This window comes from Cavia porcellus, unplaced genomic scaffold (assembly GCF_034190915.1).
Source record: "Cavia porcellus strain 051 isolate PalLab524CR breed Dunkin Hartley unplaced genomic scaffold, mCavPor4.1 scaffold_14, whole genome shotgun sequence".
Classification (NCBI taxonomy): domain Eukaryota; kingdom Metazoa; phylum Chordata; class Mammalia; order Rodentia; family Caviidae; genus Cavia; species Cavia porcellus.
Genome location: NW_026947497.1, coordinates 18,217,191 through 18,278,138, shown reverse-complemented (window position 1 = coordinate 18,278,138; position 60,948 = coordinate 18,217,191). Strand labels below are relative to the sequence as shown.

General features: G+C 35.8%; 1 pseudogene; it reads right to left on the bottom strand.

Annotated features, from left to right (window-relative positions):
• Window positions 1-305: 305 nt before the first annotated feature.
• Window positions 306-53,851, bottom strand: LOC100720647 (kinesin-like protein KIF2A; annotated as a pseudogene).
• Between the last annotated feature and the right edge of the window lie 7,097 nt (window positions 53,852-60,948).

Genomic DNA, 60,948 nt, shown 5'->3' with positions numbered 1-60,948 from the left:
ACCAACCCTAAGCTCCTATTGTTACTAGGCTTTTAGGCTGTTCTCGGCTTCCAGGTTTACCTGGCGATAGTGTGCACCTCATCTGGGATTCTACTGTGTCACTGGGGTCTTCTAAGCCCTTTCAAGTTCTTCTGGATTGGGGAAGTCCTTGTTGGAGCTCTTCTCAACCTACTGGTGTTTTCTGTATTGGAGAAGAAGTTACACTCTTTACACTCTTGCTAGGCTCATCAAAGCTCTATAGCTTGGAGGGAGGGTTCATCGCTGCTCGTGCTGACACACTAACATCCTCTATTTGAGGGAGAAACTCACAACAGTGTCACAGGCACTTTGAGGACCTCTGTGTGGGTGAGGAGTTGCTGAAGCTTCCACCAGCCCACCAGGATTCTGTAGGTGGTAGATGGAGTCACTGATGGTCCCTGAGCTGCTGAGGTCTCTGGAGTAAGGGGCAGTAGTGTCCAATGCTCTCTCCATCCAGTGACCTCTGGAGTGGAGGAGGAGTGGTAACCTGTATTCCTGCCACCCCCAAGGTTTCTGGGGTAAAAGGGGAGGTGCTGCTGCTGATCCTTCCCATTGCAGGTGTCTGCAGGATGGAGGGGAAGGTCTCCAGTGCTTTGCTGTAGAAAGTAGAGAATGGAGAGCAAATTATCTTGAATCTTGCATATTCAAGATTTAACTAAGAAATAGAGTATTTTATGTAATTTTGTTTGATTTTATTTTCTGGTTTTAGGCTACCTTTAAATCCTAAAACTTATGTAATGCTTTCTAAATGGAGGGTTAGCACTGTACCTGTACTGTTCTCAGAGACCCTAGAGGGGAATGTAATTACCTAATTATTTATGTGCCATCTGTGGATACTTCTGGGGTTGGCTGGCTGTGGAAAGTTGTTAGCATGGGCTTGACCTCCCTGATGTCTGGCCATGTATGCAGGCCCCCAACTCTTACACACAACCTCTGTTTGTGAGCCTCAGGTCAGCCCATGACTCACTAGTCTGTGTAGTCATATTGTTGCTGAGGAAATGATGGAATGGTTGGGAAAAATACCTATCACAGTTTCCATGACTTCATTTTAAGGTCCTAGTGAATTTGTTCCACTAAAATGATTGGACGTTTACTACTAAATAGAGTGACTGATGGAAGATATTTTAAGGATCTGATGGTATTTGTTCATAGCAAGCATTAATTGTCAAAGTTTCCCATTCAGTGTCAAAATCTCACCATATTTTTCCCTTTCTTCTAACTCCTAGTCAGTATAATAAGACATCATTCATGAATCATCAACAACCAAAGAGCTTCAAAGCTAAATTGAAAATTTGGACTTATATCTGCAATAGACAAACCTTCATGGTTTTGAAAACAAAGTGGATGATAACTAAAAAGTTGTCAAGCAAAAACCCATCTATCAATCTTCTTCACTAAGCATTCTTAGCCAATTATTTATTTATTTTAAATCCATTTTATTTCAAGGATTTTTTTAAATAAAAAGAGAAATTTAAAAGTATTTCTAGGTGGAGGGAAAATGCTTTAGTATTCATAATTAGTCCACTAAAAATTCAAGGTATGCAAGTAGTGGTTATGATAATGATTACAGCATGTAATGTTTGAAGAACACCTTATGAAAATATGGAGTTATGGATATTTTACAGTATTATATCTGTTGTGACCCTTAAGCTTCATTGTAGTACCATGATTAGCTTGGAGCCACCCACGAGATGAGTGTGTCTGGGTGGATGATGGAGGTTTGTCCTTGGGCACTGTACCTGGTCCATGGCCCATTCTGTGCTGGTATTCTTACCCTGCTCTGCTTCCTGGTCCCATGGACTAAGCAGCTTTGCTTTGCCATACTCTGCTTCCGTGATGTTCTTGCCTCGGGGCCAGCCAGTCCTGTACCGAACCCCCTGAGATTGTGAGCACAATTAAACCTCTTATTTATGGCACTGTGTGCTAACAATGAGAAATCTGACTAAATAGGTCTGGGGTAAAAACTAGCATCCTTAGGTCATTACTAATAAATAAATCATGTGTGTGTGTATGCACATGTTTCCCTAACTGTGAGATATGTCTTGTAGTTATCTCACATGAAAACCATGATTACATTTTAGAAATAATTATAGTGTGAGTAGTCTTACATTTTCTATTTAAAACAAGAAATCCAGCATTGCCTTTGCCCAACTAGATCATTATCCATGCCATTGCTTATTGATACAGTCTCACAGATAAATAACCTCTTGACTTTCTTTTTTTATTTTTATATTTTGGTATCAAGAATTGACCTCAAGACCTTGCACTTGCCATGCAGGCATTGCGCTGCTGAGTTATATCCCTGGCCCTAACACCTCAACTTTAATTATCATAATGCTTTTGGTGTCTTAAAAAATATCTACACACAGAATTCTCTCAAAATTTTTACTTTGCTCATTTTTGGATTCTGTATAATGGAGTTGTACCACAAGTTTTCTTTTGAATTTTCTCTTTTCTGAATGCATTTGTGAGACTGAGCCTTGCTATTGCATGGAGTTAATGCTCATTTCTCATTACTAGTAATATTCCTTTTTATACATATGCCATGATTTATTATCTACTTAACTGTTAATGACTTTGGGGTTTTTCCAGTCTGGGCTCTTTTGAATAATAATATTATCAACAATTTTGAACAAGCATTGGGGGGAACTTATGCAAGTATTTTCCTAGAGCATCAGTTTTCAAATTTTAGCATCAGTGTCACTTGGAGAGCTTACTTAAACAAAAATGGCTAAATCTTTTCTCAGGACTTTTGACTCAGTAGATCTGGGGTGGAGCCTGAGTATCGATATTTCTAACAAATTAATAGACTGGTACTGGTGTTGATAGTCTGAGACACAAAATGAGATTCTCATTGGTTTATTTAACAAAGAGGGAATGTGCAGGGTCACAGAAGAGAAAAATCTTCAATCTCATAAAATAATCCCAGATTTCCAGTATGGTTAAACCAATTTCTATTCCATTAGCAGAGAAAAAAAAATGGAATTGAAGACATCTTAGATTTGTCAGCCTTCTTATTTTTGTTAACAGGGTGAGTATGTAATCATATTTTATCATGTTTATAATTTTCATTTTTGGTGTTAATAAGGTTAAGTACAGTGTAATATTATTGGTCACTTAATCAATTCATTTTTTTGATAGCCCTACTTTATTTTTTTATTGGTTTTCCACTGTGTCGCTTGTGTTTCCTTTCTTGTTCTGTAAGAATTATTTATTTTGAATAATAGTTTTTGTTAGTTACAAATATTTCTGATATCATCTTTACCTCTTTGGTTGATGCTTTCACATTTTATGATATACTTTCATAACTTGAAGATTTTGTTTGGTACCAGAGATTGAACTCCTGGCCTCCCTCTTGCCAGGTAGTACTTGTGCCGCTGATCTGAATCCCTGGATTTAGTTTTAATTTTAATGTTATAGTTTTATGAATTTTTTATGATTCGTGAGTCCTTTTTGTGTGTTAAGAAATCTTTCCTCTTCTAGACTGAGGATTGTTCTTTTCTGTTGTATTTTTGGTTCTTTGTAGTTTTGCTTAAAATTAAAATTAATTCCAGTTTTTCATTTTTCTTATCATAAAGATAACCAATTAGTGAGCATAATTAAAAGCCATGCTTTTGTGTATATATGTACAGTGGCAACTCTATCATGTAACAACCGACCTTATACTTCTGGATGTGTTCCTGGGGTCTCTATTCTGTCAGGTGCTCTAATTTTATGTCCTTTTTCCAGTATCACAAGGTAGTCAGTACTATAGCTCGGGATTTGGCAAATACTTTTCTCTAAAAATCGATATAGCAAATATTTTAGGCTAGATGGGTTTTACAGGCCATATACACTGTCTTCTTTTATTTTTAACAACTCTTTAAAAGTATATTTAGCCAATCTTAGCTCAAGTGTGTATTATGTGCTAAAATAGCCTGTGGGCCAGACTTGGCTTGTGGCCAAACTTGGCTGAACTTGGCTGTTGTGATTTATATTTACAAGGCTCCTGAGGCCTGGGGAACTCATAGATGGGACTTTAGGATTATGTTTAGATCATGAGCCATGATGCTCATTAGTGGATTAGTCTACTGCTGAGTTTCTAGCTAAATGTGGCATTGGGAAGGACAACTTGAGAGGAAGAGACCAGTCATTGGGGCATGGCCTGGAAAGGTGTGTCTCTCTCCCTCCTCTCTCCCCCTCTCTCTCTCTCTCTCTCTCTCTCTCTCTCTCTCTCTCTGCTTCCCGATGCCATGCTATGAACTCTTCCCCTTGTGCCATACCCCTTTTCCATGCCACTCTGACTTGGAGCCAGCTGACCATGGACTGAAACCTCTGCAAACTGTGAATCCGAATAAACTTTACCTCCTTAGAGTTGTGGATGTGGATAATGTTTCTCAGACATGAGAAAGTAACTAAGACATCACCTAAAACTTCACTGAAATTTTTTATATCTGTATTATATAGCCATTGCAAAATTACTTTTAAAATATACATGTTAATTTTTTCCATAAATCTCTGAGTCACACAAGGAAGGTTCTACCAGAGGTTTGGGTAGATAATTCCACTCATTTTGTTGGATCTCTGTCATATGATTATATATAGTAATTGATATTAGGTTGTTAGGAATAGCATGCAGTGACACAATCAATCTCATATTCCAGTAGACTATCCAAAGTTTGCAGTCACAGAAGCGGAAGGCAGAAAGTCTTTTGAGGTCAAGGCTCAGACTGGCAATTCCATTGCATTCTACGGAGTAAAGTGAATTACAAATCCAGCCCAGATTCAAGGGATGAGGATATAGATGTTACTTCTTGATGAAGAAATTTGCAAAGTCATATCAAAAAAATGAGAATACATTCCAATTGGTTTCCAGCACATGTGGTAGAGAAAATAAAATTCTATTTTGTTCATTTTTATGAAATAGTAACATATTTCATAACATGAAATATGAATAGCTATTTGCTACACAAAAAGAGGAGGAAAATTATTTGAGTAGATGGAAAAGCATTTTCAAGATACTCAAGTGTAAAAGGACTTCTCCTATGTTTGAAATGCGAGGCAATTCTCTAGGTGAAGCCAAGTGTTCAAGGACTCCAAACCAAAAGTGAAGGTAGTTTGAAGCTGATTTTTCATGACTTTTTCCTTTAAAGTATAGGTAATCTTAAGGCTTATTTTTGATGATTTAATCAAACAATGTAATCAAATGTATATTTCATAAAGTTCTTCAGAGTGAAGCAAGATGATGGAGAAGTTAGCTAGTCGAACCTTACAAGAAATAATCAGGTGAGAAATAATAGACTGTCAGATATGAGAGATGTGTACATTTTCTTGAACAAGAACAGATGCTATTAGCAGTAAAATTTACACCAGGATAGATGGTGTGAATGGAGAAAAACCTGGGATGGAAAATCAATGAGCTCAGTTTTGAACAGTGAGTGTAGCGTATTGAGGCTTCACCTGGTGGTTGCTGTTTGGGTATATTAACATTTATAAGACAGTCTGATGAATGTATATAGATTGCTTGGTACAAATGATATCCTTCTCTCTGATAAATCAACTGAGAAAACCTAATAACAGTCATTTTTGGGGAATAACAACATTACTTCTTAGTGGGATACATTATTATTAACTCACTGTTAAAAACTTTTGTGTCTTAAAAGCCTTATTGTGATTGGAATGCCAATGTATTACACAGTCAGATGCATGCTTGTCAAATGTTAATGTGCTCCGTGTAAGGTGGAGATGAGGACAATTCTGTCTGTGTAGTTTCCAGACCATGTTGATGTGCTGGCTTGGGAGCCATAGTTTGAGTAGCACATTTATAAAGAACATTCATAATTCATGGTGTCTTAAAAGGAGTGACATTACTATTGTCCCTAGTAGATAGTATCTAAATCTGAAAAACTTACACAAATAAAATGCCTTTTTAAAAAAAATCCCATACTTTAATAACATAGATTACACTTCGAATTACAACCTAGGGATTTTGCACTGAGTTACATCTAAAACACTTTTTGTACTTATTTATTTTTTAGAATTTCATTACTTTATATTATACACCAACTAGTTTATATTTTAGGTTTTTACAAAGAAAATGTTAAGAAAATTAGAATCACGTTTTACATGACTTTCAAATCATAATTCCAGATCTTTACATACAAGATGGAATGGGCTGGCAGCTGTGTCCACTATTACAAAGTTAGTTCTGTTCAACGATATGGCAGGTCCTGCAAAATTCACTGGCCAGGCATACACGAAATGTCTCAACTACAGTAAAAATGTACGCATGATAAAGATAATTTACAGAGACAAATAAAGAATGTAATTTATCTTGTCTGTGCTTCAGAAATTTAGGATCACTAGCCTTAGTCAAGTCAGAGCAGGAAGAGGTGAGCACAGCAAAATTTAGGAGTAGGTAATGTGTGTACAGTCACTGATAAGGTATGCACACACTCAAAGGATTTAAAACTGCTCAGTCTTGCTATGAAAACTGAACTGACTTAAAAGGAAATGCTATGGCTTCTCCTAATATCCACCTTTGGGTCAAGTCCACAATGTTAACTTCATCATATAGAAAATAAAATTGGCAGTGATCTCCAGAAGTAAATCAGGGAATCGTGAAAGAAAATATTTCACTAATCTCAAATCTCGGTTGTCTCTCCTGGACTAGAAGCATTTTGTAGACAAAGGAGTATTTCACAACATTGAAATGTCATTCAGATGAAGGACAAGACATTTTTGACGGACAGTTAGAATTTCAAACTTTGAAATGCCCCTTACATCTGAAACACTGTTATTGCAGTGAAGGTTTGGGGATCCTTTTGTGGCAGCCAATTTAAACGGTGCATGGTCTCTACAGATTAATTTGATTGCTGGCTTCTTCTGCAGAGCTGCACGAAAAGATTTCACTTTATCCCAAAGCTCAGTTAAAAGGTCTATTTTTTTTACTCAAGAATAGCTTAAGTTGTATAGCATATGAATCTACGTCATAGTCAGCTCTTCAGTCAGCTCTAGGCAAGTCTGTTCATCTAACCATCTGCTTGAGTCCTGGAATACTGCCCTGTGATCTGCAACCTGCTCTTCCCTTTCTACCATTTGTGACACAGCTTCATGGAAAGTAAACAATTGTGGAGAAACCTCTTCTTCATTTTGTTCACAAAGAAGTTTTAGGTCATCTTTCGGGGGGGGGCTTCCAATACCCCACTTTGTCTCTAAATTATCAATCTGATTTGGTTAATTGAGTGTGATTGGGCAAACATCACCAGCAGCAGTTGGATCTACAGACAATTCTTTCACCCTCTTTGCATATCTTAAAGTATTAAAAGTATTTTCACAAGAGGCCACTCCTGGAGGGGTTGGGGCAATCATGCAGGTACAAGAGTTTTCACCAATGAATGAATCTCTTAAACCCCGAGTAAGTTTACTTGCTCAGAAAGGAGTAGGAGGTTATTTCTACCTAGGGCTCTGATGCACTCCTTGAGTGGTGAAAGGTGTTAATTTCAGCACCTTCAAGCCTAGTTTTCCTGTCTGCACTGGAAATATCAATTCCTCTTTCATTTCCAGCCCAATCAATGAGAGAAAATCCACCATGTAGTTTTCTTTTCCAAATAAGGATAATTTGAAACACTGCGTGGCTCTGAGATGAATGTGTATTTGCAGATGTTCGATCAGATGTTCTGCAACTGCTGCCTTTGTGGAGTTTCAGTACATCTTCAACACATTTGACTTCTGTTCCTGCAATCCAACCACTTGAACTTGTTATTTTCCGTCCTCTAGAACTCTTAATTTTGTTTTCCTATTTAGCAAGTCAAATATCTTTCCTCTACAAATTTCAAAAAAGACTGCAGATACTTGAAGTTCTAGCTTTTAATAATTTGGCTTCTTTAACATTAAAAAGATATCTCGAGCTGCTAATACATTCCTTTAGAATAAACTTGGTTGTTCCTCCATGTAGCCATTTCCCTTGCAAATAGAGTTTCCACCAGTGGCCCAGCAGTAAACCCATAAACCATTTCATTAGGAGTTGAGTCATCAAAGGTATAATCAAAATGAAGTGTTTTATTTTCTGGGTACCTTGTTAAATCTACTTTCTGTTTGGGTTCATGCACCATCCCAACATCCTTACTAGACATTGTGATCACATCAAGATCTTTCATTTGAGTTTCTTATTGAATGGGCCTTTTTGTACACAAACACGTATCCTTCATTCATCAGGATCAGTTGTTCATGGCTCACAATCCGAACTTCTTCTGAAGTCTCTTATCATGCACATAATGTCATCATTTGGGTTGGTAGCATCAACATCCTGGGATCCTTTTGATCTAAGTTCTTGCTGTTACCGTCCTTTTTTTTCCTTTTCCTATAATTTTTCCACTTCTTTCTCACAGTTGGATTTTCTCTGTGCATTCTGTTGTGCAGGGGAGGACTGTTCAGGAAGTTGACTAGGCCGTGCTCACACAAAGCCAACACTCTGTCATCTCTCAGAGGAGGGTCATTCTGACTTGATGCCACAGTCAGTCGATTCTTCACAGTTTTGTTTACTGTGGTTCACGATTTTGGAGGTGGAGGTATTTCTGGACTGGGTTCAATTTCTTCATCAAGTGCAGGGTCGGGTTAAGTGAAGAACTGCTGCCCAGGTCAATCCCTTTGCCTTTTGAATCTCCATTTTCCATGCATTGAACAGTTACATTTTCCTCCTCTTCCTTTAAAGATGTTACTGGTGGTTGGTGTCTTCGACCACAGCCCCGCTCTGCTTGATCGCCACGTAAATCCTGATCTGAATCATCAGGAGCAGAGGCCACCACAGAGGGAGAGGGACTGCGGGGTGGACAAGCAGGGAGGGGACGGGGTAGCTGTGGGGCAACCAAAGCTGGAGGAAACCCGGGCCTGCAGGCTGGTGGCAGCAGGCCACTGCAGAGGCGTTGGGCATACTTTTTTATTTGAGACGAGTTTTCCAAGCATGGCTCAAACTTGCAATATGCCTTTCTCAGCCTTTCAAAGTGCTGGAAATATGAGTTTACATTATCATGCCTGGGAACATATATTTCAATCAGGCGGTTTTTCTACGGAGATGTATTCTTAAAATACAGTTCAGATATCATGCCCTTGTCAGATATATTTCCCCATCAGGACACTGCCGTTTCACTGTGTTGTGGTTTCCTGGGCTGTGCTGATGGTGCTGAGTTTGATGTGGGCATGGTTATTTATTTTTGGTTTTGTAGTCTACGCTTGTAATTTGATACTCAAAAACATCGTTACTTGTCTCCTATGCTGTCTCCTGATAGTTTAACAGTTTCCCATTTTATGTTTGTCTTTTATCCACTGTGCATTGATTTTTGTGTGTAATGCAGGTGATATTTCAGTTTTCTTCTTTTGCATGTGAAAATTCAGTTTTCTAAACATCGCTTATGGCAGAAATCATCCTTTCCCTTTTGTGGACTCTTGATGCCCTTTTCAAAATTTAGATAATTGTAAGTTTGTATTTATTTCTGAGCCCTGTGTTCTGTTCCCCTGATTTATGTCTCTGTTTTTTGGCAGTATCATACTGTTTTGATTGCTATCATTTTGTAGTATAATTTCAAACCAGATCTTGTAATGCCTCTAACTTTTTTCCTTGAATTGTTTGGCTATTTGGTATCTTTCATAGTTGCATGCATATTTTTGTTTCTCTATTGAATGTGTTTATTTATCCTCTTGGGGAATACAGATATTTTAACAGTACTGATTCTTCCAGTGAGCATGGGTGTCTTTCCCTTTATTTGTATTGATTTCATTCATCAATTTTGTTTCATAGTTTCCAACCCACAAATCTTTTAACCTTGGTTAAATTTATTCTTAAAATTTTTTATTTATTTAATGTCATTGAGATTGTTTTTTTGATTTCTTTTTCAGTTAAATTTCTACATTTATATAAAAGTGCTATTCGTTTTTATGTTTATTTTATACCTTCCAACTTCACTGAATTCCTGTGTGTAGGAAATAAGATAATTTTACTCTTCTTGAAGAGTTGGATACTTTTACGTTTTTTCTTGTCTCAATGCTCTTGCTAAAACTTCCAGTGTGATGCTGAATAGAAGTAGCAAAAGATTTCATCTCTGTTTTCTACTAAATCTTGGCTTAAAACTTGTTTTCCATAGTGAATATGAACTTAGTTCTGAGATTTTCATAAATGGTCCCTTAATATATAGAGAAACATTTCTCCAGTATCTCAACTGTTGACAGTTTTCATCAGTAAAAAATTTCAAATATCTTTAAATGCTTTTTTATGCCAGTTGAAATAATTATGTAAGTTTTCATTTTCATTCTGTCAGTGTGATGTAGTGTACTGACTGGTTTTGTATGTTAAGCCAGCTCTACATACCAGGGTTAAATCACACTTCATTCTTTTTTCTACATTTTTTTTTCTTTTTTTTTCTTGAGACAAAGAGTCACTCTGTAGTTTAGGTTGGCCTTGAACTCAGTCTGTAGCCCAGGCTGGCCCCAAACTCATGGCAGTCCTGCTTCAGCCTCCCAACTGTTGATATTATGGACCTACCCCGCTTGGTCTTGATATACACAATCATTGTGAAATGATTACCATAACCAAGCTCCTTGACACATAATCTTGTATAGTTTTCTTTTTTGTGTATGTGACCAGAAGAACTAAAAAATTAATCTCATCAAATTTCCAGCATGGAATTATCAGTATTAAATACAGCCACAATACTGTGTACTAGGTCTCTAGAACTTACTTAACTTGTTGCTGAAAGTACCGGACTTTTGCAACCTCTAGACTCGCGGTCACTATTTTTCAATGCTTGGTTTCTATAAGTTCCGCATATAAATGAGATCATGTAGTATTTTTCTTTGTATATCTGGCTTATTTCACTTAACATTTCTTGTTCATGAATATTATTTTTCAAAATGGTAAGATAGCCCTCGCTTTAAAGGCTGAATAGTATTAGAATAATAATATAAATATATAATATCCAATATATTATATATTATGCCAATTAATATTATATACTATGCCAATTACTGTGCACATTCACCTGGGGGCCAGCACTTACATTTGTTTCCACCTCTTGGCTATTATGTGTGTAGATAGTTGGGGAAGGAACAGATTTTGACAAAAAGCAGCAAAGTCATAAAAGTTGGAAAGATGGTAGAAAAGAGTTATTTAGCTTGGAGTTATGTTCATTATCGTGAAGAAATGAAGTAATGTGCTTCTGTGAAAATTAAGAATGAAGTTATATATCTGAAAACTTTTCAATATAAGAACCAGAATAAAAATATTGAAAAAATACAGCTTAGTATTTTAATAGGATAATGGAACATATGGAACTGAAATGATTAAAAGAATTCCAGAATAAAAATATAAATTTTGTCGTAAGGACAATGATCAACTGTTAGTTATTTCTCTATTTTCACAGTTTTGCTCGATAAAAACTATTGGTGAGTAAATAAGATAAGCAGGTGGATGAGATAAAAATATACTTTTAGGGAAATGCATCAAAATAACAGAAAAACTTCAGTAAGAAAGACTAAAACATTTCTTTGAAATTTAGTAAAGTCACTAAAATAAATCAAAGTACAAGTTTTCTAAATTATATATTTAGGTGTTTCTATTTAAGAAAATAAAATGCAAAGAGAATAAAAACACTGATTTGAAAGGAACAATGGAAGTTATTTTATACTACATTTTCTAAAAGGTAAATGGCTACTTCCCAGCACATCTTCAAAAAGAAGTTTAATGCACAGAATAATTTAAATTCTGCTCTAGAGTGTAGTACCAGGAAACAGTAAGACAAAGATAGTCAAGACTTTTGAAAAGCTAGAAAATAAACAAAGAAATATGATTTTTATACTAAGAAATAATTTAGTAGAAGACAAGCATGTAAAGACAAACCAAGATGGTCATAGTTATATGATAATTGTCAGGTAAGTATGACAGAGAAACTGAGATAGTACCATCTGGGATGGTGACATACAAACTGTCCTGAAGTGTGAATAAGAATTTATAATGGAGAGGGAGAGAAAAGTTAGCATCTCCCAGAGAACCTACCATTCTGAGACTTGGGGGACAAGCCAAAAAAAAAAAAGCAATCTGACAGCCTTCCCGTAAGTGGTATGAGCTATGCACCCACCAGGGAGAGAAAAGTCAGTCTCCCATGAACCTATGAGCACAGGGACTGAAAATCAAACGTGACACCCCCCACTGCCACCCATTAGTGACTGGATGGTTTGAGGTCAGCCTGAGTTGATAGCAACTAAGGCACATAAAGCAACTAAATGCTTATGATGTTTGATTGATTATGCTGACCTGGGGCCAGCAGTCTGAGCATCTCTTGGGAGGATGACAGTATGCAATACGGTACATACGGGGGATTCCTTTTCTATCTTGTCTTCGAAGTCCAATATTATTTTTGCTGTTTTGCTTTGTTCTGATTAAATTTTGTTCTATTCAAAACTCTGTTTTGATTGGTTTTATAGTGTTCTGATTGGTTTGATTTTATTATACCTGATGAAATGGACAACCTTTGTGAAGATATACTATAGTAGCTATTATTGTTTTCCTGGTATCCTGCTCTGAAGTTCTGTACCAGTTTTGGTGCATTGTCTTGATTGACTTTGTTCTGTCTTGTTTTGTTGTATTTTACTATCTTTCAAATAAAAAAATAATTATTCATAATGGGAAGGACATTGCAAAGAATATGAAGGCATTTCAAAACTTTCAAGAATAAGGAGTATTAAAGGGCATAGTTATTTGATTAATTTCTACAAGAAATTAAGCTACAAAAATAGAAATATAGCAGCTTCCCCTTTTCAATGTTACTTTTTTATGTACTATGCATTAATTTCTTTTTGAAGATGTGCTGGGAAGTAGTCATTTACCTTTTAGAAAATGTGGTGTAAAATAACTCCCATTGTTCCTTTGAAATTAGTGTTTTTATTCTCTTTGCATTTTATTTTCTTGTATTACTTTAAGTATGAATTTCTTTTACATCTCTTGCAAAGTATAAAAAAGAAAGAATCAGATCTGTATTTGGAGCAATATGGCATCCTTGTGATTTGATCTAGGATGTCCTCCCAAAGCCTCATGTCCTCTGATTTGTGACCTTTGGACTATGATTGGGCCATGGGGGTGCTGTAGCCATCTACTGAGAGATCAAAGTTGGTTGTGCTGTTAGGAGATATTGCAGTCAGGGGTTGAGCACAGAGAACAATTAGAATCAGGACATGGAGTTTATAATATTATTTTTATTACGGTTACCGGGAGTTAACACAAGAAAATGCAGAAAATCTAACTGCGACACCAAAGACATAGAATATTTAGTAAAGGGCCTAAATCCCTCAGTAATGTCTCACATGAGTCCAGATGAAAACCCAGAACTCATGGCAACACCTCCCAGGAGTCCAATTGGAGGTCTAGGGACCACAGGAAGGACTCACGCCAGTCTCTTTTACGGATCCGTGCCAGGAAGGCCCAAGGGTCAGCGGTGGAAGCCAGAAAGCCATGCCAGCCGGGTGAAGGAGCAGTGCCGGTGGGATGAGGGTTTTACACTGGAGGTGAGCAGTCACACTCACAACAAAGACCAGGGCTGTCCTGAAAGGTACCACAGCCAAAGTCAGTGACATGGAGGCCCCCCGAGCTCCTCCGATGACAAGCACAGTTGGGTACATGCCAAGAAGCAGCCTGAGGAGTTCATCCTGGAGACCAAGCAGCACACGTCTTCCCCTCTGGAGCGAGGAAGCAATCAATGCTCAATGTGAGGACCAGAGCTTCTCCAGGAGAAACAATGGCTCAAACAGAAACTTGTAGGAGAACCTATAACGCTTCAACGCCTCAACACGACAACACATTAATGCCCAGCTTCTCCTTCTCCACGTCTCTCTTTATGCTGGCAACTTTCCTCAGGTGGAGCATCTATGCTCAGTGCCATGCTGATGTAATCCAGCTGACGTTAAGTTGACCACCAGTTCTTCATCCATAACAGGAGGTGAGGCCTGGTCGGAACAGGCGATTCACCAGGGGCCTGCGCCTGAAAGGTGTGCTGGAGTTGTCTTCTCCACTCTTCCTTTGTCTCTCTGCTTCCTGCCGCCAGGAGATGACCAGCTTTCTTCCCTCCAAGTCTTTCTACTGCCGCTGGTTAGCCAAAATAAGCTCTTTAATTTATGGGTTTGTTAAATGTTGTGTCTCAGTGAGGAGAAGAGTGACTAAGACAGACCTGCAATCCATCTTTAGTAGATGCTGACTTTGATCAAGATATTGTATTTAGAAAAAGCATCTGTATGACAGTCTGTGATTTATTGGCTCTTAAAAATCATTTGATTTTGCAAGATATAATTCTATTGGGCAGTTACATATTTTGATTTGTGCCTGTGTCATCTAGAGTTGGGGTTACCTCACAGAGTAAGCACTGTTCCCATCTATTTCTCTGTTAACATTTATGTATATGTGTGTTCTACACTGTCAATCATAGGTCTTTTTACAAAGTAAGTTCTCTACAAATATTGTTAGTTTAATGTGACTAGGGGAAAAAGCCCTCATGCAATAGTTAAAAGGACATACTTGAGCTAGAAAGCTGGATTTGTGCCTTTACGCTGCCACTTTAAGTCATATGATCTTGGGACTTTATTTTACTTTTCCCCCTCAGTAGAAAGAATTAGTTACTTATCTTATAGAGGAGGTCATGTATTAGGAATTAATATACATAGAACACTTAGGAAAGTGTGTGGTACAGAGTTAAAACTTAAGAAATGAAAAGTTAAAATGAGATTTTGATAGTATTTTGCTAGATTCAATGTATGTTTAAGATCCTTGTGGTTTTTAAAATATTTTGTAGTCAAAAGGAAAAAAAAATTCTGTATGCAATTATAGTCAGGAAGTGTATATTCCTCATTAATTATCAGAAAAGTCTGCTGTGATAAAGTATTGTCTCCAAATATCTAGTTCAAACTCAACTATTGACAGTTCTAGTAGATGCACTATTGGTTAGACAATTGCTTTATGGTGGGACTTACAAAAATAAACAGATTATAACTTTTACTGTTACTCATTTAGAAAAGACTTCGTTTAGGAAGTCAGGAAAATGTATTTCTCTTCTCACCTTTGTGATTTAGCTCTAATTGGAGCATATGAAGATATGTTTAAAATTATCACATGTAGGAGAAGAATAAATTTGAGAAAGCAAATTTAAACTATACTTTTACTGTTACTGTAAATAATAAACAATGGTACTATCCCCATGGAAAACAAAGAAACATTAGTTTTAGTACATCTCATGAAATGGGAGTCTGCAGAAGTGGCATGGAAAGTCTTCTTGTCCTTGGAGAAGGAACATATTATGACAGATGCTGAAAAGAAGGATAAGCGTTAAGCTGACTCGAAAAATCTAGAGCTAATTCATGTTTCAAATACCCTGTTTCTTCAAAATACAGATTTTTCATTGCAGTATGAATTGAGTTTTACTTTTGTAGCATTACTAAAGTACAATCTCAAACCCAAGGAAATGTCCATGTAAATTCTTTAATATCTTAAATTTTAAGATTTAATTCCTTGTGTTTTCATTAGATGAGATCCTGGCTAGTTCACACTTTCTGAGTTTATTATTTTCTTGTTATGCCCAGTTTATTTTGAAGACTAATTATCCCCTACATAAGCTTCCCAAATTTTAGAATACTTAATTGACTGCTCAAGTGTTTCTACTATCCAAACGACACTTACCTAACTCTAAAAATGTTTAGTGTCACTTTCAGAAGTCAATCGGGAACTTACACAAAGAAATTGGATTTAAAGTCTTCAAAGCAACTAACTATCACATAAGACTTTTTTTCAGTCATAAGTTCAATGTCAGGTTAATTTTGTTTTCACAGAAGGATACAAAAGCAATTTCATACCTCAAAGAGTAGAACAAAATCTTTAATATTTGCTTTTTAGAAATGGCAGCCTCAAGATCTCTATACACAGGCAGGAGAATGGCTCATAATTCCAACCTGGATCATCAGAAAATCTCACGACTCCTTAGACTTCACAGGCTCAAAGAAATGTGACACATTTGACATTCTCACCTTCATGTTTTCACACATAAAAGAACACCTTTCCTGAGTAACTAGCAAATTTTCTCTTCCTGTTGAAAGCTAATTTTGCAACTCAAAGGGCAAATAAGGAAACATGTTGGTTTAGACATTTCTGAAATGCTACAACCCATATACCCGCAGATTATACATGAACCTGACCCCAGACCAGAAACTTTGCTGTTGAACTTGTTTCTCCCTTTTAACGAGGCTGCCATGTATGTGAAAATCAAAAAATGTGTAACCCTTAGCACTGACAGAGTTCAGTTCTTTCAACCCAACTTATACATTTAGTTGTCGCTTTAGTTTTAATTGACTTAAATGAGGCTCCTTATTGTAAATGAAACTATATAAAGTTTTAATTATTCAGCAGCTACTTCATTCGCTCTCATGGTGACTCCTCAAAAATGAAAATTTTGCTTCTATGCCCTGTTATCCTTTGAAAATAAATAAAGGGGTAAGATGAGGCTGAGATGTGTAATTAAGGAGATGCTAAAGTTAGCAAATTTATTTCTCTATGGAAGAAAAAAATCTTTGGGAATATACAAGGTACTAAAGAAGCAGTGAAATGGGATTTGGAGGTTCTAGAAATCCTTGGCAACAGACAGAGGAATACATATTTAAAACATGAGTAACAAGGTATGACTATAGGGGTCTAGAAAATAGCATGGCACGATTAGTGTTTTGTTACTTGGTGGTGGACTTTGGCAACAGTGTGTAGAACAGACTGAAAACTAGAGCACCAAGGGATGGAAAACAAAGCAGCGTGTGGACCTTACGATCAGGTGCTGCATTCAGAGCGATCTGGGTTTAAAAACTCAAGCCAAGCAAGCCGGGACTGCAGCCTCCTGTTTCTTTCAACACTGGAAAACCGGCACATCCTGCACCAATGGGGGTCCCAGGAGCGGTTGGTGAGTTCCATCTACTTCTTGGCGCTCTGGGGTCTAGGTCCACAAGGCCTCTCATCTTTGCTGTTTGATTTCCACCAATATCCACGTGACATCCTCTTCTAGAAGTCTTAGCATAGATTCTATGAACCTGTCCTTCCTAGGGTCCAGTATTCCCAGCGTCTACTATCTTACTTTCTTAGCTCCCTGCCAGTTATTTGGCTCCTTCTGTACCTTTTTGCTTTCTTCAGGCCTTAGAAATATGTGTAAGCCACTATCTAAAATATATTCCTGAACTGCAGTCCCTAGTGGGTTTGCGTTTCCCTGGCAGCACCCTGACTGATTAAATGAGGGTGAGTTCGTGTGCTATCTGTATAGACAATGTGGTAGAAACGTCAAAGTATAAAAAGAGTCAAGAATAAAAGTATAACTGAATTACAGATGTCCTGAAATATAAAGTGGAGGATAATTACGATGGGATTTTGATGCCCTATTAACATCTCGTTATAAAAGGGTCAAGTTAAATTCTAAAACTTACATATCTGACCAATTAACATCCCTGAGGGCACAGTGGTCTTGACTAATTCTTAAAATGTGTTAGTATTTAAGAATGTATGGAGACATTTAAGCCTCCTTGACAAAGTGAGTGCCTTTGCAGGGTATCCAGGGCAGATGAATATATAGTTTGGATGATAGGCAGATGAATATGTATTTTGGAGTCTCCTGAGGACTGTGTGAACTAGAGAGATATATTTTGGAATAATCAATAGAGAAATATCAGTCTAATTTATTATAGTCATGGAAATTACTAGGAAAATCCTCAGAGAGAGAGCCAAACACAAGAAGCAGTGGCTTTCGTTATTTCTTAATAAGGTTTTTGTGCCAGTCAAGCCAAGCTGATTTCTACTTCTCCTATATTATTTACTAATTCCTGTCTGTATCTCTGGACTAATTTACGTCTCAACAACAGAACTGGCCTGGGATTCAAGTCTTGCAATCCTGGGTTTGAATCACAACTCTACTGCTTAGAGGTTAGGGATGCTCTTAATCTCTCCTTTGCTTTTTCCTCTTCACTATTATTAATGACAACACTTTTCTCTCAGGTTATTTTATATATTAAAAGTCATGCAACAAACACTTTTAGATAGCTAGAAACATGAATGGTTGCTAGGTGATCAATCTAAGTATAAAGAAGAGCTCCTAGCCCAGGGGCACAGATAGACACATTGTCGGATGAACACAATGCTGTGTCTAACATGAAGCAGGATAGAAAGTATCAGGTTTGGAACCGGGAGTTTTTGTGGGAGAGCATTACACTGTTTAATTTGACCATGAGGAAAATATGAGAGTCAACTGATTGAAAATATAACAGCATTGGCTGGGGATTTAGCTCAGTGGCATAAGTGCCTGCCTTGCAAGCAGGCAGTCCTGAGTTCAATCCCTGGTAGCGGTAAAAATGAAAAAAGTCCCCCCCCCAAAAAAAGAAAAGAAAATATAACAGCATTTTACTTGGAATTCAATGTCAGAAATTGAGTAAAGGAGAGTACTTTTTTTTTTCTTTGATGTGTTACTTTAATTCCTGGCTCCATATTAAACTGTTTTAGGAAGATTTCCCAAGATATCTTGCTTCTTCTACACTTGCCTGTAGTTCTTTATTTTAACTTGCTTAACTGTGTCTATATTGACTTTTTAAAAATCATTTTGTGGATATACAGTACCTGGTAGTTGCCCTGATATTTTAATGAGTGTCTTTTTGTCTTCTTATGATGAAAGAAAACATCTTTGGAAAAATTATGTTGAGCATTCTTTTGATGTTTGTACATGTCCAACATTAACATTTGATACATTTTTGTCAATTATTTTTATCATATGAATAGCAGATTAAGTACAACAATACAAATATTTAAGATTATTCTTAATATCTGTTTTGTTCTTACAGAGATCAGAGAAAAAGACTGAACCAGCTATTTGCAACTTGGAGACCCCTAAGATTTGAGAAATTTAGCCTTCACTGTATGGCAATAAAAAATGTCCCCATGCAAGGGTAGAGATTTTGAAATGAGAGAGGAATGTCAACTTCTGGAGATGACTTTCCAGAGGTTTTTCTGTGAAGGTAGCAGACAAATATGGTGATTCTTAAGAGAAATAGATTATTAAAACAGATTTATTGAAATGCTTTAGAGAAGAGACAACTAATAACATAAGAGCAAACTATGAAATCTTTCTTTGACAAAAAATTTTTCCTCTTCTCAAAGACCACTGAACTACTTTTAGCTTAAAAATTCTGTACTTTCATAATTTTTTATTCTTTGTTTTTTGGTTAGTTACTCTATAGCTGCTGTAATTATGACCTAACTATTATGATATTAACACTTACATACAGTTTTATTAACCAAATATGAAGCAAAGATATACATATGACCCCACACTTACTTAGGATTTTCAACTCTATAATGGTGTGAAAAATGTACCCACATAATCATTCTGTATTTCACATTCAGCATAGTATTTAATATTATGCTAAATAAATATACTATATTTTAGTATAGTATAGTACATAAGTATATTTAGTACTATATTATAGTATCTATATTTAATATATTCCATCATTTAATAGTTTTTTGTTTGCTTGCTTGTTTTCTGGCACCAGGGAATGAACTCACGATCTTATGCTTGCCAGGCAGGCACTGGGCTATTGAGCTATATCCCTAACCCCAATATTCCATCATTTATTTAACAATTTACAATATAATGTGTTTTGTGTTTGGTGGCTTTTGCCTGAGTGTAGTCTAATGTAAGTGTCTGAAGCTCAGATGACTGGGGAAAGCTATAATATTTAGTATGGTATGTGCATTAAGTTTATTTTCAACTTACGAAATTTTTCAACTTCTGATGACCTTATGGGATATAACCCATCATAAGTGAAGGAACGTCTGTAACAGAAGATTACTCTGGTTTTAGACTTATATATTTGTCTTATTCAAATTAAAAATAATACTTTCTGCCCAACAAACTTTATAACAAATAAAACAAGTTAGAGTAAATGACTCAAGAAATTCAAATTCAAGGGGAAAAGTATTTTCACTAAGAGACACATTTTTACTTGGGCAATGTTCTTGTTACTGCTTGGTGAAATGGACCTGAAACGTGAGAGACTCTGGGGGAACTCTAGTCACACACAATGCAGAATGGACAGCACACCCCATTTTCCTGGAAAGTGTTGTGATAATCTGTGAAAGTGATTGGAGCACATTACTTGACTTTGGGGAGAATAAAGATGAAGACTTTGCTTCATCTATGGAAAGAGCAAACTGGCTGTGGCATCTCTGTGGAGCTTCACGGACAACCAGTGTTTTGTCTGACAGTTTGTGTGATTATATTTTCTCTCCTAGCATACAGCAGGAGACTGGGAATGCAGGGCAGACCGAGGAGCAGAGCTGCTTGATCTTGAAGGGAGGGTGTGGGATTTTGTTGGTCTGCTCTTTTTTTGCCTGCTTCTCTTGTGTTTTGGAAGCAGTGATTTTTGCAGAGTGTTTCCCAAACCACACTCACCTTCACCCTGGAGTTTTGCCTCACAAAAGAGACTGGTGCAGAACAATATCTATGAAGTGCTTACACGATCAGTGGTTTCAATTTTGAATCTGCTGCTGATTTATAGAAGAGAAGAGAAGGAAATTTTTCCTGTCCTGGGGATTTTGTATATTTTTCTGTCTCTCAGATTTCCCCCCTTAAAATGTGGTTCTGAAAAGCAGATGTTCAGTAAAGCTGAAACTCTTGGAAATATTCGTCTTTGCAAAGTAACTCGATACTACAGGATAGACAGTGTCTGTGGTAGCAAAATAGAGTGTCTCCCTCTGCCTACTGTGGAATGGCAGTCATTTAACTGAAAAAGTGTCACCTCTATTCAAATTATTGTGGAAAGGACTCATTCAACAACAAATTAAAGCTTTTATCTTTCATAAATCAATTGTATGTTTATTTTGCTACATAAAATTAGGTAAGAATCCCAAAAATCTAAGTATAACCAAATGAATATAAAAATTCCCTTAATAACTTGCTGAGAATGCAGAGTTTAATGTAAGTTATCCAAGGCCTGGCAAGTTGACAATTGACAGTAAAAAGCTAATATCTCTGCAATATGGTGCTGTATCATAGAGAAAGGAAACACACGATACATAAATTACAGACCATTTTCACAAGGTAACTTTGAACATCGTATTTCAAACAAAGTTTGGATTTTTATGCACTAGAGACATTAAAAATGAGGAATGTTTGTTCACATTATTGTTCTAGCAATAATAACACATTGAAATCATCTTTATTTTCTGACATTGTCTGTACAATGCATGTAATTCGTTTCATTGATTTTATACTGATAAAATAAATTTGAAAGAAACATTTTGTTCTAGGAAAGGCTGATATTCCTAACTGGTTTCTTCACCACAAAGTGGCAAACCACTCATGGATATATTAGCAAGTTATTTGTAACTTTGTTGATTTCACTATGAATAAATGAAAAACAAGGTCCTTTGACTGAGATGTCATCTGATAGTATAATGATGAAGTGCTGATAATAGCTTCTACTTAGCATATAGCTTGCTTTAACCAAAGAAATAAATTTCCATTTCACATATGGCATTTCCTAATAATGTTACTTTGTAAAAAATGCTTTGAAAGTCTATAAAAACCATATAAAATATAGCTAGCATACAGTTTTCTAAGAACAGCACACAAATAAAGAATATTAAAAAAGCAAGTTTAATCCATTTGCTAAATTTGGCAGTGTACTCCTATGATGCCAGCTCAGTCTTTTTGGAGTACCGAGCATCCTTGCACCCATTTAATCTTCCATTTTTGCATTAAGCCATTCATTGGGCCTTGTGGTTTGCCACTGTGAATGTATACTTGAGAGCTATTTATGCTTTCTAATTTTAGCAATATTATGTCACCTATCTGCATAATTCATACAACCAGAGTAGTGCTTCCTCTCCAAATATGTTCACTGGATGATGCACCACATGGCTTGTTAAACAATGAAGTTTATTTTTTGGAAGAGCAATTTCTTTTAAGCATAATCATCCTATATCAAAACATCAACATATAGTTTCGAGCTAACTTTGCAATAAGGCTTTTGATTCTTATATGCATTGTAGAAAATGAGTGTCATGTGTATTTCATGCTGTAAGAAGTGCTTCAGGCATGTGGGCACTCTGGAAGAGGAGAGCCTATAACAAATGGAAAGAGGCAGGTATAGTCATAAGGCAAAAGGAATCTCATACAGGCAATGTATTGGTGAACTGGGTAGGTGGGTCTGGTTTCGCAGAACAGCCAACCTCACATATTTTTTCTGGATTAAAAATCAGCATCTGTTTAAAAGTCTGATCAATGTTTTAAATAGAAATGAAGAGACACACACAAAATTTTTCTATAAGCTCTAACAGTCATTAGATCTCTCAAAGGCTCAGGTTAAGAACTCCTGCTAGGACCAATGGGGCACGAATATCAGAGAAAAAGATGGAAATTATTATCCTAACCTTGTGGGAATCCAAAGTGAAAAAGACAGCAGGAATGCAATGAGAGGAAGAAACAAAAACAGTTCTCATAGAAAGTAAAATAATCAGGTAGAAGTAACAATGGCTAAGTGTAATGTGAAATAGAACTTCATAGAAATTAGCTGGAAGATGTGTCACTCAGGAATTTAATTATTTGAAAAATTATTTTCTCTAAAGGGGTTGATTTTGTTGTGAAGGCTCTTGGATGACTATTGGAAGGCTTTCTGGTGTTGCTGACCACACCTGGATTTGAAGGATGTGGTTGGTCAGGATAAGATAGAGTTGGGAGTATTAGGAATTATATATCATCATGATTGGGACCTACTGAGAGTATAGAAACCAGGAACTGGAGGTTGGATCATAAGAGAAATGTGTTTGAGTCAGGGATGTAAACTGGCAATTTCACATCCCTCAGCTTTTCAGTGTAAAGCCCCTCATGGTGGGTGAGAGGTGGTATCCTCAGCTGAGAGATCACAGGAAACCGTGTGATTTGATTCGTGTGTGGCTGTGCCCTGGTGCTTTGTGCTGACGGGAGAATCAAAAGACTAGAATTCAACTGTAGATACATCTTGAGTTCTGTGAATTTAAGTAAGTCATTTTACTCATCTAGATCTCTTTTTCCTGCTCAGGAAAGGCCCACGGGAGGCCAAAACAATTCTAAGATTTCTTTAGATTCTAAACCCCTATAAGTCTGCAGAGACTGCAAAGGTGTCACTATGCGTCAACGTTTTACTGACTTTCAAGAATTTATCTTTTTCGTGATTACTCTGATGTGTTGACTAATGTTACCTCTATTAATATCATTAATTTCCTGAAATAGAAAAATGACAGTTCTCCTGGGGGAATCTTGACACTCACGAGTTTTACCATCAGTCCAGAGTTGGCAACGTTAATGTTTGAAAAAGTAAATATTGTGTTTTTTTTTACTCCATGTGCTGTGTGGAAACTTAGCAGTGCCGGCTTCAGCCACAGAGCACTCTGTAAGAAGCACTTGTGGTTTGCATATGAGGGCAAATGGATAAAGTTTTCCGAGGCTGCATCTAGGAAGCATCTCAGGGATGCCAGTACATTTTGCATCTTGGCACAGTGAACCTGTTATGAATCCTCTGTGGCTGGCTGGCTGTCTCCTATCCTGCTATTACCTTATTTTGGCAGATGAGAGCAACTGGGAGCCTGCGTGGGATGAGAGAGTTGGTTCCAATACCTCAAAGGGCCTCTGGGCATCTGTTGGGCAGATTCTTTGCAAATGAGCCTGGCAGGGTCACTTAGAGGATCTGATTTTAACTACTTAGTTTTTCTAAAGTGGACCGAACTCTGCCACTTATTTTTTCTAAAGTAAACAGAAGGACACCAGCAAGCAAGCCCAGTCTGGGAGCCAGCGTCATGCACAAAGTGCTGGTGAACTGAACCAACCAGACCCCAGTCCCTTCTGGTGTGCCAACTGGCAAACAAGAAGTACCAACCCCCACCACCAATCCGCCATAAGTCACTGTTTATCCTGAGAAACAGGCTGTGATGATAGCAATGGGGTGAAATGCAATTGGATGCCTGTGGTGCTTTGGTGTTTCACTAACGTTGCAGGTCTAGGGCCAGTGGTCTGATCATAGATTCAGAGGATACCAGTACACAGTGTGACATCTAGGGGGATCTCCTTCTGAGGGTTGCAGCCACTGTTGACTCCCTATGGCATTTTTTGGGAAGTCCTGTATTGTATTCATTGTTTTGTTGGGTTGAGTTTTATTCTCTTTTGTTTCGTTTGATATTGTGACAGGAGCAGCTATTTCAAAGATAGCAAGATATATTATGGTAGCAATTTTGTATTTACCATTGGCTTGTTTGAAGTTCTTTATTGCATTCATTGTTTTGTTTTTATTGTTTCTATTCTATTCTATTCTATTCGTTTGATTTTTACTATGCCCAACGTTATCTGCAGCTGTTTTGAAAATATCAAAAGACATTATGGTAACTATCGTTGATTTTGTAATTTTTTGGAGTCCTGCATCTCTTACACTGGTTTGTTTTGATTGCTTTTACTCTGTTTTATCCTCTTTAAAATAAAAAAGATACAGTGAATAAAAGGTTGTGCCAATCAAAAGTGAAGAATATGAATTTCATGTATATTTGACACTGCCCTGAATTTTGCACGTTGTATTTATCAGGACATTTGATCAATGCACACTTTGTAGCATGCAAATTTGCTTCTTATCTAAAATTCCCTTATGACTTCTCTATAACATTTTAGGTAAGAAAAGATTATTTCACTATGATTATAGATGGATTATTTTGGAGAAGGGAATATATGAAGTCATCTAATTTACTCAGTGGTTAAAATGTGATACATGTACTAGAAGTGATATGAAATCAGACAAAAACAAAAAACCAGAGAGGCAAGACTTTTCTTGCTTCTGGTAGATGTCATTCACAGCAGTTTCCATTCTGGGATGTACCTTCTGGGTTAGGGGGAGTCGAATTACCTGACAGACCTTTCTATTTAGTATGTATAATGATTATTGAGCACAGTCTGATGGAATAAAAATCTTACTTTTGTAATATGGAATATTTTATGCTAGTATTTCCATCATACATATATGATAAGGATATATACACATATGATATATATCATATATATGGTATATTATATATGGTAATATATGATATATGGTATATATGTGGTATTTAGTTATTAAAAAATTGGCTGTATCCTTATTCTCCTGGAGGAAGAATCTTTAAGTTAGTCTGTCTCTTATCTAAGCAACACTATTCTTTCAGCTCCTTCCCAACCTGAGTAAAGCACTGCTTATTTTTGATACCAGAAGATATTCAACCCACAGATCTTCACAAAGTTCAGATGCAACCTTTTGTTATTGGGCCAAGTTATGGCTAAATGTTTTGCTGAGGCTTCGACAGTTTCTCACAAATGTGAGAGAGATTTTGGAGTTCCAGGTCGTATTCTGGCAGCACTGGGAGCAGGTGCCTATTTGTTCTTAGAAAATACATTTTCTACTTTATTTATTTATATGTTGCACTGCCTAAAGTGTGGAGGTCAAGAGAGGGTCCTCTAAAATGTAGAAGCTTTTACTTGTGTCTAAGGATGAGACCAATAAATAAAACTCAGATTTATTTAAAATACTATAGCATATTTGAAGAAGACAGATTCCTAATATAACTCCTAGAAAATGCCCACCAGTCCAATCACATTGATAGATCATAATTAATACAAAAATTATTCTTTTTTGCTTAACTAAAGAGGCCATTTTTTAATCTTTTATTTAGAATACCCAAGTTGATATTTTTCATAGTGAAAGCTTTTGCATGCTAATATTTACCTAATAAAACAAACTGTCTTTGTCTCTCTATATTTTTCACTCTTTCATCAGTGATTTTGTAGCCATATTTTTCTGGTACAAATTTCTTTCAATACTGTTTCCTAACATCAGCATGGTTCCTGCTTCCTGATATTTAACGTCCCTCAATGATGCAAAAGCAGCTCATTCTTAAGTCAGATCAGGTTTTTACTTCTTTAGTGTGGTTCATGAGTATGGTCCTATAATTAAGGTTGTTTTAATTTTCAATTAAAAACATTTAATAATGTTTTTAATGTTATCAATTACCAAGCTCTTTAATTATAATATCAAATTCAGCTGGAAAGTTATCTAAGTGGAAACTGCAATTCAGCAGGTCCTATGAAGCTGTTGTCCCTGGCATAGATGCTACAGAGTAATTATTATAAAACAATCTGCAGAAATTGCAGATGTCCCTTGTGCAATATATGCTGAGAACATAAATGTTAACTTAAGAATTCTGACAACAAATAGCTCCTGAGATGATAATCGTAATTTCAGTGTAAATTAACTGGCTGTTCTATTGCACATGTTTCTGTTCGGAGGAAAAGCTTTCAGAAGTGAAATTTACTTCTTCCCATTGAGAGATTTATGCTCTATTTTTTAAGAAGTTGATGTTGCTTTTTAAAAAATAATAGAGCAGTTATATCAATATCTCAAAATTATACTTATGTGTAAATTAAATGAAGCTACCAATTATTTATTTCCACTTAATTTCTTATGACATGAAATGTCTGCAAAATGTCTGTTCAAATTAGTAGTGAAATAAAATTTTATTTTCCATCTTAGAATATACTTGTAAATATCTTTATATGTACAAAACCAAAAATATAATGAATTGCTTTTACAGTAAATCATTTTGGAATTTTGGTTGTTAGATGGAGCCTCAATATATTTCAAAATAAATTATCTTTTATTTATTTTTTAATTTTACTAAATAATGACTATAAAAATCTTTTGGAGCACCGACTTTGAATTTACAATGGAGCATTCTTGTGTTTCTTTAAACGCCTGTTCCATAGGGTCTTTAAAAACCTTTGTTGATGAAAATTTCTTTTGGCTGTATTTGGGAAAAGCTACAGAAATACAAAGTAATTAATGAATTGGCAGGATGGTACAGAGCGGTAAATAAGCATGGTACAGAAACACAAATACCTGTAATGTCATATGTGGAAACTAACAAGAACCAACACTAGAAGCACAGAGTGGAGAACACAGGAGCTACATAATGGGGCGGGTATGATTGGTAAAAAGATAAAATTTCACCTAGAGAATATGTTTCATAGATCTCCTGCATGATTTGGTGATATAGTTAATATTATTGTATTGTATACTTAAAAATTACCAAGCGAATAGATTTCAAGTGTTCTTATCAGAAAAAGAATGTGAGGCTTAGATACTTCACAATGTATACATATACTGAAATATCACACTTTACACCAAAAATATATACCTTTTCAGACAAACAAACAAAAAAAAATGAACGATGGGATCACCTGACCTGGGTATGCGTTCCTTGTACACCCAGTTTCTATGTCAGCCTTCTCACTGTGGAGGTCCCTCTTCAGCACCCTTAGCCCTGACATACCCATCTGGGGCTCACCTTGTAGAGAAGCCATCTCTCTAATGAGCTGAGCTTTTCCTGTGGGTTACCATGCAAGCTCTGTGTCCCCAGAGAAATCTCTCTCTGGATGCACCCCCCTGTGGAACACCTCTTTCCTTTCCCCTCTTGGGCTGGTCTGGCTTCCCATGGCAGGCTGCCCAGGCAGTCCTTTGGTGTGGAGACCCTGCTCACATCACTTGAGCCTAACACCCCAGGCCAGAGCACTCCCTCAGGTAAATGCCCTTTTTACGGTGCTGGGGACTTGACACTGTGACCTGGGCAGTCCCCTGTAGGGAAAGACCCTTCACACATGGGGCTAATTGACTCTGTGCTGCTTCCTGTGAGGCCCTGCTGACCTGCAGAGACTGGAACAGTGTTCTCCAAGCAACTATTGCCCCATTTACTCCCCGAACAATGGCACAGGGTAGTAGGAAGTATGACTGCTCCTGAACATGTGCATATCTAAGTCCCTGGAACTTGCTAAAGTGTTAAGGAAATACAGCAAAGGGAAATTAAGGTTGTGGAATAGATTATGGCTGCTAGTCAAGAGGCCGTGATATGGAGAGATTATTCTGCTGGGCTGAGGAAGAAGCAAAGAGATGGTGGCCTGAGAGAGGCTCCACCCTATGCTCCTGCACTTGAAGCTGGAAAGGGACAATGAATGAAAAGTGAAGGCCATCTTTAAATGTCACGAAAGGTTAAGCATGATAGTTTTAGAGTCTACAGAATAGAACGCAGGAATAGATACATCTTGGTTTTAGCCCCGTAAAATACCATTTTGGAATTCTGAACTCCAGAACCATAATATATTGAATTTGTGTTGTTTTAAGGCTCAGTGTCTTTTCCTCTACTGTGATATTGCAATCCCCTATTTTCTCTTTCCCAAGTGTGAAACCTATTTACCTCTTACAAAGTCATAAGCTATCATGATTGTACCACTCTTGTTATCTGACTTACTTAATTCATTGTCCAATATTTTACTTTAGATCTACATTCATTGACATTGTGGGTCATGAACACATAATTATAAAACTTACAAACACAAACATGGGTCTTTGATAAGGATTTTGGTTTCTCTTAAGCTAAAGTAATACACTCTGCCAGTTACTTGGGTGAATTCTCATTTCCTGTGCTCAGGAGAGACAAAAGTATGCATAACATCTTTAAATTCCGCTAAAGGGAAAGAACTATAATTTTGCAATGGAAATACATGGCCACCCTGTGGCTTTTCCATTAAAAGACCATTCAAAAGCAATTGAATTCAGTTTAACCGCGTAGAGCATCTTAATAGTTGCAATAAAGAAAGTCATAAGGGTGCTCATTGTCTTTGCATGATTTGAATAGCTCCCTCCAGAATTTCAGGGAAAATATTTAACGTTAGCCATTTCCTTTCAAGTTCTATTTTTGGAGAGGTTTAGATATACTGTGCAACACGAATCTTCAGATTTTGAAGACTATATTTTCATTGATAAAGAAATATTATTTATAAAGAAGCATTTCTAATATCTCTGAACGAATAAATTTGGCTTTTGTTTTTCACAGAGCTATCTAACTGGGGAAACTTTCATAATAGGAACACTTTTCTAATAAAAGCAAACTATTACAAGTATGAGATGGAATCAGAGATAACAGAGCCCCATTTCAGTGAGTGAAACTATACCAGCAATTTTATTACAAGGTTATTTCTGTATCCAAATAGCATATTGCTGATACGGGAATTACACATTCTGTTTGGAAGGGAAATTAAATGCTAATAAGTGTATATTTAATATATTTGATGTGTGTTGTGTTCCAAATGGTTTTGAAGCAATTGTGTGGAAATGAGAAGTTTGGTATTAACTTTTACAAGATATTAAAAAGATAGAACTATCAAGACATATAATTGGGATCGTATAATTCTCTATTTTTCAATGAAGAGGTTTTTCTTACGCCTAGAGACTCTCTTTTGGCTTCATGAATCCTATATCTTGAAGAGTAGTTTGTCTTGAATTGTTCAATAAACCAATGGACACGTTTCTGACTTCTAACAGAAAAATAATACATCAATGTACAAAGTGTTTTCTCTGATATTTTCTTATGACAATTTTCAACAATCAAATACTCTAGTATTGGCTGTAAATGTTTAAAATTTTGCTTTGTTTTTGCAAATTGTCAAAATAAAATGTCAGAGAAAATACTTCGTTGTATAGCTCTGTCTAGAAAAAGAAAAGTTAAAAGTACAAAAATACCTATGTGTGCAGGAACTTTCTAGATGTAGTTTGCTCAGCAGATATCAGATGAATGTTGTTTGCACTTTACAAGTTGTGATATTTAGCAAATATATACAAAAGTCTGCCTGTGTGACAGGCAATGTAGGACCTGTGCGTCAGGCAACATCTTAGAAGTGTCTTGGTACACAAACCAGCAAATGGTTTCTGCCTGTTTTAGTGGAAAGAGACATGATGAACAGAAAATGTGTGATATGTGTGTCCAGTACAGATTAAGTAGTGTGCTTAGCAGGTATTCAGTGCTATTTTTAATATTCATTCATTCTCATTGTGCTATCGAGTGCTACAGGCCAGAGAGGGTTGGAGAGATTTTAAGATTAAGTAAATGTGTAATAGGATCTCAGTCAGAGCTGAACTTTTAGGAAAGACTTCTGGGTCACAAATCAGTTCTTCAAAGTGCTTCTGAAAGAAAAGATTTCTGAGCAGAAGGAAAAACAGGAGCGCAAGTCCTAGGACTTGTGCGTGTCTGATACATTCCATGCAGTAGGACAGAGGCTCCGGTAGACTGAGCATGCTGTAGACTAGCTGGACAAGAGAAGGCAGAGGTCTTTACAGAAGAACGTGGAACTTTATGTGCTATTATCTGACTTTTCCTCTGAGTAAGTTCACGGCAGGGCTTTGACAAGCAGTGACATATCCAGCTTGCTAAGTAAAGGATAGTGCTGGCTGCCCTGCTGACCACAGAAAAGACTAGACTTTTCGGAATATTAATGTGAAACACCAGAGAGGACGCTGGCTTACCCCAGAGAAGGGCAGAGTGAGGGTGAGAACTAGTCTTACCTGGATCTATTTTGAAAGACAGAGTCTTTACATTTCTTTACATATTTGAAGTGAGTTTAAGACAAATTAAAAATGAGGATGTTTCTAAATCTTTTGGCCTAAGACCATGAATAGAGGGAAAGCCTGGGGGGGGGAGCAAGTCTGACTGGGGTTAGGTGTCACTATTAACCCCCAAAATACAAATAAGGAAATGAAATATCCCCTCAGCATGTACAGGTTGAAGAGAAGAAAAAAAATCAGGAAAGTTTCTTTACATGTGATAAGCAAGTAAAAGAAAATCTAAAATTATTCTCTGGATTAGAAGCAAATCTAAGACTGGTTTTATAAGCAAGATGTTATTTAATAAGGAATGAATAGTCTGCAGTGTTATAATTGAAAATCTGAATAAAATGCAGACTGTAATCACTGAGTGATTGTGTCATCTTGAAAAGTGTAGTTAAGAGAAGTTTAAATCGGCCGAGCAATTCCACGCCGAAAGATGCCAAAAGTCCGTCCTAAGGCAACTTGTCCAGTGCCTGGATGGTGTAAAGGGAAATGAGGAAGGACCCGTCTGTCTCTGTTTCTTTGGAAGAACTCCTGTCTTTTCCTTCACCTCGGACTTCATCTCCTGGCTTCCAGCGCAGCCTGATCAGTCTCCAGCTGCGAACTTACTCAGGATCCTCCAGTGAGCTCCAGACCTTGGACTGAATCTTCAGTCTCGGGTGTGCAGATACCCTCTGCACGCTTCCTCATCACCACTATCAGGCAGTCTTGTAAATTCTTACACATTCATGTATCTTGAATCATATCTAGTAAAACATTGACTGATACACAGACTGAAAATTACCTTTCAGATTTAGTAACATGAGGGTCACAGTTATATCAACAAATGCCTTTTTAAATGAATATCATGTGAACACTGGATATAAACTGGTTCAAGAATCAACCATAGATAAATAAATAAAGGCCATATATACATAAAAGTTTAGGTTTGAAGGGGAGTAGAGAAATGTTTTGTTGTAGGATCTTTCCTGAGTGCCTGTATAGCACGCTGTAATTTATCCAGTGTGATCTATGACACACTATATGTAAATTCCTGTATTCATTCACTCATTCATTTATTCATTTAATGAAAATATATTGAGCCAGGGATCATTCTTCGTGCTGAGCACCGAAATTACACATTAGAATCTACGTCAGTTTCACAGATGTGTCTCAAACTCTAAGCACATAATGGTGCACAACTGTGCTTCTCTCCCTCCCTACCCATTTGGGAGTTTGAACACAATGATCCGCCTCCTGAGGATCATCATGTTCCTTGTGGTAAGGAAGATCTCCAGAAGATTCAGTCTCCTGCTGCTGAGAGTCCCCTGGAAAGCCTGGTTCCTTTTCTTCCTGACGGTAGGTTGTTCAACATTTATTCTGATTTTCCAGAATAATCTCATAAATTGCTTTTTTTGTTGTTGTTTTTACTTCAACTGTCCAAAATCAGATTATCTTATTTAGAACCAAAAAGACCTTAACTAATGCAATTTCCTCTATTATAATTGCAAAGTAAATTAGGCTTCTCTCAGCCTGGGATCAATAATAATATCAAAAGATCCAGGTCAGGAGGAAAAGACACTACATTTCAATGTAAGGTGATAAAGTAGAAGGCTAGGGCAGGACTCACCAAAGCAGTCTTGCCAATTCGTGGTGTTTAATGTGATTCAGAAAGGTTGGTTCTTCAGAGCACAGTAGGAAAAGCCCTTAATTTCAAGCCAAGGTGTTTTGATCAGGCACAAAGTTTGCAGTAGCTAGAAACGAATTCCTGAAATAACGTTCCTGATGACTCTTATCTCATCGCTTTTATAAGCATTAAGGGATTCCTAGTGGGTTGCCGAGGAACCTGCATTTTCCAGGGATTTTCGTAGAGCAAAACCATGAGGTGAGGCAAAGCCAAAGTAGGGAAAAATGGAAACTCAAAAAGCAGGTAGGCATGTGGTGGGACAGAACTATGGTCAACCAATAAGATTAAGAGTGTAATTCCACTGATAAAGTTGATTACATTGGGATCCAATAGAGAAGCCGGTCACAGAGCAAGTGGCCATGAATACAGAATAGGGTCTTTTCCTGTAGGGGTTGGGATTGCACTCACATGTGCCTTCACAGATATTGATACAGGAGTTTCTTGCTTGTTTACTGTTTGTTTTCCTTCTTTGTTATTATTTTTTAGGAAGAAGTGCATACAAAGTATAAGTGAATACCTAGATACAACACCAAGGTCCTTTGAAAGGGATTTTGAATTTGCCTCCATGAATAAATGAATGGACTTAAACTTTACTCTGTTGCAACATGGCTACAAGACCAAGCAAACTGCAGGTTGCAGACAACTGATTTTACACTGAAATCTCTGTGTAATCTTTGATAACTGTGTGGGAAATATTCCAACCAATCCACGTTAAAAAATGGAAAAACTGCTAAATTAAGATGTGCAATTTTTAAGAATAATATTGTTTTCAAGTATAGTCAATTAAAAGAGATAAATCCAGGCAATATGCATGATTTGGCAAACAAATTTGGAAGCAGGTGGTCTGGTTTGCTATCATAGTGTGAATCAAATATTTGCCTAAGTGATATAGAAATGAAAGAATTAAAGCTACATATTCACACTAGAGGAGCATGTTGGGAGAAATGAGTTGCCGTACTTGGTGGTGAAAAGGAAGATGGGGTGAAAGGCACCCCACACTTTGGCCTCCTTCTGTGTGGCCCAGTGTGAGCCCTGTGACCTCTTCTAATGCTTTTCATCCGGGATTTAATAATTACTATTTTACATAACTTTTAATTCTGACCAAATTTTTGGAAAAAAGCAGCTGTCTGCCTTTCTCTTTCCTCCCCTCTCCACCTCCTCTACCCCAGTATTTTGATGCAGCTTTAGATTTGCAGTTTGTGAAGATTAAATACAACAGATTTTAATTATAATTCAAACCAATACAAATGTGGCTCTATTTGCAAACATCTTCTGGGGTGATGATAAAAAAGGAAATAAGGGGAAAAATCGTATACATGAAGGCCATTCTTGCATGCAGGAGTTTTCCTACGTGTTTCCTTGTAATTTTTTGTTGTTTATATTTTCTGTTGAGTAAAATCGGTGTTCATGGTGCAAAAAATAACAAGCACAAAAGGAAATATTAGTTTGGTTTTAGAATTTGGGCCCTATGGTAACTTTAGGGTAAGTAGAACTTCTCACTGAGAAAATCTATAGAGCACATTTAAATTTTAGAGCAGTTGTGATCCTAAACACAAAAACAGATTTTAGATGAGGAAGAAGATATTAGTGAAAATCAATGTGTCAGACATGCTCCAGCACCCCAGAACTTGAACTGAGATCTCTTTCCAGATTGTGTTCATCTGAAACTTGGGCACAATTTCTTAAAATTTGTGGGTGCGTTGTTATGTGCTGCCTGAAGAGGACTGTTGGTTCTCTTGTTTTCTATATTCCTGCATTAAAGAACTTGCCGGAGGATAGAGCGGGTTCCTTTGTTTCAGTGTTTCAGAAGGAATTGTGATCAAACTTATATTATTAAACTTATCACCTAAAAGTAAGATAGTGATCTTTATTTTAAAGAGAGAAGGTCAACTATCTTTCAGAAACACTATGAAGGATGCTGTTCTCTTTGGGAGGCACCAACAGTTTCACCAAAAGAAATACGTGCAATAGCTCTCAAATGGTTACTTTACTTCAGCTTCTCCTAAAGCCTCAAGCCTAGTGTAATTGGCCTTCAGACCAGTGTGTGTGTGTGTGTGTGTGTGTGTGTGTGTGTGTGTGTGTGTGTAATATTCCATACATTCCTATTGCCAAGTGAGACGATCTTTTATTTCCACAGATGTGAGATAATATCAGATGGAACGAAGAATGAAATGAAACCACGTGGTCTCTAGAAGTGGGTATGATTTTTACAAGCATGTGAAGTACAATATATATTTAACACTTGCCTGTTTTCCTCGGTTCACCTTTCACCATAAGCTCGTCCATATGTTCAAAGGAGGGCTGATGTCATTTAGCCAGAAGAGAAAACAGGTGTGTCCATTGACATAGAAAAGCAGAAAATGACAAAAAATGTATTTTTTTAATTTTGTCTTTTGGAAGACATGAATCAGAATAAATATAGGAAGAAAGTAAAATTTATTGCATCATTATTTCTTATTTTACTCATGAGATTATTTTAGGATTTGGTTCAAAATTGATTTTTTTTTCCAGGTAGACAAAATTAACAAAGAAACTAAAGAGATATTCTGCCTAGGTTTTGTTACTGAATTTTCATCTGTTTCCATATTGCTTGGTGGTAAAACTACAATGTTAGAAACGTTAAAGATATTAGTGACTTACATTGGCAATAGTGGATTGCAAACGTGGGTTCCATACTGTGCTGTTGAAATACAGTGTTGCATGAAGTAAATCAGGCACACAAGCTTAAAATCCACATAGTGCCTCTCATTTGAGTAAGTCAAAGTACAAACAAACAGCACAGTAAGGGATGGATAGAAGGAGACGAGGGGCTAGATCTCTTATAAATGGGCAGGTGTCCAAGAGAACGTGGGTGAAAGAAAGTGAATGGAGGCGAAGATAAGTAGAATAAAGATATGCTATGTACAGGAACCAAGTAACAGAAATGAATGCAAACCCTGCATGTAACAAATCTGAGATGAGATTAATAATATCAAAAGAGCAAAAATAGGGAAAGGGGATTAGAGGGGGAGGAAATGAGGAGGGAGGGAAGGGGAAGGAGATTAAAACAAAGAATCCACCTGTGTTATGAACATGCATCCATCCACTCCTTCATTTCATTTCTTGAAAATGGTTTTTATTTCTTGAAAATGCCATCTAGGTAGATCTCTGTTCTTTATTGAGAAAATTCTAGAGAGATGATCTGTGAGTCTTTATTCCAAATTTCATATCACTTCCAAATCTGTTTCTCACTCTTCTTGATTTCTTTCTATTTTTCTATTTTTCAAGGGGAATTAGATAATTTCCTATACTGACAAGAACAAGAGTCCTGAGTTAGACAAATTTGGCACGGACTAGCCCATCACTTCCTAGCTTGGCTTCAGTTGTGGGAATTCTACAAACTCAGATTCTGTGTCTCCTCTCCTCAAGAAGTTTGTGAAATTAGGTGTGATTTTGTATGAAAAATGTTGTACAATGCAGTAATAAGAATTGAACTCACTCATTCTATACCTATCACTTTTGATTTGCTGGTAAATTGTATCTGCTCATATGTATCACACTGGATTGTGACTGTGTGTTCCTGGAGTATAATATCCTTCAGGATAAGGGCTATTTAGTTTTGTTCTCAATATACCCCCTGCCTCATACAGCATCTGCATATGCTGGTCACTAATACTTGTGCTGGGAATAAATCATTATCTGCTGATCACAAAACATGAACAAGACCATATCTGTAAATAAATGAGACAGTTACAATGCTTTACCAACCCTAATTGTTGATGTGCTGAGGGAAAAAATATAATATTTAAAATATTTGAAAAGCAGTGTACTAGAATTGAAGATATGCTTAAGAAATCCATTGCTAACATGCCAACCTTGAGGTCCTTCTGCAATTTCAGTGATGTCAGACACCTGATGAGAACAAGGTTATCCCAACTTCCCAGTCTCACGTCTGGTGAGAGAGTAAAACCAGAAAACAAAGGATAACCCACTACTAAAGGGTCAAATGTTATTGGTAGGAGAAGGATGTGGTCATTTAAGATGCACAGGCTCATCAGGTTTGAGATGCACAATTGTACAATGACATATTTAATATGTGCATTTAAAAAAAATACTTGTTCGAAAAGAAAGGAAGGCTGTTACATTGAATCATTTTAAAACAGAAGATAATGAACCACATAAGAAACTTTTAATGAACAATGACAAAACAAAAAATTCAACAATCAAGATTAATGTTCATTCATTAATTCACTGAAAACTTGAATAAATATTTTTTGAGTATCTATGATATTTAGACAATGCTAGAGTTAGAAAATAAATGTTAAAAGAAAGTATGGCCACTTCTCTCACAGAATTTGTGTTCTAACATTGGAGACAGCCAATAAATTAGCAAACACAATAAGTAAAGGTTGTAAAAGCATTCTATAAGATGAAAAGTGCTGTGATAGATATCAAATGGAATGAACCTGCATTGTTGGAGGTTTCTGCCAAACTGATTTTAAGCAGATGCCTGAATAAGTCATTCATGATAACGTCATGGATGATAGGTATATTTTATATGGCTTGAACATAGCAAGGACTAATGCTCAGAAGTAAGAAAGACAATTACAGTGTTCTAGCAATGGATACCAGGCCAGGGTGCTGGAGACTAATGGACAAAGGCCATGGTAATGCCACCTAAGTTCCGATAGTATTGTAAGAACCAATTTCATAGTCTATGGTAAGAAAATAGGGCTTTATTTTTAAATTCACTAATGATAAATAAAACATTGCATCAGAGATATAATTTAAATTTCATTTTCAAGAGGTCATCCTGGCTTTGAGTGCTGGAAACAAGGGTAGAAGCAATAGGCCAGGCAGAGGGTGGAGAGCTGGACAGAGACTCATGGTGGGCAGGCTTAGGTGGGATAAATTCAGGACACTCAGGAGGGTGGGCTGTAGGATAGGGAGACTGTCCAGAGCTACAAGATGGGTGATGATACAGTGACTGAGGCAGAGATGTTGCAAATAAGAACTCTATTGGAGTTACAGGGTGGAGCATGAGAGTTCTGTTTTGTCCATATCAAGATGGAAAATTATATAGATTGTCCAATTTGATTAACAGGTGCTTAAATTTTATTTATTATTTATTTATTTATGTTTGTGTTTTTTGAGACAGGGTTTTAGTGTGTAATCAGGTTGGCCTCAAATTCACTTTGTAATCCAGCTGAGTTGACTTTTCAGTGACCCTCTTGCATCAGCCTCCCGAATGCTGGAATTAGAGGCATGCACCGATGCCTCTGGCCTAAAATTTAAAATAAAGATGTAAGGAAGTGATCTGGGCTGCAGATCTAAATTTATGTTCTTACATATATGTGATAGTTGAAGTCAGGTTGAAGAGAGAGAGTTGGATAAGGGGTTCCAGTACAGGACAGGAGAGTAAAAGTCTTCAAAAGATACTTCTAAACAGAAAGCCATAAAGAATTAAGTACTGAAATCATTAATGTAGGCACTTTGATTAACAAGAGAGAAATGTAGGATGTAAGAAAGAAGTCCAAAGTACTGCTTATCCTTATTAATTAAAGGATTCTGCTTTGTAACCAATGTTATATGAGGCAGAGAACAGAGTAGCAATTCAAATGATTGAAGCTGTGTATGACCGGAAAGTGCAAGTAGATTAGAAAAACCACCTTTTTCGAAAGAAATCTTGAAGAAATAAAAATTAACTTCCTTCTAGAAAATAACAGATCAGAGACAATGACCTTTTAATCATTTCTCATAACATTAAACATGCTGAATTAAAGCTTATGCATAATAATATTAATAATAGAGGTCATTTGACTGAGTAATCTTGTTTAACCAATGGAAAGTCAATGTCAACATCTGTTCCATGTACAGAAATGTTTATAAATTACTTAACAAGTCATTTCAAACATCATAATCATGCTAATAGACAGGATATGAGCATTTCTATAAAAGGCAGCCAGAGCGGGCTTCTGGACCTACAAAAAGGTTCACTAAAGTATTTATTTCTGGCAGTACCTGTACTTTTGTGAGACTAAGGTTGTTTCTGGAATGGGAACCAGAATGGCCGCAGAAAGACAAGCAATATCGAACTACAGGACACCTCAGAAGTCTAGGCGATGATTCTCAAGTCATCGTTTTGATGCTAATTAAGCTGAGGTCCATACTGCCAGAATGACTCGCCTGGGGTTATATAGACAATCCCAAGCCAAGGTGGACCCCTGACTCCTGACTCCTCGTCTTATACTATAAACACCCCATTGGTTTCATTATTAACACACAATTGCTACCATATGGAGAAAACCTAGAGGATTCAGAGATCCTGAGCCTGAGCAGCTAACTTTATTTATTTATTTTTGCTGCCTTCCCCCTCCCACCAAAGGACAAAACTCCTTTTGTTTTTAAATAGATTTGGCTGTAAAAATAAACATGTCCTTTCACAAGGATGCTGAAATTGGCGTTGTTCTTTCTAATAGGCAAAGCATCTTCTTTAGTTTAAATGTGGTAACATTTCTATCAGTGCACTGAGCAATTCCTCCCAAGAATACTGAAATCTTTTCCACAAAAGGCAACTAGAGTTGAAATGAAAGAGATACTTCAGTTCACCAGCCAATCAGTGGTTGTTTCACTGTGAAGTATTTGAGGTCTAAGGCAATTAAATTTACCAAGACCATCTTTAAATTCCAACCTAACATTTTGACGGGGTCAATTTTCTTCTTTGGGGTAGCATAGAGCTTGTTTTTTATAATGTTTTTAAAGAAATTCTCAAAAAGGTGCACTGAGAAAGAAGTAAACTTTTTCAGTCTACTTTGGATTAAACTTGAAGTGTAGCATGTTGAGCAACCTGGCTTGTTCTTTCCAGAAAGTTTAGTGAATTTCTATGATTTGTGGTGGATGGCAAGGCTTTTTTGTGTTTTCTCTTCTCCTGTCTCTCTTTAGGACTTTACTGGTACAACTACATACTATACAGAATCCTAGCTGTCAGCTACTTTTGCTTTAACTTTTTAGAAGAAAACATGAGTTTACTTTGCTGTCCCAAATGAAGTCTTGAATGATTTATGATACTCCCAACATCACATCATCTAGGATTTTTGTAAAACTTAAATATTTACATTGCTACAACTTCTTGATCAGACTATTCAACACTGTTTGATTTCTGTGAATCTTAGAAATATTTTATGGAGAATCATATAATTTTCTTGTAATCTGATAATATGAATAAAACTGCATGCGAAAAAAAGTGTTTTGAAAACATTAAGTACCTCATTTAAAGCTAAGTACAGACTTTCAGAGGCCATGATTCTGCCTGCCGGGGGCGGGGGGTAAAAACATACTACAACATGAAACTTGGATATTCACTATTCTGTGTTGATATTGGCATTTTAATTCACTGAACAACAACCAAAATATTTGCTGGTCTATATGGCTGAGTGGATAAATAAGTGAGATAATATAAGGAAGGAGACTATCATTTCTAGCATAAAAAGGGAAAGTTATTTTTAGGTAAGAGAGAATTTTAGAGTCAGATTAGATGAGGCCCGGTGTTTGTCACTAAGGTATTATAATAAAGTGCTATGGTTTGGATAGAAAATGTTCCCCTTTGGCTTTTGGAAGTAACTGGATCATGGGAGCCCTAACTTCATCAGTGAGCTAATCCACTGATGGATTCGTAGCTGAATTCCATTGTTAGGAAGTGAAACTGGGATGGAGGACGTTAATCACTGAGGGATAACCTGGAAGGGTATGTCTTTGTCTCTAGCCAACTCTTTGTCTCTCTATTTCTCTCTGTGTGTCTCTCTCTCTGTCTCTGGCTCACTGTCTCTCTCTGTCTCTCTGTCTCTGTCTCTGACTCTGTCTGTCTCTGTCTCTGTCTCTGTCTCTCTCTGTCTCTCTCTGTCTCTCTCTGTCTCTCTCTGTCTCTCTCTCTCTCTCTCTCTCTCTCTCTCTCTCTGTCTCTCTCTCTCTCTCTCTCTCTCTCTCTGTCCATCTGTCTCAGTCTCACTCTCTCTCTCCCTACTCCTTCTGCTTCTTGGCTGCCATGAGGTGAGAGGCTTCCTCTGCTATGATGTCTTTGTCTTGGAGTCAGCCAATCATAAACTGAAACTTGTGAATTAATCTTTGTTCTTTGAAGTATATATGTTAGATATTTTGTCCTGGTAATGGACAGGTGACTAATGCATGAGACATTTTTAATTCTTTAGGACAGCTGATAGTCTTTAAACATAGAATGAGGTAATCAAGTCATGTATAAGAAAATGCATCATATGACACTATCCTTAAGTTAAAAGCAATACGAGCTTAGTTACCAACCATGGACACAGAAGGACTATGCAAGGTCTCAAGAGTGACTAGAAATGAAGGCATTGGCCTTGTCAAAGCCCTTCCCTTCCCTTTTTTCTCCCTTCTTGTGACAGATCAGTTTTCTCTATGGCAGACTGGCAGGTGCAAGAAAATAAGGCTACAGAAGAGATCTGCTCAGTATTCTGGCTTCACTGCTCAACACTCAGTCTTTTTTCTGTGTTTGCCTGGTGAGAACTTCTGGGAAGAGCACTGTGATGGTTAAGTTTAATTGTTAACTTGACTGAGTTGGGAAGCCACCTAGGGGATTAGTGAAGTGGCTTGTGGGTGTGCCTGGTGGGTCGTGGAGGCATGACCTTGAAGTCCATAGTATTTGACCCCTGAATGCTTCCTCTCTGGCCCTGTTTCCCTGCTGTGCTTCCCAGCTGCAGGAACTAAGCAGCTTTGTTATGCCATGCCATGCCACCGGCCATGGATTCCTTCCTTGGTGCCAGCCAACCATGAGTTGAATCCTCTGAACCCATGAGCCAAGTCAAATTTCTTCTCCTTTAAATTGTGAGCACTGGATAATTTGTTCCAGCAAAGGCAAAGCTGACTACTACAACTTTCCCTGGTGTGAATGAGTTACTTTCCAAAGTTCTACTCCACTCAGAAAGTCAGCGATAAGTGAATTATCTATTGAAACTGTAAAGTGAAGGATGATAGTCAAATGCTAGTTTCCTCAAAAATGGTAATTCCATTTCCAGAGTAGCAGAAGAGGTAATAATAAGTATATTTTGCAGCTACCATCTAAACTTTTAAAGAACAGATTGGAAAACCAAAGATGATCCAAGCTTAGATCCTAAGTGACAGTTCCTGATGGAAAGGAAAAATATTAAGCAATATGATAAATTTTAAATAAAATATTTATTCAAAACATTTTTTCTGGATTAGTAAATGTCAAAACAAATCAGAAAGGAAATGGTAATGAGGAATCTGAAATTAAGAAATTTGGTAGAGTTAGAGATTTGGAAGCAAGATAGATAAAAGTTCATAAGAGAGATTCAATCATTAAAACAGAAAATGAATGTGAAAATGAAATGGACTTACTAAAGTGTATAAAAAAGACACTTTCATGAATACAAAAACAGTATAAAAGGAAAAATAAAGGAGAAAAAAAGAAAAAGCTCGTGTTTGAGCAGGCTTGGCTAAATCAACTCAATGTAGCAGAAATCAGGAAAGTTGGGAAAATAGAGAGCTAACACAGATTCTGTGAGTAGGAAGACTGTTGTTGGATTTAAACAGGGAGACCTCAGCAAGAGGTTTGGGGAGGAAGTGGAGTTGTTTTGTTTGGGACAATCCAGAAATAAAATAGAGGAGATAATTTACATAGGTTGTATCTTTTCAGATAATGTAAGGCTAAATCTCAGACATGACCAAGTTCTTCCAAAAATCCCAGCTGCCATGTAACAATATAAATTATAATTCTAGAAGCTATAATTAAGTGATATCAGCATAGATATCCTAGTTAAATAATTTAGATAAGCAAAATCTACTTATTATCTTAAATTAGGTGACAGAATGTGTTATTTTATAATTCTGGAGGATTGAAGAAGTCCAAGACCAAGGAAACAGAAGGTTTTGCCCTTTTGACGCCCGAGGAAAAAACTCCATCCCATACTTCTACGGCAGAAGCTGGTGGTTTGCTGTCTTTAGCAGTCTCCAACTTTGAGAAGTATCACTCCAGTCTCTATCATGATATCCACATGTCATTCTCCTCGTGTGCCTATCTGCAGATTTCTCATGTTCACAAGGATACCAGTGATTTTTGAATTAGAAACCCACCTTACTTAAGCATGAGTTATTCCGTGTAAGGTCATATTCTCAGATACTTAGAATTTGTACTTAACATATGAACTGGAAGCAAAATATAATTATAATGTGTTAGGATTTTATTTTCAATATGAGATCGATCTCCCAAACCCATAGAAGGCAACTTCTCTCTGGACCTCTGAGCCTGAACCAAGTAATATCAAAAAGCAAAGCAAGGTGCCATGCCAGATGCCATGTTCCTGGGGAGCACAGTGGGCAGAGTTAGAGCCAGGGAGCTCAGCGGGGCAGGTACCATGGCTTATAAAATCCACTTATAGTTATAATTAACTAAATTTATGTGAAAATATCATTTTATCTCTTACACAAAATTCACTGTTGAGGAATTACACTTTTTTTTTCTGAGATGCACAATGGAAAAAAAACCCATAATCTTATTATACGGTAAGGAATTTATAAAAGAAAGCCCTGAGCATCATATTTCACATTAATTCTGTGATATAAATCAGGTGCATTTAAAGATTCAAAGCCACGCTTGAAAAAATATCTCAGAAGCTAAGGGGCTGATGATGACCCTGTAAACTGTAAAATGTGTTAACAGCAATAAATTTTGCTCTTTGGGTCAAAGGGCATTTGATTATAGTGTTCATTGTCAGGGCCACTGACATCAGAGCTCATCTTGGAGTGATGAACAGGTCAGCCTGTAATGAACACCAGAAAATGACAAGACACACCTGTCACTGCAAGTTTTGAGACAAAACAGTAGGCAATTGTAGACCAGCTGTGTCAGCCATGAAGAAGTCTACACACAAGATCAGTAAGTGACAAGAAACACCACAAATATGCTCAGATTACAATGTGACAGTGTTTGTGATGGTGTATCTTTTAGTTTTATGAGAGCATTTGATTAAAGAATTTGGTCAGCTGGAATCTGTTAATAACTTCCCTTTCCATAATATGAAAGGCTTTGAGTCCCTAATTTACATTGCTATATACATATTAAAGTATTTCAATAAGAATCATGTAAATAAATGTTAATGAGTTCAGTTGCAGAAAAATATGAATTATATAATAATCTTTTAATAACTTGTCTATGGCCTTTCTTTCTCATAATTTAAAAATATCCTAAAATCATGATTTATATCTTTTAAGAGGAAATTTGCTTTAACTGAATTATGTTCAGCTTATAATATTTTACTTTGGACATGTATGCCGAAGCACGCATACATCATAAAGAGCCACAACACCGAAACAGTCTTTTAAAATTTATTTCAAGATGATTAATTGAAGTACTTTTTTGACGTTAAGTTCTCATTTTTAACATGTGGCAATTGTACCAATCTGTTATTGAAGGAAACTTACTGAGCATTTGGAATTACTCTTTGGAACATATGTTGGAAATGGTTCCTCCTTTCTTGGTATTTGTACTGTAAGGAAACTTTTAAAATTTCCTTAACTAATGAAGTATTTTGTTTGTAAATTTATAACCATTTTATTCTTAAAGTTTTTTTTAGTCTGATTCTTCATGATTCTGACAAAATTAAGAAATAAAAAGCAACTTCACAGTCTGGCCTAAAAAAATCCGCTTGATGTTTTCATTTGATTTAGAAGATTCGAGTTCTATGTCTTCATTATATTTGGACATAAAGTATTACTTTATAAGCCTACAATTTTCATTGAAATTGCTCCTTTTGAAATGAGTAAGGAGAAAACTTGTGATTTAACAATTCATTATTAGGTCCATCACAGGGCTAATTATTTAGTACTTTTGTGGTATATTTTGTGGCATATTATACTGACTTGGTTTTGAAGTGTCTTTCATGTGCTAATTTCTGAAAGAGGGATTTTGGGTTATGAGATGAATTTAATAAACTGAAATTGTGTTGAAAATTTCTGGGAACCAACTCAATGTCTCAAATGTTTAAAAGATTTTAAACACAATTAAAGAAAATGAGTGTGACATGCAGAACACATTACATAATGTTCAAATGAAATAAAACAAACAGGGAGATTATAAAAATTGGCATTTCTTTTACATTTATGATGACAAAACTAAACAATAATTCATTGACTGCCCCATATTCTATCTTAATTAAAACTACAGTTGACTATAACTAAAGTAAACTATGTTAAGATTTCTATAAATGTACTTTATGTCTTTTTTCTTATAGGAATACTGTATGCCAATTAACAATGTTTTGTTCCCATATCTATAATTAAAGAATAAATTTTTACATTAGCAAATGATCAGTCAATGATTGCAGCAATGCTGTATTACTATGATTATACCTTGGAGAATATATCTATCTTTTTATTATACTTTAAAATACTCATAATGTTCTTTATATTGGATAGTGTTCATGATACCCAAGACACATAAAATTTAGAGATTGAATTTATCCTATATTTTAACAAAACTTATTAGCAACAACCAATAATATGCTTTATTTTTAAAGAGTAAAATCAAAAATCTTTTCTAACAAATGCATTACTCACCCAACAAAAATAAAGGCTTGTATCCCCTTTCAATCTCATGGAATGTACTTGTGACTTCTCAAAAGCTTTTCAATTTATGTTGTAAAGTTCTTATTGATGTTAGTACTGAATGTGATTTCTTGATGTTTTTATTCCTTGTCAACAATTCCTCAAAAGTCAGACCATTATATTTTTTGGTAGATTTTGTAGGCAGACAGTTGTCATCTGCCAGGTGAGATGTGTGTCCAATAGATGGAAGAAATGTGTAATCAGTGAATGTGTGGATTATAGTCCTGTTATCTCACAAAGAACCAAATTCTGTTTTACAGAAATGGTGCATCACCAAGTATTTGCTTCTACTGCAGCAATTCTTGATATATTTCTGGCAATCACTGAATACCAAAATAATAATGAATAGTAGAATTTAATTTTCTTTTTGACTATAGGTGGCTCAACGGAAATTTTCAAGCATACTTTCATAATGTATTGAACAACATACTTTAGGAAAGAATTTCAAATCATCTTACCTGTTTTACAGTGTTGGCCTATTAGTTTGGTTTTTAATCTGTATATATGATAATCAACTGTATAAGGTCTTATAAATAAATGAATGCAATGCTGGAAAAATAAGAGGAGGATGGAGTGAAGAGGGAGGAGAAATTGTGTTATGCACTTATATCAATTCCCTACAGTGAATGTAATCTATGTGTACTCTAAGATGTACTAATAAATTAAAACATATTGGTTATTTGGAATGTCAACAACCAACATTTTATATATATATTTTTTAAAACTGGAGTTCCTGCTTCTCACCAAAATAAATGCCTCCCTCTTTCTGCTTGATCTTTGCATTGTAACAATCACTTGCCACCAAAGGGTTTACAATGCTTGCAACATACAGCTGTGGCTACAGATGAATTTTCCATCACATTCAGTCACAAAAAGTGCAAAAAAAAAAAACCTCCTTAATTTTGGACAATTTGTCACTGGAGAAAGTGAAAATAGTTTTATTAATAAAAAGAAATTATGAGATACTCCCCACCTGTTCTTCATACCGTGGAGTTACATGAAAATCTTGTAAAACCAACATGAGTATATCCAGATAGAGTTCGCTGGGACAATAAGACCAGCACCATCAATTATGTAAAGGAAGCCTGTCTGGAGACAGTCATGCCAAGCACCTGAGTCCATTATAATGGTGGAAGTGTGCACATATGCTGAGGGAGTTCAAGTCCTTTATGAGTAACACTCACTTGTGATATATAGACAGAATGCAAAACTAGAGATTTTTTTCTCTCTGCAATGTGCCTGCTCTGCAGTACGTACTTCACACAACCTCCTGAGCATAGTATATCGTGATTGTTTGGAAATGTGCAGAAGCTGTTCTCCAATGCAGTACTGAAGACAAAGAGGATTGGTGCTTTTAAAGAATCTTGCAAGTGGTCTATTTGTGCCTTTGGAAGTTAAATAAGTGAAGAACACTAATTAGTTACTACTCAGTTTTGAAGTAGCATTTCTCCGGAAAAACTTAGTTGGAAATTTTTCATCATCATTGCATCAACTTATTCCTGCAAGCACCTATACTGTCAGTACTATATCTCATTCTTCGAAAAATGATGATAGTGCAAATGGTATTTGAGAACAGAGTAATACAATATAAACTTCATTAGTAAATTCATAGTAAAGGGCTTGCCTAGTGTTTGCAAGATCTAGAGTTTGATCTCGAGCCATCGAAAAAAAGAAAGAAGCTTATTACTAAATTTAGATTGAGGATAACTCATTTTATAATGAAGAGTAGGTAAACATTTGCTGAAAATCCAACTCAAATATTCTTAGATTTAGAGTATGTCTGCACGTAAACACAGCCATAACATATTGTGCATTCATTTCTTTCTTTCCTCTGCAACAAATATTTTAAAATAGACTAGAATGTATAAATGCCTGTGATGTAGGTCACAAAGAGCATTTTAATCCATAAAGAATATTATTGCACTGTAAATATATGTATTTCTTCTGAAAATAGATGATTAGAAAAAAGGAAATATCTTTTATTCTGATATTTGATAAATCACATGTATGTTAATAGCATATATACATACATGTATGTGAATATCATATATATTTTACATGTAATACACGATAAATTTTCAATATACTCAATATTGAAAAATAAACTAAAAGTGTTGCTTATATTCATCTTAGTATATAAGAGATAAAATATAAACATTTCATCTCAATTTATGGTATAAAAGAAAATAAGCAACCTAAAAATTTCAAATTATGTCACTTTGGTTTGGAAACTATGGTTTCTAAAATTCTTCTTCAGGGTCACAGCATCCCTCTTCATCTCAAAGAGCCCACAATTTCTTCTTATTTGTCCTAACTATCTTTTCCTAGCCAGTTAATTTTGATTTTTGTTTTGTTCTGTTTTTATTTTTGTTTTCTGTTACCTCAGTTATGGCAGTGAAATGACTTGATAGAAATCTGAGAAATACAGAAAGCAGACTTACAAGATTTGTGGACTCTAATACATTTTCACTGCAGGGGATTCCAACGTGTAAATTCTGAATGCAGCAAAGAGGTGACAGGTCCCTGAAGGTTAACGTCTGTGTGGTGTTTCCTATTTCAAGCACACCAGTTTCCCTTTGAAATCCATAAATTCCTGGGCAGCACTATAATCTACACAATGGGAAATATAAAGCGAAACTTAAGAGGGAAGCACACATGAAGTGTGTGCAGTTTAGACAATTATAGTTAATGTTTTTGATCACCTTGAGTGTCTTACAAACTTGTGGTGAAAGTTTCCTCTTTTGCATAATATCTCAAAGAACTTCCAAGTAAACAACTTTTGAATTTGAAATTCGCTTCTAAGCTCCCGTTATCGAGGGCCAGTGTAGAACAGTGTAGCTGCATGAATGCTGTTGTCTCCTATTATGCTGATAAATGTCAGAACTGCTCAGTCATCTTTCTGTATTGCTAGAATTCAACAGCACTTGTTTTCTTCTTCTTTTGCTATTTTTCACAAGTTTAACCCAGCATCTGAGGAAATCTTGAGGTGTGTGAGAAAAGAAAAATAAAAGGAAAAAAAAGCTTGACTATATATAATCTAAAAGGGAAGAATGATGCTGAATGTGTGATTTCTAGAGAAACAATAGAAAAACCAAAATGAAATGGAGCATATTAGTATGTTGTCACACTGAGCATCCACCACAAATAACTGTGACCTGCAGGTCACTGTCATGTTTGTGTTTATGGCTAGTGATGAACAGGCTATGTGGGTCGGGGCGTGGGGCCAAAGCCTGCATGTGTAGCGCTCACAGTGATTCATGAAGGACGTTTTCATCTTTGGGGTAACACAGATTTAGGGCTAAGCACAGCTTCTCCAGAAAAGGGCTCCAGATCTGTGCTGGACCAAGGTTATCATGCCGATCGAAAGAAATACTGGTAGGGAAAGATGGGAACTGAAAACTCTTGAGTAAGATACAGAAGATGAACGAGCGCCAGGTTCAGTCTTACAGAGACTGTAAGATGGTTTTGCTTGCAGTGAGAAGGTATCAAAGAGTACAATTTGCTTTTCCTAAAGTTTGTCCAGACATCATGATCAAGTGCCTTTATACAAAACCAGAGGTCTCCTCAACTGCAGCAATTTGGTGGGATTCTAAAGTAGTGCAGGGAAACATTTTGACTCTTTCTCAAAAGATAAAACATTCATATTATTATCATATTATTATATGACTCAGCAACTTCACTCCTATGTATATTTTTGCATGATAATTAAAAACGTGTACCCAAAATTCCTGTACATGAATGTTCAGGAATACTACTTCAAAACCATTACTCACAATAGCCTAAAAGTGGAAGCCATCGATATTTTTCTCAGTGAGGAACACGGAATTAAAATATGATGTACTCATAGAACATAATATTTTTAGCCATAAAAATAAATAATGATAGGACCAGAGATTTAGCTCAGTGGCACAGTGCCTGCTTGGTAAGCATGAGGTCTTGAATTTTATTTCTGGCACTAAAACACACAAAAAAATTTAAAAATAATAAACACTTATATATTGGTGGACCTTGATAACACGCTAAGTGAAAGACATCACTTACAAAAGCCCACATATGAGTCCATTTGTATGAAGTATCGACACCAGCTAATCTGACAGAGACAGAAAAGAAGCATATTAGTGGCTGCCAGGTACTGGAAAGAGAAGTGGTTGGGTGTGGCTACTACTGGATTATTAGGTATCTTTCTGTGGATGATTTTCATATTGTGAAAACATAGTAGTTACAACTGCACAACTCTGAATGTAGTAAACACCACTGAATTGCATACTTACACACACAATGGAATAAATATGAAAGATGCCTACAACAGAAATTTGTGTTAGTTCTTTCATTTTTAAAAACAGAGATTGCCAGTATAAATTATAAATATAATTTTACTATTAGTGATCCACATTCCTTTATTATCATACTGAACATACAGCGATATTTCTCAGTAAAGTATACTATATACATGTGAGTAAAGTGGAAAACAATAAATTGTCTGTAAGGAAAAACATGTGAATGCTTTAAAACCCAAAATGTCAATTGCAAGATTACTCTACCTTAATCACATAAATATTCATAATTTAAATAATATAAATGCTATAATGGTTACCACTAGGGTGCATGTGAAAAGGTCAGTCAGTATAAACTGAAATAATATTGGGAGGAAATTAGAAAATGCATAAAGATCATGATAGAAATCAATGACCCAAAAGATCATTATTCAAGAAGATATTTGGAGTAAAGAATAATTTTTAAGATCAAGCATTCTTTAACTTTAAAGAAAGGAAACTGTACTAGTTTTTTTCTAAATTGGGATCCAAAACTGATGCAGGAGGTAACTGGGGGTGAATTTATGGATTTAGGGCTAAACCCATCTTCAGAGAAGGGCTCCAGAGCTGTGTTACATACCAAGGTCATCGGGAAATACTGGGAGGCAAAGTTTGGAACTGAACTAGTGGGGAAGATAAAGAACATGTTTAGTGTACAACAAATGTCAGCTTTCTACTAATGGAAGAAGGAATTCAGTGTGTGATCAAGCAGTTTGGGAACCGAGCACTGTCAGAGAATTTAGACAATAGCTGGGGAAAAATGAAAAATAAAACCACACAGAGAAGTCTAAAAGTTACGCAAAACACATCAATGTAAGTGTGAGAAAAATGACTTAGAGGGCACAGAGATCTGAAAAACAACAAAACATGTTGAAGGGAGAAATGTCCACCTGAGGAAAGGACAGATTTCATAAAATGTGGGAAGGTAATAAAATCAATATAAACAAGAACTCTTACTAAAAGTGATGTAAGTGATGTACATAATACCAACTAGTAATAGTTGATTCAAAGCCAAATAAATCAAACAAAAAGGCTTTTTAAAGCAAAATTCCAAAATTAATTTTAGAACTATTGTCATTAGAGGAAATTTGGATTTTTTGGAACCATACATTTAACTGTTAGGGTGAAAATTTTGATATTAGTCAGAAAGATGTTTGATGAGACAAGCTTTCAAAAATTTTAGACAATTCAGCACATGCCTGGAATCCCAGCACTCCAGAGGCTAAGGCAGGAGGATCATTGCAAGTTCAAGACCAGCCTGGGTTACAAAGTGAACCCAAGGCCAGTTTGAATGCATAGTGTGACCCTGTCTCAAAAAGAAAAAAAAATTAGACAATGTTTGTAGATATTGTAAGTTTAGATACATGCATAGCACTTAAAAAAACAATACAATGCTAATTTTTCTATTGGTTTGTTTGTATATTCTCATGTCAGAAAACTGCTTTAATCCTACAGATTTCCCATATTTTGATTCTTATTAAGGCAAATTTTCAAACTTTGTTATTTCTAATACCCTAGAAGGTTTTTTAATGGCTTTTTATTACAGTTATTTCCAACTTCTGATTTGATTTCTCTTGTCTACATGAATCTCAGATATCTTTGGACTTCACATATGTAATTATAATGTATTAAAATTTTATATTCAGCCTTTTCATTTAACATAACAATTTCAGAGATTCCTAGATGTTTGTCCCTGATTTTTCATTTTTTTTATTTCTAAGAATGTTCTATTGGATGTATGTTACACAATTTTTGCATCTACTCATATAATGATATCTGGATGATTTTTGGATTGGATCTTTTGAAACATATCTTCTATAACTATTTGTGTTTATTTTAGTTTTGGCCTTTTTGAGATAAGATCTTGCTGTGAAATTGAGGCTGGCCTTGAGCTCATTTTGTAATGCAGGCTGGTCTCAGACTTACAGTGATTCTCCTGCCTCCACCTCCCAAGTGCTGGGATTACAGGCATGTGCTACCACACCAGGCTTTTATTTAAATTTTTAAAGCAGATTTATGTTTTCCTTTTTCTCAAAGACATAGAGACATATATTATTGGTTATTGGTATTTAATTGAACATTATAAATATTCCAAATGGTTTTCTAAAGTTTTTTTTAAATCATTTTAACTTCTTACCCCAATATGGTGAAGCTCCAGTTACTCTCCACAGTCACTAATGGTTTTGCTTGTCCTCATAATTTTAGCCACTTTTTGTGTGTACATTACAGTTTTAAATGTATGTCCCTGATGACTAATGAGGCCTAGTAATTTCCTGAATGCTTACTGGATATCTTTATGTCTTTTCTAGTGATGTGTCTAAACACTTACAGTGTTTATACTTTTGAAAGTTACTTTCAAAAATAACTTTAAAATACTTGGTGCAAGTTTTTGTCATCCGTGCACGCTCCTGGTATATAACTTCACTTTTTATTTCCTTAAAATTGTCTTTGATGAGCATATTATAACTTTGATGAAAACTAAATTAAATTAAAAGTTTTGAACCAAAAAATTGTTTTTGCCTTAATGAATTTTGCTTTCTGAGGCTTGCCTAAAAGACCTTTGCTAACCCCAAGTTTATAAAGATATTCTCTCATATTTTCTTTTAGAAATCTTATAAATTCAGTGTTTATGCGTACAACTATGATGATCACGAATTGACTTTTGGTTATGGTATAAGATAAATGACTATACACCAGTTGTTCCAGCACCATGTCCTGAAAAGTCTTTTCTCTTATACTACCTGGGCTACTTTGTTGCTTAAGTATTTATCGATAGGTGTAAGTATGCATTTATCGATAGATGTAAGTATGGGTTCTCTATATTGTTGATCTATGTGTCTCTCCTTATGTAAATATCACATTATCTCAATTGTATCTTTATAACAGTCTTGAAATAGGAGTGTGTCAGCTTGCTAATTTGACTATAAGTTTCCAATAAAAATGTATAAGGTCTTTTGGATTGGACACAAGGTCTTTTTGGGATTGGACACAAAATCTTTTTCATGGCTTGTAATTTTTAGTGTCAGCTTGTTATTTTTTTAATTTTGAAATAAAAACTAAAGACAATAATACAGAATTTCAGAATAAAATAATAGGAAAGTAACAATGATTAACATGTGATTTTATACAAAAATATTTTGGAATTTAACTGAGTGCATTGACTTTATAGATTAATCTGAGGAAAATTTGAATCCAAACAAGATTAATCTTTTTAACCTATGAATATGGTGTATGTCATCATTTGCTTCTTCATTTTTCACTGAAATGATTTTTAAGTTTCAAAGAAGAATTTAAAGGTCCTTTCTGTTAAATTTATACCTAAATGTTATTTCAAAAAGTGAACGTTTAAGGGATTGTTCAGATTTTATTTCAAAAACATTTGGTAGAAAATGTGTTTTCACCTAAGGAAACGTTCTCTTGTCCTATGTATGTGTGTGCGTGTGTGCAGCATGTTATAGCAGCAGCTGTGCTGAATTATCTCCTGTCAACTTAGCAGCATCCCTGCACTTTACTAAGACTGGGAATTCTGTTTTCTAGAATTTTTCACCTCATGATTCCTCATGAAATTACCAAATGAGGAAAATACATGCATAATTTTGCATAATTTTGAAGATGAAAGAAATGTAAAAGTCATTCTTGGGCATTTTGGCATCCAGACATGGAGTCTTCACAGATTTCTCCAGTGGTTTTCTTAACAATCCTACAATCCAGACAGAGACCATTAGAGCCCTCTCATGAGCTTGTGTCTGAGGATCATGACGGATGCAGAAGTCTGTTGGACATCCCCTGAGCTCCCATTTTCCCTTTTGTTCTCAGTATTTTAAACTGATGCCCTTTAGCATAGCTCTCTATTCTAGATGCAGATCGTCAAAACGCTATTTGCCTTGTTTGTGTGCACACTAATGTAGCATTAATTTCCAAATAAAACCATCTTTTCAAAAATACTTCTTTGTCTCTGTTTCTGGTTATACTCAACTGATAACAGCGACCAATGTTGATGACATTGTTTAGCAATTGATAAGTAAAACTATTTTAATTGTATTATATTTTCATATCTTACATGGAAAATGTCTACAAAGAGAACTTCTCTTCATCGTCTCTATGACTAATCAAGATATTGTTTGTAGACCTAAAGCAAAATAAATATATGACACTCCTCTTTTTATTTTTATCATTTGCTATTTAAAAGCTACTCTTACTTATCAGCTTCCAAAAACAGTGAATTTGTTTTCTAGTCTCTTAGAAACGAGCTAAAGTTCAAAATCGACCAATATTTTAAACTAATTTTAGAAAAAATCCTTGATTCTTCTCATCTGATGAAATTTTCATTTTGCATGCATGTCGTGTTTTTGTCCTAAATTTTTCAACGTGTAGTTTTTGCTTTTATCTGTTTAGATCCCACATCTCTTTACTCATTATTAATTTACTTTTCCTTATAGGTTTGAACATATATAATGCGGTAATTCCCTATTTACAAAAGAGTTCTGTTCCAGGGGAACATTCTTAAGTCAGCTCATTCTTAAGTTCGACAAAGTGAGTGTTACACAATTATGATCCAAATATACCAAGCACCACATACTTCTTTGTGCCTCTTAGCGGTCCCCTCTACATCGTCGCTTTTGTTCTCCTGCTTTTGAACACTCCGGGCTCTGACAGAGCACTGTACTGCTGTGTACAGTCCAAACTCTGCAGTACAGACGCACCGCACCATTGAGGCAGTGACCAGCGCACACACTGGCTACTTCCACAATTTGTTCACATCATAATGAGAGGCCCATTTGATTTGTGTCTATGAAAGTTTGCAACTCCAATGTTTCTAAGTGAGCCTCTTACTATAGCTCTGAATACTGGTGCTATTATCTGGGGCATGTTGCGGCCTCTTCTATTGGATGTACATTTCAGCATCAGTATAAACTCATGAGTGTAAAGGTATGAAGCAGTATCTGCTCATTGTAGTTACTGTCATATTGATGCATAAATTCTTGTGTATCTGGATGGTGGTGATTCTTCAAGGCATTGCAGCCTGGATTGTATGTTCTTGAGAGATGTGTTAATTAATTTGGTTTTCATTGTGGCACCATGCTGTAGCCTGGCTTGACTTTCCTTGGCCAATGCCAGAGAACAGTCAGTTCTCTAAGATATCTTTGTCTTTTTAGCGAGTGACAGTGTTACGAAATGAAAATGTGGCTCTTGGATGTTTCACGGCTACTTGAATGCTCCTAGAGACTTTCAATGAGTACATCAAAAATATAAACCTTTTTACATGCGAAAGTTTGTAAAACATTCTTAATGAATCTTCCAATTGTTATTCTGGATTAAAATATAATCAGCCAATAGGTGTTTTATCTTTATTTTCTCTCAATTAGAAAAACATCAGTTTTCAACATCATGCACATAAGTACATATTTTCTTTATTCACAAGGAAGATGAACACTGGACTCAATAAAATATCACCTTTATCATGAAAAATATGGTTATTAAAATTACAATTTAAGAATATGTTTGTACAAATTTGTCCTTAAGCTATATTCCAACATAAACATTCAGTGATATGATTCATTTTTAAAGTCATTTCAGTATGATTCTAGTTCAAAGTTGACAAGAATAAAATTAGAAACTAATTTTCCAAATATTTATAGAGAGCATTATTTTTATTAGCATTGCCAGAAGAAAAAACTATTGTTTTGCAAGAAGATTCTAACTCATTGCAGTAGAACATGTGAAAGTTTCCATTTTCTTAAAACTGGATGATTCCCTGCTGTGTTATTAGACATATGCTTAAATACTCAAAAATAGGAAGGAGTTTTGTAAGAACGCTCACATTCTAACCACTTACATCTGACCACTTACATTAACATTTTGTTGTATTTGTTTTATATCTATCATTCTATTCACCCTTTTGTTCATTAATCTGTTCATTTTCTTATGTCAAATTATACCCTAAAGGTATCGATATATGTATCCCTGTTACTTACTATTTGCTTATAGCTTTTTAAGCAAGAAAAAATTGCTTATAATGAAATATAATTCAAAATATAAAGAATATTTTAACAAATATAATTTTGATTTTTAACAAATGAAAACATATGTGTAACCTCAAGTCTACCAGGATATGGATTGAGTGTCTATGTGCAAAACCATCAGCATTTAAAGAAATAGCAATTTCTTGCCTTTTGGATGATTTAGTCACTGGGGAATTTCTCTAATTCAAGCTCATAAGATAAAATCCAGAAGGCAGAACCTACAATCAGTTTTTTTGGTGAATATTCCTATGGATTTCTTGATGATTGAATTTAAACTAGGCTTCTACTTAAATAGTGGTCTTCGGAGCAATATTGTGCATTTTTAGTATGGGAAGCACATGGAGAATCAACAAATACCATTAACACATAGCAACTCAGTTGTGTAGATGTGTCTGGCTCATTTTATTCAAGATGAAGAACTTAAGACAGCATTGGAATTTAGGGAGCCTGACTTCAATGCTCGTTTGACACCAAATTCATAAAAGATGCACTGTATATTTTGTTATCACTGTCAGGGACTGGGACAGTGGTGAGCACAGAAAATGTGTGATCTAATTTTATATTATCACCAAGGACAAAGAGAATTATCAAAAAAAAGTTTAGAAATGTGTCAAATTGACATGATATTATTAATGTCCTTTTAGTCATTCAAATTTTTTTTAAAAATTGAGATAAAACTATACAAACAGAATAATATTAGATCTCTTTGACACAAAGGAACATATCCTCTTATAGGGACAAGGCATTTGGTAGATAATTATATTTATAAATATTGCCACCATGAGCATGAGGAGAATGATTATTTGCTGAAAGTATGTTAATTTCTCTGTCATATTTATTTAAAGATTATAAGATACTACATAACCTAGAAGAAAGTTGTAATTTATTTTTACTACTACTTTATCTCATAAGAAATCTTCATAATATGGCAAAGATAATTTCATTAAAACAGTTCTACCGTACATATGAAGAAAAATCTGATTCAAGAAAAGAATAACCACAAGCATTTTGATAAGCATAAAATGAAAATTGATTTGACTTCTCAATAGGGGTAGAGAATATAGCACTATTATTTATTCAGTTACTCCTGGGAATCAAATCACAAAGGGAATGGAAACACCAGGGGTGTACGTTTATTCATTTGCTAAACCCTTTGAAGGGTATTTGAGTACATGTCATTTACTGAGGAAATGGCAACCAAAGGGAAGAAGAGAAGCAGGACAGAATATGAGAGGAAGCTGAGCGATCCTGTGGTTGTATTTGGAGTCCAGGGGCAGCTTAATTAATTCCTGGTGGAGCTCTGGAGGGTGTATTGTGCCATGCAGTGGATTCCATCTAAAGAAAAATAGGAGCCAAGTTTTGTAACCTAAAGTCAGTCAATTTTTAGTAGAGTGCAGACTGGCTCATTTTGGAAACTGTCCCTGGTCAGGTGCTTCTGTGCTTAGCCAGGGAAAATTCATCCAAAAGGGATAGATCTGAACAGCCAACAGCCCATATTCATACAGGAGACAGCACCATCACCAGCAGCTATGGGGCAGGAGGTGGGGCAGCAGTAGAGTTCACTATAGAATGCAGACAACAGAATTATTGAAAATAATTATTTTTACAATATTTCATTTTTCTTATATCACATAATCACCGAGGAACAATTGCTACGGACCTTGGTTCTTGATAAAATATGATCTCTTGGTTTCAAATGACTCATCAAGGGATGAAGACGTGTGTACATCCATGGCAGAACCTTTGTCCGGTGTGTGCAAAGCTCTGAGTTCCATCTCCAGCACCCGAGGAAAAAAGATTTGTTAATATTTAAAGGTAGAGTTCCTAAGAATGAATTCAAACACAAAAAACTGGATGGCAATTTTTGAGTTTTGGTAACTAGCATTCATTTATATTTTTTGTACCTAGGTGGTTTAAGAAGAGAACCTGCATCAGAATGTGATCCATCCTATTGATTAATTCTGTCTTGAAATGCAAATGTCGAAAGGAGCACATATGTAAATTTTTAATTTCTTTACTACTGAAAAGATACAAACTTCGTTGATATTTCTATTTTGGAATTGTATTTAATCTCAAAAGATCAATGCAAGTCATTGTATGTCAAAGTTTCCTACTGCCCTTTTTCCTCTTTTGACATTTGCAGTGGAGAGCTGTGGATACAGCTCAGTGGCACAAGGCCTGCCTGGCTAGTGTGAGGTTGTGAGTTCAATCCTTAGTACAAAGAAAAAAAAAAAAAAAAAAAAAGACATTTGCAGTGGTCAGATGATTCATCTAGGTGATTATACTGCACTATGCATATGTAGGGGATGAGATTAGTAGGACTTAAGGGAATTATTGTAGCACAGGTAGCATTTGAGCTGGCTCTGACCTATCACATAGTAGGGAGAGGGGTAAGCACGTGATGGCCCATGATTTGAGAGCACTTAGGATCTCTTGTGAGCACTGAACACTGAGCACTGTTTGGTTTGGGACAGGGGCTATATTTGAAAGAAAGACGGAGGTCAGTATGAAAGACAGAGCTAGAGTATGAGGGCCTTGTATTCCACTAAACAAAGTTTCAATATTGTTCTGCAGCCCACAAGAAAACTCATAAATGGGGAAAGATACAGTCATACCTCTATGTCACAGCAAGGTGTAGTTTCTTTAATTTGGATGATCTCTAATACAGTATCTTGGATACAATAGATAATATAAAAAACTAATCATTTACTTCTTTAATTACTAAACATATTAAAAACATATTTTACAAAGATCCATATACTTTTTACTTCTTATTAATGAAAAAGCATGATTGTTAGGAAAGAGTCTTATTCATTGCTCTTTTGAAAGTATACATGGAGGAATATACTCAGAATTTCACATCACTAATTTTTTCAAAGTTTTGGCCATAAAATAATAAAGGTAATTGTAGTTAGGCTTGATGTACATTACTAATTAAGTAGAAGAGAATAAAATGAAATATCATTAGAAAGTAATATTGAAGGCGAAGTATTACTTCATAAAACAGGTTTCAATGATACAGTCTATGTGTATATGCAAATCTACAGGGTCAGCATGTAAATCATATTTTGTGCTATGCATCTTAAAAATTTTGTAAACGATTAAGTCAAAAACTGCAATTGTAAATGACATAGCAGCCAGCTCTGCATATCTATTAGTGCTGTTTCTTACTAATTTCCAACTTTCTTCTTTCAAGCCTGAATCTTTCTGGGAATCTACTATAGAACTGTTACGTTTTGTATTAAAGAAGGAATTAGAAAATTTTTATTTAATTTTTTTGGCAAAGTTGAAGAACTGTTTACTCTCCTAAGCTTTGAAACTTAAATGAATATCTTAATTTCCTTATCCACAAACTAAGAATACTAAAATGACTACAAAGTACCCACTGTTACTTAATACAAACTTTTTAGCATAGTGCCTGGCAGGGAAGACTAATCAGCAGGTACTAGCTGCTATTAAATGTTATCAATATTTTACATAAATGACCAAAGACCTTTTACATTTAAATAAAATAATTATGTAGTTTCCCTAGATAAATCAGCAGAAAAGTTAGTGTACTATAATAAAATCTCTGAAACTTCTATGATAGATTAGAATATAATTATGCTAGTACGGTGACTCTGTCTGAGAGTTTGAATACTTTAATTATTCATATCACAGTTTTTCAGAGAATGGTGAAAAGCTATGCCTAAAATCAGTAGGCAACAAATTGATACCCAAGGTGTACCAGCTTTTTTATTTCTTGGTAAAACTGAAACCATGGCAAATCATTTGAATCATGTTTGTCCTATTTTCTCTCATGGGACCTCGTTGTGTGAAATTTTTCATTATTTGTGGGAACAACTCATCAGCAGAATACACATACTCATTTGCCTCATCTGTGTGGATATCTCTCTTTATGATTGGAAATCTTTCACCTGGATCATTCCACATAATGAATCAGTATTTTTAAACTGTAATAAGTAGCATTGAGCATATGACATTGCTGACTATATTTAAGTATTTCTAGCAAAGCTGTTCTGACTTCTGTGAAGAGTTAGTAAAATAAATCTGGTTTTGTACCAAAAAAGCAATAGCTCTGGTGAGGTTATAAACCTTGGTCTGGCTGTATCACATACCATGATCTCAATATGATGGTTCACTTCAAATTATGCTTTATTACCTAACTGATGAATATTTATACAGAAAAAGGGAGTAAAAGCAAGGAATGCGTTGTAAAAATCAATCTGCCCAATAAAATTTTTAGCGCCAGATGCTTAACAAAGGTCTTGACTGTATCATTTTACATGTGATTTTCGGCTTCACGATTTTTCATTCTTATTTGTATTTGAAGTTCAATAGAAAAGGAGGCTCTATTTGTAAAGCACCTATTACAAATTACCAATAATCTACCAATGGCCTGCTATTGACCTCTGCAAGAAAAGCTGAACAAGCAACCAAAAGCACATGTAAGGGGGATGCTTGAAGCCCATCGAGGGTAGAAAAAGGTGCTTGCTGCTTTTCTCTCCTCCTTTTTTTTCTGCAACAGATTGCACTGTACCCCTACTTAAAGAGGAAGAAAGACACCATCACCAAAAAGCTTGTCTATCTGTTAGCATTTTTCTTCCACTAATGTCCTTTAAGATTAACTGTGTGGGAAGAACCAAGTCATGAGATGTATTGTCCTGACTGGGAGTGAAAAAGAGGGCATTTTGTGCTCAAATAGTTTTTTTCTTTTGCAAAGTCTATGCAAAACTACTGTGAGAAATATGCATTATGTTTCATTTGTGGAAAGGACATCAATATTTTCTTCCAGGAAAATAAACAGAATTATGCACACTAATGCAGAGAAAGTGATTAGTTAATAATTTAAAACAAAGAGGAAATTTTGTTTGCTAACTCTACTCTGAGAAAATAATACCTACAGAAGGAAGATCAGAGAGCTTTGCAACAGAGGTTGCTCAAAATGCAATAAATTTCTGGCTTTTATTTCCCAGAAAAATACAAAACTAGAAAGTTAAGAACAATGGAGACAGAAAGTGGGAAGTAGGAAGAGCAGTGTTTGTTTTCTGGTACAATGTCATTTACATTCCTAAGGCTATAAAATTGTGAACTATGATTTTCATAAAATATCTCTTTATTTCCAAATATCAAGAAAATAAAGACAAATAGTGATTTACAAAATTCCACAGTAAGCTATTGTACTTAACCACCAAAGAACAAAAGAAAGCATCAGAATGAGACAGACACTGAGTAAAGATTCATCTTTGGGACTGCAAGGAATCAGCAGACACTCTTTTCTTTATTAGCAACATGGATATTCAAGAGGTCTAGGACAAGCATTTGATGTTAAGGGCTATACCTTTCATGGAATCTGCATTGAAGATTCCATGGTGACTAAGGGAATAACCTTATGCTTGGGGGGCCACTCAATTACTAAACAGAGAAAGTATTGAACAATAAGTGCTGGAGACCTAAGGATCAGGACTAATTATCATCTGAGGTGTTCTCTTACTGAATGGAAAACACTTGTTAAAAAGTAGAGTGAAAGAAGACTGCTCTCTGTCCTAACCAAAGAGGATAACTACATGCTTATATGAGATTAAGATTAAAACTCTCCATTTAAAACAAATAGGAAAAGCAAACACATCACAAAACAAAAAAACCTTCATTAAGTCTTCACACAATCTCTCTCTTTTCAATGGGAATTCTCCCCAGAGGCCCTGAGGGATGATAAGCTAGAGTGACTGCCCTATCTTTTTGCACTTTGCCCTGCATTCATCATCCTGTTAAAGGGACCAGACAT